This window comes from Cyclospora cayetanensis, unplaced genomic scaffold (assembly GCF_002999335.1).
Source record: "Cyclospora cayetanensis isolate NF1_C8 unplaced genomic scaffold, CcayRef3 CcayRef3_contig_72, whole genome shotgun sequence".
In the NCBI taxonomy this organism is placed as follows: domain Eukaryota; phylum Apicomplexa; class Conoidasida; order Eucoccidiorida; family Eimeriidae; genus Cyclospora; species Cyclospora cayetanensis.
The window spans coordinates 65-66,250 of NW_020312723.1; the positions used below are offsets into that span (position 1 = coordinate 65).

At 56.0% G+C, this 66,186-nt stretch overlaps 7 protein-coding genes, 1 non-coding gene and 1 pseudogene across 8 annotated transcripts; 2 read left to right on the plus strand and 7 right to left on the minus strand.

The window, feature by feature from the left end:
- The first annotated feature begins 510 nt into the window (after positions 1-510).
- On the plus strand, positions 511-3,212 carry LOC34623013 (sodium-dependent phosphate transporter 1). The gene is made up of 5 exons (XM_026335541.1): positions 511-618; positions 989-1,225; positions 1,718-2,071; positions 2,673-2,898; positions 3,154-3,212. Exons 1-5 carry the CDS (start codon positions 511-513, stop codon positions 3,210-3,212), a joined length of 984 nt encoding a protein of 327 aa, XP_026191326.1.
- A 1,043-nt stretch (positions 3,213-4,255) lies between these two features.
- LOC34623012 lies at positions 4,256-7,284 on the minus strand. The gene is made up of 7 exons (XM_026335543.1): positions 7,233-7,284; positions 7,114-7,175; positions 6,601-6,821; positions 6,287-6,494; positions 5,593-5,748; positions 5,022-5,418; positions 4,256-4,617 (listed from the first exon to the last, which is right to left on the minus strand). The coding sequence occupies exons 1-7, from the start codon at positions 7,282-7,284 to the stop codon at positions 4,256-4,258; spliced, it is 1,458 nt and encodes a 485-aa protein (XP_026191328.1).
- Positions 7,285-9,687: 2,403 nt separating this feature from the next.
- LOC34623011 lies at positions 9,688-10,623 on the minus strand. The gene has a single exon (XM_022736150.1). The coding sequence runs from the start codon at positions 10,621-10,623 to the stop codon at positions 9,688-9,690; it is 936 nt and encodes a 311-aa protein (XP_022587611.1).
- A 3,809-nt stretch (positions 10,624-14,432) lies between these two features.
- LOC34623010 lies at positions 14,433-18,481 on the minus strand (the record flags this gene model as incomplete). Its single annotated transcript, XM_026335544.1, has 4 exons — positions 14,433-14,706; positions 15,016-15,026; positions 16,605-16,808; positions 18,434-18,481. Coding segments are annotated over 4 exons (537 nt in total), but the record flags the coding sequence as incomplete, so codon positions are not given.
- Positions 18,482-25,826: 7,345 nt separating this feature from the next.
- On the minus strand, positions 25,827-36,562 carry LOC34624677 (annotated as a pseudogene).
- Positions 33,154-33,266, minus strand: LOC113146887. Its single transcript, XR_003297365.1, has one exon. It is a non-coding gene; the product is annotated as a U5 spliceosomal RNA (small nuclear RNA).
- An 8,821-nt stretch (positions 36,563-45,383) lies between the features above and the next one.
- LOC34624252 lies at positions 45,384-47,094 on the minus strand. The gene is made up of 3 exons (XM_026335545.1): positions 46,608-47,094; positions 45,502-45,761; positions 45,384-45,431 (listed from the first exon to the last, which is right to left on the minus strand). The coding sequence occupies exons 1-3, from the start codon at positions 47,092-47,094 to the stop codon at positions 45,384-45,386; spliced, it is 795 nt and encodes a 264-aa protein (XP_026191330.1).
- Positions 47,095-48,381: 1,287 nt separating this feature from the next.
- On the plus strand, positions 48,382-52,919 carry LOC34624251. Its single transcript, XM_026335546.1, has 9 exons — positions 48,382-48,390; positions 48,468-48,767; positions 49,246-49,618; positions 49,709-50,103; positions 50,892-51,410; positions 51,723-51,816; positions 52,039-52,174; positions 52,325-52,490; positions 52,731-52,919. The coding sequence occupies exons 1-9, from the start codon at positions 48,382-48,384 to the stop codon at positions 52,917-52,919; spliced, it is 2,181 nt and encodes a 726-aa protein (XP_026191331.1).
- A 1,736-nt stretch (positions 52,920-54,655) lies between these two features.
- On the minus strand, positions 54,656-61,162 carry LOC34623930 (trithorax group protein osa). Its single transcript, XM_026335547.1, has 10 exons — positions 61,078-61,162; positions 60,434-60,517; positions 59,873-60,126; positions 59,581-59,658; positions 59,348-59,455; positions 57,473-58,165; positions 56,693-56,848; positions 56,219-56,339; positions 55,144-55,766; positions 54,656-54,988 (listed from the first exon to the last, which is right to left on the minus strand). The coding sequence occupies exons 1-10, from the start codon at positions 61,160-61,162 to the stop codon at positions 54,656-54,658; spliced, it is 2,535 nt and encodes an 844-aa protein (XP_026191332.1).
- Between the last annotated feature and the right edge of the window lie 5,024 nt (positions 61,163-66,186).

The following is a 66,186-nucleotide window of genomic DNA, read 5'->3' on the forward strand; positions in this document are numbered from 1 at the left end:
TCGCTGTCACTACCACCTCTCCTCTTCCCCTTCTCCTCTCTCTTTCTCTCTCTCTGTGTGTGTGTGTATATATGTATGTGTATGTGTCTCTCTCTCTCTCTCTCTCTCTCTCTCTCTCTCTCTCTCTCTCTCTCTCTCTCTCTCTCTCTCTCTCTCTCTCTCTCTCTCTCTCTCTCTCTCTCTCTCTCGCTTTCGGTGCAGAAAAAATTTCTCTTTGTGGGTGTGTTTTTGCGTCAGTGTCAGTCCGGTGCTTCTTGCTTCTCGCAACACTGGGAGCCGTGGCTCTGCGTGTTTTGTTTTTGCTTGCTGCAGTGGATTGAAGAACTGAAGGAAGTGCAGAACGTGTCGCCTTGTCGCATAAGCCAGTGGGCTTCTGCGCACATGGGTGTTGCAGTGGGCATAGCGTTTGGTGTATCTGCAGTGTTGACGGCAATTGTGTCTTCTTTGGTGTATCACTTTGCCTTTTATCGATTGCGGCGCTTTCGACGGAAGCGAAGCGAGCAGAACACGATGAACAACAACCCCAACACCCCCGGGCATAATCCAGAAAGACTCGACGAATCGGTAGGAGGGGGCACGTGCGCGACTCTTAAGGGACGAGTGAAGGGAAGTGGGGATGCAAGAAGGTTACTTGATGCATCTCAGTTCATGCCGCCGCTGCGGAGGACGTTCAAGTGACGCCTTTGCAGAAGGTGTGGCTTTGCATATATATACATACATGTATATATGTATGTATATGTATATATGTATGTATATGTATGCATGGATGTGTATATATATGTATGGATGTGTATATGTATGTATGGATGTGTATATGTATGTATGGATGTGTATATGTATGTATGGATGTGTATATGTATGTATGTGTATATGTATGTGTGTATGTATACGTGTATGTACATGTATATACGTGTATTTGTGTGTATATATACATGTGTATTTATATATAGATATACATATGTATATACATGTGTATGTATGCCATCAGGGCATCCGAGTTGACCCTGTAGATACAGCTGAGGGGTCAGGGGCGAGTTCAGTCCCTCCGCCAGATATTTTTGCGGCTCCTCAGAATGCATGCATGCAACAGCAGCACCCACGACTTGACTCGGCGTTTTCAGATTCTTCGGGGAGTGTGCTGTCAGAGAGATGCGATAAAACTGTCAAACAGAGACTCTATCACGCCTGGAAATCCATGCCGTGGTTCAAAGACATTCATGCGGAGGTAAGCGTAGACAACACCGCCACGCGTTTGCCTTTTCTACGCACACACATAGGCACACATACATACATATATATATATATACAGACATACACATAGGCATATATATATATATACATACACACATACATGCATACATACCAAGTCTCCTGCGAGTTGGACGCAAAGCAAAGTGTTTCAAATGAAGAGCTACACATGGGCTATATGTGGCAAGCATGAGTGTCAATTTGCCGTTCAAGAGGCATAGAGGAGGCTGCTTCCACGAGCAGTGTTGACGGCCCTCCCTTCCAGCTCCCGCTTCACTAGGCCTTGTCGATTGCATGTGGATTTATATATAAATATGTATATATATCAATATGTATATATATGTATGTGTGTGTTTTTGTGTGTGTCTGTACATACGTGTTTGATGCATGTGTATGTACGTAGGAGTCTATGACGGGTAGGCATGCGTATGCCGTCTATGTGTGTGCGCCGCTGATTTTGCATGCTCAGGGAGCCGAGGAGAACGAGTTCGTGGAGCGTCTCCAGAATGACGTCGAAACCTTCGATGTGGAGACAGAAATCTTTTTCTCCGCCTGTCAAGTGGCCTCAGCGTGCATGGGGTGTATCGCGCACAGTGCGAATGACACAGCCAATGCAGTGGGACCATTCGCCGCAATTTTGACGCTCTATCAGCACGGCATAGGTTCATCGGTAACCTGCCCGTGGTATATTTTGCTCTTTGGTGGTCTTGCAATGTCTATGGGCCTTGCACTTCTTGGATACAGAGTCATCAAGACTGTGGGGGTAAAGCTCGTCAAAATCACGCCTGCACGCGGCTTCTCCATGGAGCTGGGCGCTGCGTGGGTAAGTGTTGGGCATGGCTTCTTCGGAGCAGACTCATCTTCGTGACGTGACACGACGGAGCTAGCTAACGAGCGGCTAGCCAGCGAGTGGCTAGCTAACGAGCGGCTAGCCAGCGAGTGGCTAGCTCTAGATCTGCACATGGGTTCGAGGGGAGAGGAGAGGAGGTGTATAAGGATATACGGTGCTCCCTGCTCTTCTTATTGGCTCACTTTCTACTTGCTGCCTTGTGTTTTTGTTTTTGTGTGGAAACGTGTCGTCATTGCTGGATCATGGCCTCAGGAGGGGCGGGGAACTGTTGATGTGGTGTGCATGGGCTGTATATGCATATATATATATATATATATGTATATATGTATGTATGTGCGTCGTGTACATGTGTATATTTATATGCATATACGTATTTATGTATGTGAGCGCGCGTTGGGTGTAGGCGTGTACGTAATGTGTATGGATTATGCATATCTGTGTGTGGATTATGCAAGCAAGCGTAGGGTGCCCCTCAACGAACAGCGTATACATGTGTATGTGTGTAGTGAGTGCGTGTGTCGAAGCTCGGTAATTCTATGATGGCTTCTGACGGATGCTTGCGTGTGCTGCTCAGACTGTACTTATTTTCAGTGCTGTAGGCATTCCACTGTCAACGACGCACTGTGCAGTGGGCAGCACTGTTGGCGTCGGCTTGTTGGAGCCGCAACAGTCCCCGCTGCCTCTCCGCGAAGGATTGAAAACGTGCCCCCCTCGCTTTCCATGCCTCAACACCGCTTCTGTCAACTGGAAGCTCTTTGGGGGAATGGTCGCTTCTTGGATAGTGACGATCTTGTTCTCCTGTAAGAAGAGCATATGTTACGGCCCTCTTGTGTCTGTAAAGAAGCCATGGCACACTCTCACTTCTTATACATGGATCTGCGCTGCTAACCGTCTCTTCTATCTCTACCAATCTATCAATGTCACTCTGTCTCCCTGGCGCTGTCCTCTTCATAAGAAATAATTGTATCGTGAGGAGCTTTTTGGCGTGCTGCCGTCCGTTGAGTGCATGTCTGTGTGCTGCTGCCTACGGTGTATGTGTGTGGTCCTTCCTGCAGCGGTAGTTAGCGCATCCCTTTTTTCCTTCGCTGCATACTCTCCGCGTATTTCCATTTGAACTCCTTGTGCGGCGAAGCCTCTCGTTAAATCGATATGCCATTAAATAACGAAACCAACAGAAAAACGCCTTGGCGTGGGGTGTCTAGGCAAGGGGAGGTGTACCCCTGCCTCCTGGCAGCCCCCTTTCTCCCGTGATGAAAAGCTAATTCTTCTCTTGCCCGTCGCTCGCGTGCTCTGCAGAAGCAGCAGAACGTCTTCCTGTATGTACATGTACCGGGCAGAGAAGGCTTGCGTTCTTAAGGTGTGAGGGCAGCTTCGCGCTTGGGGTGTAGGCGTTCGCGTCTCTCCACCATGCCTTGCCAACACGCAGCCTTGGAGGACGGGGAAAGGGAGAGGGGCAAAGGGGGAAGAAGAGTGGCTTTGGAGACTTAAGGGGGAAAATTTGGCCCTTGAAGGGTTCAAAAAAGATAATTTTAATGGGAGCGTTCGCAGCAACGGATCTCAACGCGCGTAGAGCAGCCTAGCTGTGAAAATCGCCCCTGCCGTCCACGCACTGCTCTGCCCTTGCTGCGTTGCACAGCTCCCCGCATGCCTTGCCATCCGCAATGGCGTCCTTAGCTGGGCAGCGTCTGACGCATTTTATTCAATGAATAGGTGGGAGACAAAAACTGCCTCTCGGAGCAGGTCGAGCAGCTTAGCGCGCAGTTTTTTCTGCTCGAACCTGCCTGCGTCGCAATGTGCACGCTGGCACTTCGACGAGGAGAGAGCTTCCGCATCCGGCAGCAGCCCTTCCTTGCGCAGCTGCCCAGGATCGCCGCTGTGTGTATATCGTCGACCAGACTGCGTGACGCAAGACGGCGGAGCTTGCGAGGGGTGGGCTCGTGCGAGTTTCAGAGAGGACGCCTCAGCACTGCTGACGCCGTCTCTCAAGGGGCTTCCACGGCACTCTAGGTTGCCTGGGAGCAGGCAGTCTTCGACACGAAACACTAATCAAAGACGTTGATGCTGTGGCGCCCAAAAGCAGAGGCTGGCTGCTTGGACAGCACGTACTTCATGTGATACACAGTCAAGGTCTTCTTTCCACGCAAGAGGGAGACGTAGCTAGGGCACACGGTGCGAGCTGTTGTAGATGCGCGCGTCAGCATCCCCGTGGCGGGGGCGAGCAACACGCCTTGCTGCAGACGTGTAATGTCTAGGAGCAGGGTGCTCGAGGGGATTTCTCGCCAAGGATTTCCTGGCAGGAGAAGGCGACTCGTTTTGCGCTTCAGCCTGGCCTTGCCCACGAAGCACATCGAGGGGCCCTGCTGCCTTGGATTGACGTGCATCGAAGATCGCAGAGCCGACAGGGCGTCTCGCACATTCGTCTTGGTGTTGGTGAAGTGCAACTCGATGAGCTTCCGCTTGCATGTCTTGACCAGCAGTCCAGTGCAGGACGCCGTCACCCACACCGGCAGCACATGCATCTTCTCTGAAACCTCCATCGGCACGATGTGCTTGAAATTAGACTCGAAGCACGGGTTGGCAGCCTAAAATCGCCGCAGGAAGGAACGCATGCAGGCATGCAGGCAGGCAGGCAGGCAGGCGGTGCAATGCAACAGAGAACGGGAAAAGAGGGCGATCTCGACAACGCGCGAGGTGCTGCGTGTGGAGGCGCAGCCAGCTGCTCTACAGGCGTAGCGCTGCAGCTAATATGGTGACTGCCCCCTTATTGTCTCAGCAGACCCCTCTCTCGGCAGTAAAGACGCGTTTGGCTAGGGCAGAGACGGCAGTAGGGCCTTAATATTTAAAGCGCGAGTTGGTCAATCTTCTGAAGGGTCTTAGCTTAGCGTGTACTGCTAGGAATCATTAGTTCAGGATGATGAATCGCTGACTTCCGATTTTAGGATATTTTGCAGAAACAGAACCAAATTCACGGTCGTCTCCTTGCCACTCTCCATCTCCGCCTCCCTGGCTGCCCACCCCAGGGCCCTTAACGGAGTACCCAAATCAACTATGGGCAGCACATGCACCTTCCCTGCATCGTCCTTCGCGATCGCTGCGAACGAGGGCACTAAAGCCCACGAAGACAAGCTGCACTGCTGCATGGAATGGAGCGCTTGTCGCATGAACAAATGCGCAAAGCGGTAAAGCGTTGGGTTGGACCCATTGGGAATCTGCACCTCCTGTATAAAACTCGTCTTGTAAGGAGACTCAAAGCTGTACGCCACAGGGCCGTCGCTGTACGGCTCAGCTTCATCTGAAACGTGCCTCTCCAACGATGTAGGCTTCAGGATCAGCAGCTGGAAGCGCAAACATCGCAGTCGTGCAGCCATACACGCGCAGAGCATTCAACGCACACCGTAGCTAGCGGTGTCTTCCGCAATGTACGGAGACTGCATGCATGCAGTTTCCGTACATTGCCGCGTGGCCTCAATGGGTCAAAGCGCGTGTGCAGACACCCGAGCACCCCACGTGTACGAAGCCTTGGAGTCTGGCTGACACCTGGCAGCAAGCGCGCCGCTAGTGACTGTATCTGCACATCTTGCAGTGCATGCGCTGACACTTCCCTGCTTGGGACCATCTCTTTCTTCCACACTATCTCCCTCACTCTGCCACTATCGCTTCACTTCCCTTCCCCTTTGGACGCTACATGGACTGCTCAATGCAAGCGTCCCCCGATGAGCCTCACCTTGAGAGTCGCTGGTTGCATATTCTCATAGATCGATGAAGGCATAAAGGTTCCCAGCCGGTTGTTCAGCGTTCTCGTGAAACAGGGCGTTCCCTGCAGCGACCCCATAAAAATGCAAAAACGTCGTGCTAAGCAGCTTGATCTAGGGCGAACTATGACTTGCAGAAAGCAAAACTATTCTACCGCATGAAACCTGATGTAGGCTTTTTTTCAGCAGGCAAGGCTCATGAAGGTTTTCTCGCGGGCATATACGACGCCTGCGATGTACCGTGGACCCGAAGACCATGTCTTCCAGGATGAATCGAATTTCCTTTAAATCTCGGAGCGGAACGCTGATATCCTGATGGTTCATACTGATGAAGCCCTCATGCGCTTTCTCGTAGAGGGCCTCTATCTTCAAGCGGTGATCGAACCAGTTGCGCGAGCAGCCGGATGCCGCGGCAGTCGATGCGTTCAGGAGAAACATCCGTCCCAGCTGACCAACCGTTGGATTGTGTCCTTGTGGAACCTCCAGCGTGTGGACGAATAGGCTCCAGCGTCCGTTCGTTCGCTTCCACAAAGATAACACCTGAAGAGACCGGAGCGCAGCCGCAACCAGCTGTACGTACACCGCAGCATGGGCAGTGGACACCTGTGCGCGGCTGCCGCACAGACCCCGCGGGCCCACGCAGTCTGAGAGGGCGGCGGCTAAAAACGTTTCTTATAAGGAACGGAGCGCAAGTGCAAGCTGAATATCGAGATCCAAGCGTTTCTTTCTCCGCTCCCCTACTACGCATGCCGATCCGCAGGGCGAGCGACGAGGAAGCAGTTCAAGAAGGCGGCAGGGGAGCAGAGTCGCACCTTGATGTGCTTGTGGCCAAAGAGGGAGCCTGGCTGAACAGGTTCTAGATCTTTGAGTGCGAGCATTGCGGCGCGAATTGCGGGGTCTCTGAGCTCTTTAATGGACTCAAGCGACAGCAGGAAATCCCGCGTGTAGTCGTAAGCCTTGGTCAAGTACGGCTGACGCAGCCTCAGGGGATCGCCTCCACTCCGCTCCCCTTTGTCCTTATCCGGCGCCGGCGCTGCGCTGGGGTATGGAGAATGCACAAAGTAATGCGGGAGCGGCCTTGCCTGGAAGGCATGGAGGGGCTGTACGGGCACTGCGTAGAGTGGGGGGGTCCTGAAGGCGTAAGGCTGCTCCGCGCCAGGCGCAGGCACGGCGTAAGGGTCGTAAGTATATCCAAAGGCAGGCGTCGGCGCATACGGGTTTGGAGGTCTGTTGGGGGAGGCTCTACAGAGTTCGGGGGGCGGCAGGAGCCCGAGGAGCAGAAGCGCTAGCGGCAGCAGTCTGAGTACGTGGCGAGGGCTTCTTCGCTCAGGAACAAGCCGAGCCGGCGACATGGCCGCTCTCCACTCTTCTGTACGGCCTACCCTCGCGAGAGCTGCGGGAGGGGGAGCGGCAGGCTGCAGTGACTCCCCGCATTCACCTGTGCGCCAAGTTTCACCGGCGCGAGAACCCCGAGGAGGGCTCGCGGAAGTGCGCCAGCCATGCATTGCGCTACGGAGACCTTCCGCGCCTCTCTGCGAAACTGCGAGACATAAGGTTGAGGCTTGGGGGAAATGACGGGGGCGCAATGGACAGTGCAGCGAGGAACACCCAGATGGTGTTCTCCGACAGACTCTAAAAAGAAACGGGCGTAAGCAGCTTTATAATGCGTGCGCTGTGGCTGCAGTCGCACCAAGAAGAGCGCAGCTATTTGAGGCCCCTGCAACCGCACCAGCCAGACCCTGGCCCACGGGTGCCGCCGGCAAGACTTTCATCCCCTTGTCTAGCTCTGTCTCGAAAGACGCCTGAATGACTCTGACGCCCAGCTGTTTCCTCAATGCTGCGCGGTCGACGCTGTACTGCGCAAGCTGGTGGGAGAAAACGGCGCAACAGACGGCGTCCGTCGGCAGTGGTTGGCCTCGGGCGGCTGAGACTGCGTGAAGCCTTCGAGATCGCAGAGGCACCAAAAGGGCGCACTTGCAAAAAACCATATACAAACACCACGGTTACTCCGTAAATAAACATAGCGGGTTGTCTTTGACGCTCGAAGTGACCCCTATCCGAGTGCATGTTATGCGAACACCCCGTCGCTTGCGCGCGGCTTGGCGGCACGGCTTCGAGAGCGGCGATGCAGCCGACATAAAATATCTCCCTACGATCCTTGAAGTATCTTGCAATTTTGTAGATCCCGTCATGAGAAAATCATTTGCATGCAGCTACTGGCCGATACACAGCTTGGCTGCACCCGGTGTACAGACAAGCATACTTGCATTTGGGCTCCTTTGAAGCAGTGCAAGGCACGCGCCAAACGCCATTGACCAAAAGGAATATCAAGACTCAGCAACGCCTCTACTTTAGAGAATGATGATCAGACTTGTCCTCTTGAGGGCTGACAGAGTCAGGTTACGTGTTTTACTGGTTTTTGCATCGTTTTCGAAGACTGCGCAGGCGGCCAATGCTCTTCGCGCCCTGCGTCGCAGCAGAAGGGCCTGATCCGTATCAAAAAGATAAGCTCAAAATAATCATACAGTAACAGGGAGGAGGCCGCCAATTGTGGAAGCAAGGGTAGAAAGAGATGCGGATGGTGAAAGACAAACCCATATGTAGAACGGTGCTCATAGAGGCTATGTAAGATGAGAGGGCTATAGGGACAAATTGCGTGTTGTCTGTTCGGGCAGCCTATGTGTAAAACAAAAGAACAACTACTTCTATGACAAAGCGAGCAGCGAAGAACGGGCGCCTTTGCAGAATGGGCATGCTTCCTACCCATCCAAAGCCACAATGCACTGCCCCAGCGGATCCAGAATGCTGATGACACTCAAAAAAGGTTGTACCTTGGACTTGCAGCTGACTAGATCACAGCGCATATCTCTCTCCTCTGTCTTTCCATACACATCCATTCAAGCCAGACAAATTGGAAAAGAAAAGACGTAGCATAGTGATTCTTTCACCTGGGGAGAACAAGGTACTCCTGTTGCCCCATGAAATACAAAGCAGTTCCCCGTTTCTCCGCGTGGGCAGGTAGCTATTCAACCCATAGTGTGCCAGGCGTGCGTCGTAGAGAACTCTACACGCGTGAACCCGCCGCTCCCCACAAAAACCATCGAAGCAACACTTACTCCCCGCAGTGCCAACTCGCTAAGCGGTGCTCTACGCTCTCTGTAGAGCGCACTGCATTGTCTGCTAGCTGAGGGTTGCATGCCGACTTTCTCGGCAGCCACGAAATCTATTCGCGCGGCTGCTCCTGATACGCCCCTAATATCGTCTGAAGTCTAGGGTGTCTGGGCTCTCCAAGCGCCCGAAATATGGTTCATATATTCGTTTATGTACTCACTAACTGGTGAGGCTGCTCCTAAAAGAAAGCAGGAGCCAGACCACACTGAAACGGCAGCAGCTTCCTTTGGCCCTGCCAAGTTACACGCTCGCGCTGCCACGTGCCGATTCTGAGTCTGTGTTCCCTCTTTTGGGCGAACAATCGCAGCAGAAGTCATTGCCCCCGCAGCCCTTCTAGATATGAGGCAATGGTGCTTCAGAGTATGCGCATATATCTGTGTACGTACACCTGGTAGGAGGACCTAGAGGCCCGCTGAGTGGCCTCTTCTCCGCCGACGCCCCCTCAAACTGCCCACTCTCTTCTCTCTCTTGAACCCTCGTGCACACGAAAGAACACTGCGAGACCAGTGCAACCGCAGAAAACGGTTGAAAGGCCAAGCGAGCTGTCGTCGGTAAGAGCCAAGAACGCCCTGTATAACGTGCCCTCCAGAAGGTTCCCCATCTCCGCTTTGCAGCCGATCTGCCAGCCCCAAAACGTCCAAGTTTCCATCCCTTCATCGCAACGCCTTACATTTCATCCCTGGGCAAATCGTCCATCTCTCTCTGCTTATCAGGGGGGAAGGGAAGGAGTGCCAGATACTCGGAGGCTAAGAAGCCGTTCTGCACGCTGGGGAACGCGGCTCTCCTTGCCTGGTGAGTCTTCTCTCGAATGTTTTCTAAAGCATCCTCGAAGTCTTTCACTGCTTGCCTCTGCCGAGGGTCCTCCATAAGCAGCGTCAAGTCCGCCTGCCTGTCTGGGAACTGCATGTACCGGAGCTGCGCTAGGAGATATCCTGCACGAAACAACTGCTGCTGAGCCTCGTAGACCTCGATCAGGGCGTCAAAGAAGGATGAAACGTCTCTTAGCCGCTTTTCAGTGGTTGCTGCCTGATCCCACTTGTCTCGCATGTCCTTCGCACCCAATTTCAAGTATCCAACCAACAGCTCGTTCGCGAGAGTCCACTGAGCGGCTAGCTGCGGCAGCTTTGCAGCCTCCTCCTTATAGGCCTCTCTGCCTAGCTTCGGATCCCCTAGCTTCACCTTGACGCTAAAGAAGTCGTTGTATCTCTCCAGGAGTTGCCCCAGCAGATACGCAAAGCGATTCATGTACTGCTGTGTGTCCCGCTGCTCCTCGTCGATGCTACTAAAAGTATTCAACAGGTCTTGCATGGCTTCCAGACACCCCGGCGGATAAATCTGCTTCTTCTGAGCATCCTTCGACGGGGAATACAACGAACGCAGTTCCAGCTTCAGGTCCGACTCCGGCATGCCCTGAATTTCGGCGACCTGCACCTCTAAAGAACCGGGGTTCAAGTTAGCACGCTGTTCAAGAGTGCCTCCCCCATAGAGCTCAGCGTCGTTCAAAGTTTCCTCTTGGAGGCCATCAGAAGCAAGGGAGCCGTAGGGTGACGCTGCAACAGCTGCTGCGAAGAGGGCAGCCAAACCTTGGGAAGCGCGAACCATCTTAGGCGGCCACTGTCCGTCGGGGGAGTTTCTCAAAGCAAACTAGATTCTTAAAAGCGAAAAAGATGGCAGAAATGGTACGGCGCAGATCTCGCTGCGGCGGCTCCGCTGCAGAGCGCCAACGCCCCAGCCACTTGGGAGATGTGCTGGACGACACGGCAGGCGGCGAATAAGAAGATGACGACAATACAGGCAAACTCAGAGTGGGTAGATTCAGCGCTCGAATGTGGGGAACCGAGGAAGGAAGGGACCACCGAGGGTCATACTTGCATGAAGCGCCTCTTTGTTTAGGCAGCCATCGTGGAGAAGAGGCTGCGTAGCGGCGAAGTACGGCGTCTCTTCTACGGCACTTCGCGTTCCCCCTACAGCTCGCGCAAGTAAAACGAATTTAGCAATATTATGCAGTTCGATCTCGAATCCCTTCGCGGTGCTCTAAAAAAAACAGTCGTCTGGCCAGCTTTCCCGGCAGGACAGCGCCGGAACCAGTGGCGATCGAGCAGCTGCTGGATCATCGCACGCCTGCCTCCCGGGATTTTTTTCATTTTATTTAGACTGAGACTACGCCTTTACGCGCAGTAGCTCATCTCTCTTATGAAGAAGAAGCTTTTGCGGGTGCTTGTTAAGGGCCACAGGTCAGACGTGTATGCCTGCGTAGATGAGCATTTAGGGTGCGCTACAAAGTCTTGCACGGGTGACGCGTCCGAGTTTGTTCGTGGCCTTCGTTCTTTTGTTTTGCCGAGAGGGGGGCCTGAGCTCCGCCTTGGGTGGAATTCATTGAAACTGAAGATCTAACTGAAGGTGTGAAGAAGGCGCGTCATTTAGATTATCGGCAACGGTAGTAGAGGAGGCGCTAAAGGCACCTTACCTTTGCCTGTGCTTTTCTTGTAGCGTTAATTTGTGCGCTAGTGCTCGAACTCCATGTGGCACGCAGCAGGAACACAAAAACTATGCCCCGGTTAGGAGGTGCAGACCAGTAACTGGGGGCTGCGTTGCGTCTTTTACAAATCGGAGGTGCAGCACTGCGTTTCCCTCCCTTCGAGGCCTCCGCTGGGGGTACTGAGTCTCTCACTGAAAACGTAGAGCCATCTGCATTCCTCGAATCTGAAATGAACATCAGGCGGGGCAGCTAGGGTGTGCCTAACTGCACCCTTCGAACGTCCAGCGCATTCATCGCCAGTTGCCCATAGCGTGCTCCAGCTTAGAGGCACACACAAGACGGATGGTGAAGTGTATCCATCTAAGGCCACGCTTGAACGCCGTTGACACACTGCTTGATCCAAGAGCCGATGGTTAGCTGTTTCTTGACTGAGAACCCCACACAGACTCCATAGCCTTCGTGTAGAGTAGGGCCCCCTCCCGAAAAAGCTGCTCGGTGGGCAGTCGATGCAGTGTCTGCATGCGTCGTTGCGTGCATGAGCGGAAACGACTTGCAGCTCAGCGCACCAGGAGTCAGGGACCAAGAAAGAAAGCGGTTCTTGTTGACGCAACATGAACTTCGTTTGGTTCCACAGACAACACAAGCGGTCCTTAGGCCCTTTCACGTTTCTCTTCAGTGGCGAGATCGAGGCGCGCCCGCAGCAGCTAGCCGGCTAGCTAGCTAGCTAGCTAAGCGCTCTTTCTCGAGCACACACACGCCGGCCTGACGACGGCGTGCTTGCGGGGCGCTCAGTGCCTTTTCTTTGCAGAGAAGGAAGACGTCCACCTCCTGTGTTTCGCTTCGGTAGCGCATGCGCTCATGAGGTCATCCTCGTGCGACAAAAGCTTATGGGGCCTGCCTGGAGGGGGTTCTGCTAGTTTTGCTGCAGCACGTTACGCTGGCTGCTGCCCCCTTCGCCACCGTGCAAGCAACGGCGGGTGATGAAGACACGGGTGCGTTGGTTGGCGCTGCTTTGGCCTTGCAAGAAAAAAACGCAAAAGTCTAAATGCCTCTGGGGAGCATAGTCAGAGGTCTACGGGAGTGTGGGAAACGGTTACCCCTAGCCGTCTTGCGGTTTTTTTTAATAGAGAGAGGCCTCTTGCTTCGGCAGCGCAGCGTGCAAGCACTAGACAGCCTCTAAGAGCCGCTTTGCTCCTCAATGCGCTGCAGAATTCACGTGTTAGTGATGGACGGTGGAGTCTGCCCGCAGACGGACTTGCGTTGGCTCATGTTTCCCTTCGGGAGTGCGATGGAAAGAGGACAAGGGGTTAGGGGAGAATGCAGAGGAGGCTGAACGTCGTGGATGCGAGGGTGCTGAAGCTGCATGCTCTGCGTCCTGATGGCTAGAAACAAGTGGTAGCAGTGGTGGTAGTAGTGGTGATGGTGATGGTAGTAGTAGTAGTAGTGGTGATGGTAGAAGTAGGAGTAGTGGTGATGGTAGTAGTAGTAGTAGTGGTGATGGTAGTAGTAGTAGTAGTGGTGATGGTAGTAGTAGTAGTAGTGGTGATGGTAGTAGTAGTAGTAGTGGTGATGGTAGAAGTAGTAGTGGTGAAAATGGTGGTAGTAGTCGTAATAGTGGTAGTGCTAGTGATGGTGATGCCTAAAGATGCTTCTGTTCGTGTGGGGGGCAAGGTGTGTTTCCCTCCAAAGCCTATCAAGAACAACCCCTCTGGAGTGCCTCGAAGTGTGTGTCTCTGTCGTAGAGAATGTTTCGGCAGAAAGCAACCCCGTGTAGCACGCGAGCTGCTGTCTTCAGCGCCTTGCGAAGCGCAACGCACAAGGATCAGTTGAATTGAGGAGTGCTGCTGCTTGGAAAGATGGTGGCATTCAATCGAGGAGGATGGTCCTGACCTGCATGCCGACAAGAGGAAACCAGATAGCAGCACACAAACACAGCAAAAGGCGACATTGAAGTGTACATACACCGCACGCGCTGCGCGCAGAAGACACAGCAGCGCGCGTGGCAGCCCCCTTCTCCCCTTTCTCACTCCCCCTCCCACTCCCCCCAGAGAAAGTATGCTGTCAAGCATCAAAAAGCACGACCAAGCGGGGAGACAGATGCCAGCAGCCTGCTCACTTCTGCCGTTGGAGTAGAGGCTGGGCAGATAGGACAAGGCACGACTTGGCGGATCGCTCTCCGCAAGCCTAAGCGGGAAATACATGCGCTGCAACGCATGCATGCGCAGCACACACGTGCCGCAAGGAGCAACCGAAGACGCATGCACGGCAAGCAGCGCTACTGGACGTAAACATGATCAGCTGACGCGGACCGCTACATCAACAAAAGGAAGGAGAGATATTCTCGCCAGCCTAAGACTCTGGTGGCTCCTCGTGACAGCCTGCCACATAAACGGGGGTAGAAAATTGCTGGAATGCGCAGGAGGGAGGGGGGATTGCTGGGGCAGAGAAGAAGTATATGGATGTGTATGGTTTTTCTGTATGTAGGTTTGTATGTCTACATGTATCTATATATATATATGTCTGTATGAAATATATGTGTATCTATATATATATATATATACATATGGATGTGTTTAAATGTCTCTCTCTCTCTCTATATATATATATATATATGTCTGTATGAAATATATGTGTATCTATATATATATATACATATGGATGTGTTTAAATGTCTCTCTCTCTCTCTCTCTCTTTATATATATATATATATATATATATATATATATATATATATATATATATATATATATATATATATATTTACATATATATATATATATCTCTCTCTCTCTCTCTCTCTCTCTCTCTCTCTATATATATATATATATATATATATATATATATATATGTGTGTGTGTTTTTTTTTTTTCCTTTGCACCCCGTCCCCCCGTTCCCTTCCGTTCGCCTCCCTTCTTCCAGGCAAGTGCGTTTCTCACGCGCAGACGACATGACCGCAGGAGAGCAGCTTCGCTGGATTTGTCTGCGTCGCTTCTTCTTTGCTGACAGCACAGGTGATGCAGGAGTGAAACTGCAGACGAGGTCCTAAGTCGAGCTCTAGCGGGAGACGCGATCCTTTTGCAGCGCATGCGCAGCGACTTTCCCCGCAAATCAGACAGCCGTAGATCGGCAGTCCTCTCCCTCCGTGACTGCTGCCAGAGTTGCTGCCGCCGACATCGTGTGGCAAAGCGCTGGCGGCAACAGCCGTCCTCGAAAAAATCGGAGAAGAGGCGTTTCGTCCGCTCACCAGCGTGAGGCTCCCCCTCGCAGGATGAAGCTGCGGAGTCTCCCGCTGTCTGAAAAACTCCCTGCCCAGGCTGCTTACAGCCTGTGCTTCCTCTCCCCTACCTCGCAGTCTCTCCCTCTCCGCAGCAGGAGAAAGCTGCAAAGAAGGAGGGGGGGGAGAGAGGCGACGCGAAGCCTCCTCTCTCCCCCCCTCGCGAAGAAGCGACATGCTCGAAAAACTTCTCCCTCCGCGAGGAGAACTACTGCCGCTCGAAAGTGGATTCAGCAGCAGCAGCTGCACTAACTGCACACACACGCACACACGCAGGAGGTTTAGACACAACGCACATCAACACATATACATACACAAACATAGTCACAAAAACCAACATTTCCACGAACAGACATATTCACAAACAGACGTATTCACAAACAGACATATACACAAACAGACATATTCACAAACAGACGTATACACAAACAGACATATTCACAAACAGACGTATACACAAACAGACGTACACACAAACAGACGTATACACAAACAGACATATACACAAACAGACCTATTCAAAAACAGACATGTACACAAACAGACATATTCACAAACAGACATATACACAAACAGACATATTCACAAACAGACGTATACACAAACAGACATATACACAAACAGACGTATACACAAACAGACATATGCACAAACAGACATATTCACATACACATACACAAACAGACGTAACCACGTACACATACAAAAACAGACGTAACCACGTACACAGATATACACAAACAGACAAATTCACATACACAGATATACACAAACATATACATACATATACACAAACTTATTCACAAACATACATGTTCACAAACATACATATTCACAAACAGACATATTCACAAACATACATATACGCACAAACATGTACACAAACAGACATATTCACATACACAAACAGGCATATTCATATACACAAACAGGCAAATTCACATACACAAACAGGCATATTCACATACACACATATACACAAACACAAAGAGGTATACTTACACAAACACAAACGCATACACAAACATACGCATACACAAACACATACACACACACAAACAGGCATATTCACATACACATACACAAACACAAACACAAACACAAACAGACATATTCACATACACACAGACACAAGCATATATACACAAACATATACACAAACACAAACATATGCGTACACAAACACAAACACACATATTCACGTACACAAACACATACACAAACACATACACAAACACAAACAGGCATATTCACATACACACGTACACAAACACATACACAAACACATACACAAACACAAACAGGCATATTCACATACACACACACACAAACACATATACACAAACAGATACACAAACATATACACATATAAACAAACACAAACACATACACAACCACACAAACACATACACAACCACACAAACACATACACAAACAGATACACAAACACACACACATATACACAAACACACGCACAAACACATACACACACACAAACAGACATATGCACATACACACAGACACAAACATATATACACAAACAGATACACAAACACATACACACACACAAACACAAACAGACACACATACACACACACAAACACAGACAGACACACATACACACACACAAACACAAACAGACACAAAAATATATACACAAACCTATGCACAAACAGATACACAGACACATACACAAGCAGACCCACATACACGAGCACATGCACAAGCACACATACACAAACACACACACATACACGAACACATACATACATACACATACTTACATACGCATACATATATACACGTGCAACCACACAGAGAGCAGCATACCTCCATCAACTTGGGGAGAAAGACACCTCCAGCGCAAACGAGGACTGCCAAGGGGCTTTCTTGCGGCAGTGCAATGCGTTGCATGCCATTAGCAACTTGACAGCAGCAGATGCAGTTGTTAATTTCCGAGTTGTCTCGTCCAAAGTCTGTGGATGCAGAGCGGCAGCCGGGGTGTTTCCCTGGCAGTTGTCTTGCGAAGGTGTGCTGCATGCGCGCGTCATCTGCAGCGTGTATTTCTTCACTTGCTGCCGGATTGCTGCTGCTGCTGCACTTGCAGCAGCAGCAATCCGAGACGCAGCAGCATGCACAAATTGCCGGAAAAACAAGCCCTCCCAGTATTCCTGCTGCAGCGTCTGCGTCTGATGGGGCCCTCGAGGAAGGAGTGCTCGCATGCTGCTCTTCGCTGCTGCTGTTGCTGGTAATGCTGCAGGTTCTACTCAGATGTTGTGCGGAGACGTTCGGCGTTGTTGTTGCTGCTGCTGTCGCCGCTGATGAAGCGCTTGGACGTGTCGGAGTCTCAGCAGGTGCTGCCGGAGGAGGAGCTGCCCGCATGAGAAGTGCCTCTTCTTCCTCGCGCGCAGTGTCTGATCGAAGGAAGCATGCAGCAGCAGCAGCCGGCAAGCAAGCAGGAGCAGCAGTTACAGCGCGTTGCATCTTTTGTCTGCAAAAGGGAATTTACTCATGCGGTCTGTCTGCTGCACGGAGGCGAAACAGCTCTCACGGTAAATAACACACAGTACAGAGAGGGAAGAAAAGAGAAAGAGAGAGAGACAAACACAGAAAGAAAGAGAGGGAGAAAGAGAAAGAAAGAAAGAAAGATGAAGAAAGAAAGAAAGAGAGAAGGAGAGAGAAAGAAAGAAAGAGAGAGAGAGTGTGTGTGTGTGTGTATGTCAGAGAGAGTCTGAGAGCAAGTGTAACTCAGACAGCAAATGAGACTGAGACAGCAAACAAGCATGAGAGAACAAGTGAGTCAGGTAGAAAGTAAGTGAGACAGCAAGTGAGACTGAGAGAACAAATGAGTGAGACTGAGGAGCGAACAAGCGAGAGGATAGATTCCTGTTTGTTGTCGAGCAACATATCTGCCAGGAGGGCTGGCATGAGCGTCTTACGACTACTTGGCTGCAATTGCAGCTCTTTCGCGCTTACGTGATGTTAAAAATCTACTGCGATTTAAACTGCGGCTTGCACTTCGTGTGTAAGGCGCTGTGGGAGGAAAAGGGGGAGCTCGCTGATGCAAACGTCTCCCCGCAGCGAGTTGTTGCCTTTGCTGTTGCCGTTGTTGTTGTTGCTCTAGTTGTTGTTGCTGCTCTAGTTGTTGCTGTTGCTGTTGCTGTTGCTGCTCCAGCTGTTGCTGCTGCTCTGGCTGTCGTTGTTGTTGCCTTTGCTGTTGCCGTTGTTGTTGTTGCTCTAGTTGTTGTTGTTGTTGCTCTAGCTGTTGCTGCTGTTGCTGCTCTCGCTGTTGCTGCTGCTCTGGCTGTCGTTGTTGCTGCTCTCGCTGTTGCTGCTGTTGCTGCTCTCGCTGTTGCTGCTGTTGCTGTTGCCGCTCTCGCTGTTGTTGCTGCTCTCGCTGTTGCTGCTGTTGCTGCTCTCGCTGTTGCCGCTCTCGCTGTTGTTGCTGCTCTAGCTGTTGCTGCTGCTGTTGCCGCTCTCGCTGTTGCCGCTCTCGCTGTTGATGTTGTTGCTGCTCTCGCTGTTGCTGTTGTTGCTGCTCTCGCTGTTGCCGCTCTCGCTGTTGTTGCTGCTCTCGCTGTTGCTGTTGCCGCTCTCGCTGTTGTTGCTGCTCTCGCTGCTGTTGCTGCTCTCGCTGTTGCCGCTCTCGCTGTTGCTGCTGTTGCCGCTCTCGCTGTTGCTGCTGCTCTCGCTGCTGTTGCTGCTCTCGCTGCTGTTGTTGCTCTCGCTGCTGTTGCTGCTCTCGCTGTTGCTGCTGCTCTCGCTGTTGCTGCTCTCGCTGTTGCTGCTCTCGCTGTTGTTGCTGCTCTCGCTGCTGCTGCTCTCGTTCACCTTGCTGCTGTTCGGTTTCTTCCGGAGAGCCGCTGCCTCCTGTTGAATGCTCTTCTGCAGCAGTTTGTGAGGACTGCCACCTCGTCGAGTCTTCTTGCTGCTGCTGAGTCTCATGCAGACGATTAAGATAGAGAGAATGCAAAGCTCCCCATGGTCTTAAAGGCTGCCCTTCCTCATAATAATACGGCATGGCAAGCTCAGATCCTGAAACATAATACTCCACAGTTCGCCTCTGTGGTGATAGTCCAGCACGCCTCAGCTGAAGCATCCGCTGCTCCTGCGACACCTCTGCATGCAGCCGTGGAAGCTCCTGTTGTTGTCTTTGTTGTTGTCTTTCTTGTTGTCTTTGTTGTTGTCTTTCTTGTTGTCTTTCTTGTTGTCTTTGTTGCTGCTGCTGTTGTTGCCTTTGTTGTTGCCTTTGTTGTTGCTGCTGCTGTTGTTGCTGTTGCTGTTGTCTCTGTTGTTGCTGCTGCTGTTGTTGTCTTTGTTGTTGCTGCTGCTGTTGAGTCACATCCACGCGTGAGCGAAGCGGCTGCCTCACGCCTTCTTGCAGAAGTCTCGACGCTGTCTCCGAGGGCATGCCTCTTGATACTCGCGCATCTCCGAGCGCCGTTGCATGCGCGCCGATGCCAGAGAAATCTCTGCCTGAAACTGCCGCCTTGCTGGGGTGTTGCTGCAGCTGCAGGGCAGTACGATGCCGCAGCAGCTTCTGGTGATCCTCAAGTTGGAGCCAATAGACGCGACGTTGACTTCTTTCCAGCTGTTGCAACTCCCAAAGGGCTGCCTCCTGCTGCGCCTGCAGGTGGACAGGTGAAGTGAGGCTTCTTCCATCCGCTGAAAGTCTCTCCGCATCGAGAACCACCTCCGATTCGCAGAGGGGGGAAGTTCCCCAGGCATCACGATCGCTCCCTTGTTGCTCGTGCTGCAATCTACGCAAAACAGCAAAACTCCAGAAAAAATACAAGCCAGCAGCGCATGCGTACAGTGCGCTGTTTTGACCCCACCAGGTCTGACGACAACAGCAGCAGCAGTAGGCGAAGAAAAAGGAGAAAAAGAAGAAGACGGACAAAGAAAAAAGAAGCAAAAGAGAAAGAGAAGACTGAAAACGAGAAAAAGAAGATAAAAAAGAGGAAAAGAAGAAGAACAAAGAAAAAATGAAGCAAAAGAGAAAGAGAAGGCTAAAAAGAGAAAAAGAAGACTGAAAACGAGAGAAAGAAGATAAAAAAAGAGAAAAAGAAGAAACCGCCAGCAAAACGCCACGATGAGGGCCCTAGAAAATGTGCAGCCGCTGTGTATAGAAGATGACGCAGGAGGAAAGGCAGAAAGAAAGAAAGAGAGAAAGACACACCCACACAAACACACATGCCAAATTTACATGTGTGTCCGTTTGTGTGTGTGTTAAGGTGTAGCAACACATGCCACATTCATGACATCCTGCGGCTGGTGCTATACCGCCATCTGGCACATGCTGCGTTGCCAGATGCTCAGCAAGAACGTCTAGCGCTAAAGCGAAAACAGTCTCGCAACGAAGGCAACAGCAACAGCAACAACAACAGCAGCAGCAGCAGCAACAGCAACAACAACGGCAGCAGCAGCAACAACAGCAACAGCAGCAACAACAGCAACAGCAGCAACAACAGCAGCAGCAACAACAACACCAATGCGCGTGGCATGTTTAGAGGCACCAGGAACAACAACCCCACCACCCTTCCTGCCCGCGTGAGACGCAGCAACAAAGCGGCGGCGTGTTGTCACCTACCTGAAGACGTCATGCCTTGCTGTAGCCGCAGCAAAAATCTGCCGAGACACTCTAAGGCGTCCGTGAATTTCCGCAAGAAGCCGCAAAAATGCCTCACGTTCCTCCTCTGCCACTTGAGAAATTCGAGACAGCGGTAGCATTTGCCGCTGTTGCTGCTGACGCCGCAGCAGCATGTGATGCACGAGCAACCCCAAAGTGCGCATCTCACGCAGCAGGACGGAGTTTTCATGAAAATTATTGCATGCAGCAGCTACAGTGTCATCATCTGCAGCTGCAGCAAGAGGTCCAGTTGCAGTTGCAGCAGCAGCGTCTGCAACAGGTGCAGCATCTGCTGCAGCAACAGCTACGACAGCAGGCACAGCTGCAGGCACAGTTGCATCTGAGGTGGCGGCTGCTGCTGCTCCTGCTGCTTCGCATGAAGCTCCCACTTCTGCTCCTTTTTCTGTTGCTCCTGCAACTGTTTTTGCCTCCACGCGCATCGCATTTGAGGCTATGACTCCTGTGCAACCTTCCTCAAGCGCTCCTGCAGTCTTGACCTCCCCTGCTGCTCGTGCAAATGCTGCAAGATCACTTTTTTCTTCCTCTGCTGCATGCATGCCACTCCCCTCCCTGGAGGGGAGTGGCATGCATGCAAAGCCTTCCGCAGCAGCGGTGGCTGTAGTTTCTGCGAAAGAGGAGAGAGCCTTCTCGTAGTCTGTTGAAGCGGCTGTGGATTGAACTGCAGCAGCTGCCCTCCGTCTTCTGGGGGATGAACCCCCTGGAGTCTGCAGCTGCGTTTCCGTGGCTTCAGAAACTTCAAGACGCGCAGCTGCCAAAGCCTCTTCTAGCTCCCTTGCTGCTGCAACAGCTGCGGCTACATAGTTGCTTTTCTCGGGGAGGGGCAGCAGCAGCAGGTTCTTCAGCGCGGCAGCCAGAGAGTCAGATCTGACAGAACGATCCTCTGCGAGACGTAGAGTCTCCGTCATCATCATGCGAAGCCTTCGAGAGGCGTCCTCTCTGCAACACAGACAGCCAGCCAGCCAGCCAGCCAGCCAGCGCACAAGTCGCATATGCATGATCAACAAACACATCGCCCCCTAAAAGAGGAGGCAGCAACAGATGTTGAAGCGCATGTCATCCTCGTGATCTCCAAATGGAGCGCTCTTGTCGTAATGCCCCCTCAAGCCACACGGCTGCTCTGCAGTCTCTCAGAGGCTTTCTTAATCACCACCGAGCTCTCGGGGAGAGAGGAGGGAAGAGGGAGAAAAGGGTTAGCCAATGTGTTTTTGCCCAAATACCCCCACACGAAACACGAATCCACGTAAGACTCTATTTCTAGCGCTTTTCTTTTTCCCCCCCTTCCTCCGGCGAGCTCTGCACACCTGTCACGCTTTCTCAAGAGCTCAAGAAGGGCAGCAGCAACTCGAACGTTTTCCTCCACGACTGCCGAGGGGGGAGGCAAAGCCCCCTCCCTCTGCAGCAGCACTGGAGTGGCTTCTGGGAAGCCACTCCAGAATTCTCCCTCTTCGCATCCCTGCTGGCGCAGCAGCAATTCCTCGCGCTGCAGCTGTGCCTCCTGCTGCTGCAGGACGGGCAGAAGCTCCTGAAGCTGGAGAAGACTGCACATCGTGAAGGCTGAAGCATCTGCAACGGCTTGTCGCGTAGGGGGGCCCCCCCCCCTTGCTGCTGCTGCCTCTGAGGCACTGGGGAGGGGCCCCCCTCGTGACACGTCAAGTCGTTCTCCCTCTGCTTCCTCGATAGACAGCGGATACGCAAGCGCAGCGGCTGCCATCGCCCATGCGAAGGCAGCTCCTCCCCCCCAAGGCTGTGCGAACGAGAATTTCGCTGCAGCCTCTTCTTCAGCGATCGGCGGCGCATGCCGCTGCATGCCAGGAGTTGCGCTTTTATCTGCAGAATCCTCTTGACCAGATGCCGAGACACAACAGCGAAGATTAAGGCTAACACCAGAACCTCCTGTTGTTGTTGCAGCGGCTGCTGCTGTTGCTGCTGCAGCAGCTGTTGAGGAAAGCTCCCGCGGATGTGTCGGAAGACCGATACGCGGCTGCATGCGTTGCTGGCTCTCTGCTGCCTCCGTCGAGGGGGCTGTCGCGATCACAAGCCTCGGATGCCACGCAGTGCTGCAGAAGCTTTCGAGGGAGGGAGGCTTTCTGAATTTAGACGTGAAGGAGAGGCGTTCATTGGGAAGACGGCACAGTCTTTTAGCTCCCCTGCAGCATCTGCGCTGAACGCCCTCGCTATCTTCCATCGCAGAAGCTGCAGAAACCTCCAAGCTCGCGATCGCTCCCGCTGCCGCAGCGCTCTTGTCTGCTGTCGCTCCCGCTGCCGCAGCGCTCTTGTCTGCTGTCGCTCCCGCTGCTGCAGCGCTCTTGTCTGCTGTCGCTCCCGCTGCTGCAGCGCTCTTGTTGTCTGCTGCGTGAGAGGAAAATCTTTCTTTTTGTGGAAGTGTGTCTGGAGCACCGAGAGGCGGCTGCCTCAAAAACGGCAAGGCAGGAGCGCCAAACGGCCTCATTGCCTGTGCCTCAGTAGCATCCAGCAGAGCTATCCATGCCGCGTGGCTGCAGCAGCTACTGCTGTTGCTGCTGCTATGGCTGCTGCTGCTAAGACTGCTGCTGCTGCGACTGCTGCTGGCTTCTGAGAATGCCAAACCGCTTCGCTTCCACGAAAGAAGCGACGCACTGTCTCCACACACAGTGCGATAAATTGCGTTGTTGTGAGCCCCTACAGTGCAGCTGCGGCAACGCAAAACGAAATTTCTATCCTTCCGGAAGAGACTGCCTTCACCTGCTAGATGGCGCTGTAGGCTGTCATCCCGTTGGTGCTCCTGTTGTTGCTGCTCTTGATAGTGTCGCTGCTGCTGTTGGCGATCCAGTAGTTGCTGTTGAGTTTGCTCTCGTTGCTCCTCTTGTTGCTGTAGCTGCTGCCGTTGATGCTGTTGCCTTGAGCGCTGTTTTCGAAGGAGGTGCCACACGACTCGCCGCCTCTCATTGCGTCCAACGCGAAGCATCCAAAATCTCAGAGTGGTCGGTGAAGCATGCAGCTGCAGCAGCTGCTGCTGCTGCTGCTGCATGTCAGGAGAGCAGCAGAGCGCCTCCGCGTCTGCGGCTGCCGCGGCAGCAGCAACAGCTCGTGGCGAAGCCTCTGAAGGGGAGAAAAAGTTCGTTCTTTGTGGCATGCCTTCTCCCTCTGCAGCGTGCACAGACCAATCGCCGCTCCCTGCAGGCAGTCTTGGAAGTGCAGATGCAGAAGCAGCAACGGCAAAAAGAGTCTGCTGAGGCGACGAAGTGCCCCCTGCAGCTCCTGCAGTCTCCCTGAGCGCAGCCTCCATCGCAGCAGCGGCAGCAGCAACAGTCGCATTCTGACGCTGCTTTGCGTCGTCTTCACGGGCGAAAACGCCGCTGCAACTGCTCAGAAGAGGCATTTCATCAGCAACACGCCTTCTTCTCTTGCAGCGGGAAAAGCGCATAAAAGTGTGACTGTTGTATGGTGGCAGAGGCGGTATGGATGGATCGGGGGAGTCTTGAGCAGCGGACGCTTCAGCAGCGGAAGCTGCAACGAGCCGCGAGCTTTTCTCCATAAAATCCTCAAAAAAAGGACGCTGCGTCGCAATGCCAAAGGCTGAGGAGGCTGGAGAGATCATCCTACAACTTCGCGGATGAACTCTCGACTGCAATGCTGGATGCAAGGCAACTCGTGAACGTGTAAACCTCCCCCTTTCACAACTACCACGCCTCCTCTGGCTAAGACTACTGCTGCTACTGCTGCTACTGCTACTGCTGCTGCTACTGCTGCTGCTGAACCTCCCCTGCCGCTCTTGTTGCCGCTCTTGTTGCTGCTCTTGCTGCTGCTCGTGTTGTTGCTGCATGAAAAAAGCTCCGCTTGAGATGCCTCGTGCAGCGTCTTCTCTCGCATACAGAACCCCAGCCGTCTCGGCAGAACCTGTCCGACGAAAAAAGATTTCTTCTTGCTGCTGCCGCTGCTGTCTCCTCCTCCTGCTGCTCCTGCGGGGGGAAAAGAAGGGGCCTCTTTCTCCGCCTCCTCCTCTCGAGAGCCGCCGAGCGGGGGGTGGGGCCCCCTCCGCAGGGGGCCCCTCCGCAGGGGGCCCCCCCCCACCTCTTGCCTGCCTGTAACTGCGCGAACTCCAAGAAACATCAGCGGGAGGCAAGTGACACGTCTCATCGCTTGCCACAGCCGCTGCAACAGGCGCAAAGGGAAGCAGCACGCCTTCCTCCATCATAGCCGCGCGAAGCATTCTTTCTGCATCTTTCCAAGAAGCACTAAAAAGCAATGCAGAGTAGGGGCTACCCAAAATGCCTTGCATGCCAGTGCCTGTAGAGCTTGCCACCATCGCAGCTGCTGCTCCAGCTGCTGCAAGTTGACTCGCGCAAAAACTTGTCTTCTGCCTCGTGGAATTGCTCGCTTTCTCGTCGCTGTCTGCTGCTGTTCTTTCTGCTGCTGTTCTTTCTGCTGCTGCTGCTTCTGCTGTTGCTGCTGCTGTTGCTGCTGCTTCTGCTGCTGCTGCTGTTGCTGTTCTTTCTGCTGCTGCTGTCGCTTCTGCTGCTGCTTCTGCTGCTGCTGCTTCTGCTGTTCTTTCTGCTGCTGTTCTTTCTGCTGCTGCTGTTGCTGCTGCTGCTTCTGCTGTTGCTTCTGCTGTTTTTGCGCTGTTTGCCCTGTGGAAGGATGCCTGCGGCAATCCCGCAGCAGCTGCCGACCCCACAAATGCAACTAACCCCATCGCTCTGGAAATCTGAGTTTTATGCTGCTTCCAGAAAGGCATCAAGTGGATCCGACTATACGCAAGAGCGTCCACCAAAGTCTCCGGAGTTACCAGCGTCAAAAACTGCAGCAACAGCAGCAAGCGCAGGCACAGCAATGAGTGGCAGCTCATCACTAATACGCAAGACCACGTAGAGGCAGCTCCCTCTGTCTTTTCTTCTTCTTCCCCTCCCTATTTCTTCTTCCCCTCCCTCTCTTTCTTTTCTTCTTCTCTCCCTCCCTATTTCTTCTTTCCCTCCCTATTTCTTCTTCCCCCCTCCCTCTCTTTCTTCTCTTCTTCTCCCCCTCCCTATTTCTTCTTCCCCCCTCGCCCTCTGTTCTTCTTCTCCCCCTATTTCTTCTTTCCCCCTTCTCTTTCTTCTCTTCTTTTCCTCCCTCTCTTTCTTTTCTTCTTCTTTCCCTCCCTATTTCTTCTTCCCCTCCTATTTCTTCTTCCCCTCCCTCTCTTTCTTCTCTTCTTCTCCCCCTCCCTATTTCTTCTCCCCCTCCCTATTTCTTCTTCCCCCCTCGCCCTCTGTTCTTCTTCCCCCCTCCCTCTGTTTCTTCTCTTCTTCTTCCCCTCCCTATTTCTTCTTCCCCCTCTCGCCCTCTGTTCTTCTTCCCCCCTCCCTCTGTTTCTTCTTCCCCTCTCCCTCTCTTTCTACTCTTCTTCTTCCCTCCCCCCTCTCTCTGTTCCCACCCTGCGCTGCCTACTTGAACCCCCTTGCAAGCGCTCTAGCCAGGAAGTCTAAAGCAGAAAGACCTCGCGCCTGGCAGACTCCTTTGCCGTGAAAAACAGACAAACCTTCATCTTGTGCAGCAAAAATGCGAGCTTCTGATGCCGCTTCTGCTGTCTAGGGCATAGAGAGGCCAGCCAACGAAGTGCGCCCTCTACACCCCCAAAACTGCATCTTTCCTCGCGAAAACAGCAGCAGCAACAGCAACATTGGCAAGAGGTCCTCATGGTGTCGGCAAAGGCGCCACGCGACGGATGCACAGCCACATGCCCGCGATCACGCTGCAGCGTCTGTGCCTCTTGCTGCGCATGCAGCAGCTCTGCAGCCTCCGAAGGGGAAACAACCCCCCAGCGAAAAAGCTCGCCAAGACGGGCAAGCCGCATGGAGTGGACTGCCTGTGGCAAACGCAGCTCAGCAGCAGCTATTTTCGCCCTTTACCAAAGCCGCATTCGAGGAGGAGGAAGAGGAGCAGCAGCAGCAGCAGCACTACAGTCTGTGTGGCTGGCAAGTCACAACACGGAGCACACACGAACCACCCCTTCCCTCTGTCTTTCTTTCGTTCTTTCTTTCATGACAGACAGACAGACAGCAGCTGCTGCAGCTGCTGCACACGACAGAGAGACGACATAAAGAGCACCAGACACAAAAAGGCATGCGCTGACTGACAGCCTTGCCCATGATCCTCATGGAGAGACGGCGGGGAAGAAGGGTGGGGATGCAACAGAGTGACGACTGCGCTCATAAGAGGCACTGCCACGAAAAGCTGCTGCCTCATATCAATGCCTACAACGACCAAATGCATCAACAGAAAGAGCAGCAGCAAAGTGGACGGCGTCAGAGAGAGACGGCAGCTCATAGCAAGCCAATGCTCCCCACCCACATACTTCCCGACACAGGTGTACATACAGCTTACGACATGGATCTTCTTGTAGGCTGACACCACTACGCAAGGCAGCAAATGTGGAGGATGCAGATCCACGCTGCTGCCGCAGCCTTCATCGCAGTGAAGGCACGCGCATTGCCCATTGCAACAACGGGCTCTCATGTGAAAAGTGCTGCTGCTGCTGCTGCTGCTGCTGCTGCTCACGCTGGAATCCGTAGCTTTCTTGCTGCCTAGCTCAGCGCCGCATTCTTTCGAGCCGCTGGTCTGCTTCTGTTGCTCTTGTTTCTGTTGCTCTTGTTTCTGTTGCTCGTGCTGCTGCTTCTGTTGCTCTTGCTGCTGCTTGTCTTCTGAGGGAAATTGTATCCCCGCGAATTCTGCACTGTAGCAACACAAGCGAGCACGACACCTTTGGAATTGATTTTCAGTCCGCAGCAGCAGCACACAGCAGAAACGACGGCGAGAGCAGCAGGGCATGAGCATGCGCCTTCCTCTTTGAGACGCTTTCCTTAACAGCGGACGATGCCAAATTGCACGAAAAAACGCGGAGCAGCAGCAGCAGCAGCTGCAGCACCAGCAGCAGCAGCAGCACAGACCCTGATGCACCCTGCCGCAGTAGTGACATTCGACAGCAAAAAAATACGACGGCGAGGCAGCAGCAAGTCGCAACGTACCACAACAAGTCATAGAGTCTGAAATGGCCTTCATGCAAGAAATGCAAAGCGAGGAGCTTCACAATGATCAGCTGGGAGCCTCTCACTGTTGTGCCACTCCCCCTTGCTGCTGCAGCTGCATCTGCATCTGCGCCATCCGCTTTTTGCTGCTCTCGCTGCCCCTCTCGCTTCTGCGGAGGCGTAGTCTGCCTCTGCCCGTCTGCCGCTCCCTGACCGTGCAAAAAGGAAGCCGTTTTTGCAGGCTTGGATGGCTGATCCTCCTGCTGCGGCTGCTGCACAAGCAGCGGCACGAAGTGCTGCTGCAGGGGAGGCAGAAAGGCTGCAGCGGCTGTTGGATCGCCAGGAAAGGCAGTTCCCGCCTTCTTGATAAGGCGTGCTAGAGAAAGAAACGGCTTTTCCTGTGCCGCTTCAATTACGCCCTTTAGGTCAAGTGCAGAAATCCACGCATCAAGGGAAGTCAGCGCTGTCAGAACAGCCGAGGCAGGAGCCTTCACACCGCTCACACCTTCCCTCGGAGTCACATATGGTGTGCTCCGTGGAGAGCGCTGTTGTTGCTGCTGTTGTTGCTGCTGTTGTTGCTGCTGTTGTTGCTGCTGCTGTTGCTGTTGTTGCTGCTCTTGTTGCTGCTCTTGTTGCTGCTCAATGGAGCGACTGCTCACGCTCTTGCTGCTGCTGCTACTGCTGCTACTGCTACTGCGACTGCTGCTGTCTCCTGCACAGCTCTGCATCCCCTCGTTGTCGCTTCTTGAACAGCTCCTCTCGGCGCTGTGGCTGCCGCTGCTTGCGGCTGCAGCAGCATTCGCAGTGGTGGCTGTAAGAGCTGCCGGATCAACTTGAATTGCAGATGGAAATTCTTGAGCCGCCTCCAAGGTACGCCTGGTGGCCTAGAGGCAGCAGCGCATGCAGCAGCAGTCGCAGCAGCAGATGCAGCAGCAGGTGTACATGAGGGTGCAGTAGGCAGCGCGGTGGGAAGAAGAAAGCACGGCGTCGCAGAGCTCTCCGTCCCCCACCATGGCAATTTTAGCGCATTGTGAAGCAACCAAAAATAGCTTTCCGCCAAGAATTACCCCCCTTCCCCCGTTATCCTACTCCCGCTCGGGAGGAAAACAGCTAGCAACACCCTAAAGGCGAGTAGAACTGCAGGAGCACTCCCGGCGAGTAGCGAGGAAGCTAGACAGACAGACACAACTGCCTACCTCTAGAGCATCTACAAGTGCATCGAGAGTGAGCTCCAGCCGAAGACTTGCTTTTCTCTGCTTCTTGCAGACAGTTGTGACATCTCTGCTGAGAGTTTCGAGAAGGGCCTCTTTAGAGGAACCTCCGGAGGCGCTTCCCCTGGCTTCAGCCATTGCAGCGAAACAACGCTTCACCGCTCTGCTTCCTGAGCGGCTTCTGGCGAGGTTGCCTCCACTATTTGTACTCCTAGACACGTCGGCTGCGTCAAACGGCACAGCGATAGCCGTAGGGGGCTGCGGATGTACAGACGGTGCAAAAGAAGGGGAAGCCCATGAGCCTCTGCGCGCGGGGGAGGGGGGCCCTGGCGGCGTCTCGTCAATCCAACGAGGAACACCTGAATGAGGCAGCAATCGCATCAGCAAAAATCGCATCAGCAGAAGTCGCAGCAGCAAACTCGCATCAGCAAAAATCGCATCATGCAGTCGCAGCAGCAAAACTCGCATCAGCAAAAGTCGCATCATGCAGTCGCAGCAGCAAAACTCGCATCAGCAAAAATCGCACCATGCAGTCGCAGCAGCAAAACTCGCATCAGCAAAAATTGCATCATGCAGTCGCAACAGCAAAACTCGCATCAGCAAAAATTGCATCATGCAGTCGCAACAGCAACACTCGCATCAGCAAAAGTCGCATCATGCAGTCGCAGCAGCAAAACTCGCATCAGCAAAAATTGCATCATGCAGTCGCAACAGCAACACTCGCATCAGCAAAAGTCGCATCATGCAGTCGCAGCAGCAAAACTCGCATCAGCAAAAATCGCAACAGCAATTGCATGAGCGAAAATCGCATCATGCAGTCGCAGCAGCAAAACTCGCATCAGCAAAAGTCGCATCATCCAGTCGCAGCAGCAAAACTCGCATCAGCAGAAATCGCATCATGCAGTCGCAACAGCAATTGCATGAGCGAAAATTGCATCATGCAGTCGCAACAGCAATTGCATCAGCAAAAATATCATCATGCAGTCGCATCAGCAAAAATCGCATCATGCGGTTGCAGCAGCCAAAATCGCATCAACAACGATCGCATCATGCGGTTGCGTCAGCAAAAATCGCATCAACAACAACTGCATGAGCAGAAATCGCATCATGCAGTCGCAACAGCAACACTCGCATCAGCAAAAATCGCATCATGCAGTCGCAACAACAACTGCATGAGCAAAAATCGCATCATGCAGTCGCAACAGCCATTGCATCAGCAAAAGTCGCATGAGCAATAATTGCATCAACAATCGCAGACGCGGCCGGAGATTCGGGTGGATGCCTCCCCTCCTTGGCTTCGAGTTGCAGCCCCTACTGCAGCTGCCCTTATCAGCGTGCTGATGCGCCGAGCTTGTTACGCAGAAGTACAGCAACAACGCGAATAAACTGGATATACCTCTGTCACGCACGGTACCGCCGCGGCAGGGGGAACAACAACAGCAGCAGCAGCAGCAGAAGCAGCGGCAGAAGCAGGAAGGAAGGGGGTCGCTAACCAGGCCGGCGCATGGCTCCAGCTTCCCACCGCGTTGCCCCCTCGGAGACAGAACGGAGAAATTTCAAGTGCCGCTAGCGGCCGCCCCTGCGGACACCTTGTCGCTGGTGTTGCTGCGCGATGCCGTCAGAAGTTTCTCCTCGTTTGGGGGGCCTCTTCTGACGGCATAGCGGAGCAGGCTAGTAAGCCGCTCGCAGGCTGCCCTCCCTTCCAGGAGCAGCGCCGGCGGGAAGGCTCCCTCTACTTCGGCTGTAAAGCGGCTTCGCTCGCTTTCCGAAAGGATACCTGGTGCTGCAGCAACGCGGAAAGGCGCACTGCGCGTGTGCATCCTTTCCTGGCTTTTCGGTTGATGTCTGCTGCGGCGCGTGCAGAACTGCGAAGGGCCGCCCTACCTCCACTCGCCGCACATAAAGAATAAAGGAGAAATGCCAAACGAAGAAAGCGAACAGGGGGAAGGAGGAGAGGAACACGCTGCTGGCAACGGCCACGCAGCCGCAGTTCCTGCAGGCGGCAAGGGGGCGGAGCGGTCAACTGACGGGGAGCACCTCGATGGTCTGGAAGACGGAGTGGGTATAGCGTGTGGATTTTGCTCTACGTTGATGACTCAAAAGGTTTGGGAGATTCCAACAAGAGGAGAGAAGGCAAATGGGCTGGTGGAGGCGCAGAAAGGTGCCACAAACACAGAGGCACCTACACATTCAGATACGCAGGTGGTGGCCGACAGGCGATGTAGGACTGCAAGATGGAGGGGACGTAGGGGTGATCTGTGTTATCTTTGGGACAAAAATCGATACACACAAACTCTTTATCCTCCTGGATGGAAAAACATAGGAGAACATATCAACAGGGTTGAGAACTGCCAGCTTTGCCCATCCTCTCCCACCACCCCTCCCCTTGCGACCGAGTAACCTAGTTGGTAACCGTGGGCTATGTTCCAACTCCTTGAGCTCAGTTTCATGAGTATAATGTCTCTTTATCTCTGGAAATGGCCTTTTACTCTTATGGCCAAATTGTGTTCTGCCGTTTCAGGCGTGCTGCGTGAGTCTTTCGATGCTGCCCCAGTGGTTTTCCACTGGTCTGGTATACGGTGTCCCATACAGCTTAGATTCTCGGCACTTTTTTTGGCAATCATATGGAATGATAAGATCCAAACAGTCATCTATGAAAGATTGGGGGATGCTTCAGAAAAATGGAATAGAATGACCTGAAGCATCAGGCGATCACCCACAAGCGACCACTGGTCACTCAATGGTTATACTGACTGCATTCAATGCGAGGCTCTTGTGCCTCCCCCTCTCTCACTGACTGCATAGACCTTTTGAAGCCTCACTCATTTGCATGCATACATCCGCTCCTGTGTGAGGGGCTTCTCGAGCCCTGCATGCATGCATATCTCTCTCTGTTGTGTGTCTGTCCGGGGTGGGTGTGCTTCTGCGTGTCGAAGTGTAGTTGCCGGAACACAGCTCCTCATCAGCTCTGCTTTCGCTCGCTCCCCCCACCACGTGCCAGTTTGGGGAACACTTGTGCCTACCTGTTGCCAGTCACCGCTCCAAGGTGCTCGTAAGGCAGCGGCACTCGGCCTCAGTGGTCCATAAGCTCGACTTAAACAAGGATCCCACTAGTGAACCCTTAATGGGTACGCTTAGCCACACGCCGGTGTGTTTTGGACTCTTGAAGTGGCTTATGTACGGCGCACCGTGTGCTAGTGGCGTGCAGGGGGAGGAGTTGCAGGGGCGATGGGAGTTCTTCTTGTTTGAGCTTCGAGGGAAACCGAGATACAAAAACAGGGTTCATGCAGCTGGACCGTGAAGTATAAGAGGGAATCCTGCACACAGCTCGCCAGAAGTGGGCTGCACCCTTCCTATCATTTGCCTTTCCTCTCGCCACTTTTACAGCTGGATCTTGCGCATGCCACATCTCTGGATGATATCGTAAATTACTACTCGAAATTGGCAATCGTTACGCCACCGTCACTCTAGTTAGAAGTAGTTTTGTAGCAGAGCCTGCCCGATGGGGGCTCTCGCACAGGTGAACTGACACAAGGGACTTTGAGATTTTCTTGTGGTGTACATTAAGCAGCTTCCCCATGTGAATAGCTCGGACACACACATCTCCATAGGCCTCACTTAGCAAAGTGTAGCTTCGTCTCCAGTCAGTGTTGGACCCCACGAACCCAAGACTGAGACATTTGTAAAGTATACAACGGTCTACTATGCTCTATACGGGTGCATTCATAGGCCCACTCCCAATGGAAATGTAGTTGCAAGTTATCATTCTTCCAATCATACCACTCGGTCCCGGTAACTAAGGTATGGGGGAGGCACAGTTACGGTGCACGGGCGTTGCTGCTTCCACAAACCACTCCGAGCATGCATGAGTACAGCAGCAACGTTCAGCGCACAGGTGCCCACCGTCGATTTATACAGTGGCCATCCAACTCCACTGCATAAATTCAAGACTCAAGTGTTTACCATATGTTAACTAGATACTAATTTCGCGCTATAAAGTGCCTGAGTGTAGCTTTGTCCCTGACTCACGCCATCATCGCCCCTCTTGACACCTGCCCTAATCCGGAAAGCCTCGGCAGGGCTCACTGCTCCCCAGCATTTGCCCAACAGGGGCGGTATTAGATTGGGTCCCATTCAATTGGTGGTTATAGGCTTAGTGGCTTCTTCATTGTAGCTTCAGATACCTGATCTGGTACAGTTGGCAGGGTTCCGCAAAATTAGTAATCGAGTCTCCTGCATATTAACAGGCTATTTTGTCGTATATGCCCGAACTACTGTTACGCGAGCCGCCAGAGGTGCCTTGTACTCGGAAAACCTTTTGGGCCCCCTGGGTAGCCAACAACGATCGCCCCCATTCCATGATGCAGCCGCATAGGCCCGCATTCCCTGACCCCGTGTGGGGCAGGAATACTGCCAAAACGTGTGCAAATTGTTCTCCGAGCGCACACCGCAGACCCACCCCACCGCGCCACCTATCCACAGCACCTAGCCCATAACATTCACACACAGTCCCCAGCATAGCTAAGACCTACTGTTGGCGCCGAAGCGCCCCAAAAATACGGAACAGGTGCATTGTAATGCGGCAGGCACACGGCAATCTTTAGTAAAAGGCGAAAGATTGGTGCGTACTGTGCCTGCCGCTGCACCGCAACTTTCCAAGTCTTAGGCTCCCGCCACCCTGTCTGCACCCCAACGGCAGATTGGGACATAACGGACAGCAAGGATGCTGAACTCTACGCCAGCAGTGATGAGTATCCTGTATGAAAAAGTAATATTGAAACCTTTATTAGGCTTAACCCTAAAATGTGCACCCTAAGCGAAATGTGATGGCCAGGACGTTCTGGCAGGGTGCGTCCACCCCGACATTACGCTGTCCATACACCCCACAAGAACACCTCTCGTTTCTGTTGCTCCATTCTCCTGCGCCTTCGTATATACTCGCCCTTGCATTTCCTTTGTTCAGTGCGGAAAGTTTCCATAACTTTCCCCGCACAAGAAGGTATATTGCACAGGGAGTGGACATACGGACACACAAAGCGCGAGAATACTCCTTTATGGTCCCATAGACATAGGAGGCGCGTAGCTATTTCTATGGAATCCAGTAATAAGGAAGCCACGGGATGGCATTTCAGACCCCATGAGGCACCGTGGCAAGTGCTCTGTGTGGCACCGCGACCAAGGAGGGCTGAAGGCAATGCGGCCTTGCTGCTATCGAATCAAATGGTAGTAAAGAAATTCAGAGCCCGCCTAATTGAAGAGCACATTTAGCTGTGGTTCGGATTAAAACCGCATGGCAGAAAAGCAAGAACTCAAAGGCGTGTAAGCACGGGGGTGGGGGCCCCCAGGAGGAGATCCCCAACCCCCGGTGCAGGCCCCCCCCTATACGCGAGTCGCCGCACTCGCATCAGTCGTTTTCCCTTTATGTTTGCTCCTTTTGAAAGTCATTGAGCCATATGGCGCTTTTCCGAGCGTCATGGGCAGGGGCGGGGGCCCTCTTTCGCGCCTCGCTGCCCATTGCAGCCCGCAGCTGTACCCCGGCAGAGGCCCCCCGTCATTATTGCTGCGTTTCTCCGCATCTCCCCTCATACAGCCCGCCTCTCTTCGCGAACACGTTTTTTTGTGCTGAAAAACAAGAAAAACTAACCGACCTCGGTCCAAGAGCACCACCTGTGGGAGGTGCCCCTGAGGAATCGTGTGTATCGGCCCCTCCCCGCGTGCCAATTGGCATTCTGAATATCACCTGGCAATCGCCAGTTGCCTCGTCCTCTCCGAGATCTTCCGCCCTCCAGGAGCTGCTGCCTCCCTCCGCCCCCCCTACCACACGAGTTTCCCCGTCCCTTGAAGGGGCCCTCCCTCCAACTTGCGAGGGGGAAGTGCTGGAGCCTCTTCTACTCCGCTGGAAGCCTCGCAAAAGCTATAAACAGCGCACCATGAGCCTGGCCTCGACAAAGAGCCGCCGACGGTGGGCTGCAAGGCGGAGGTAGTAGCAGGCAGTGGGAGTGGCAAACGCGTTAAGGGCTAGACAGCTAGTGTCGAGTCTACTGAGGACCGTCCCTCCGGAGATCCTCCAGTCTGCCACGAAAAAACTAATATTTGTACTCCATAGAGTGATCCGTGGGTGTGTGCACCTAAACGGGGAGTCAGACTCTTCTGTTATGATTTCGGGGCCCCTCTGCTCGCGCGGCATGGGGGTAACCGCTCCCCTCCCCTTCTCCCCAATAGACTGAAAAATGCAGTTCTCGTTGAGCAGGTGCCAGCAAGGGCACGACGGGAGCAAATCGTTAGTGCGGCACCAGCAAAAAGCTCGGCTTCTGGAGAAGCCTCCTTAGAAGGGGGCTTCTGGAGAAGCCAGCATCTCACATGGCTTAGCGTTCAGTGCGACACAGCTTCCCAGTTGCCGCACGTCTTGCGCAGCTTGCCGACGGCTTCCAGAGCCTCCAGCGCAGTTAAGAGATCCTTGAGTGTTTTAGGCACACCCTCGATTTCCTTCTGCTTGAGCCGTAGCAAAATGAGAGCAGTGGGGGCTGCGCGAGCCGAGGCGCAAGCTATGCGCTCAGCACGATCTCTTAGGAAATCCAAAATGAACCGCTCGCAGGCAGGCGACACGACTGAAGCAGCTGCTGCAGCCTCAGCGAGGGCCCTCTCTGACCCGGGGGGCCCCTCCATGGAATCCAGGGAGTCTCCACCAGTTTCTTTGAGGCGACTCCCACGATCGGAGGCTCCTCCGATCTCTGCCTCAGGCTGCAGCGCTGAAAGGCACAACTCTTCTCCCTGAGCAAAGAGAGAGACGCCTTCCCCCCCACTCTCCGAGCTCAATAAAATGCTAGACGTTCCGCTTGCGTCGAGGTTGCCGCCACTCTCGCTGCAGCCAGCAGCAGCAGCAGCAGCCTCAGCAGCAGCAGCGGCTGCCTCGCGAGGGAAGGCTGACAGCAGACCTTCTCCGACGCAGAAAGCCTTCTTTGCGCGCTGGCAAGGGGTCCGCACTGTGGCGAGCTCTGCAGCTGCCGCTGCCAGCGGATGCGAGGCATCCTCAGAGGCTGCTGCTCTTGGGGGTGAGAATTTGCGTTGACGCCTCTCCCGCATGTGGGGAGCGCTGCCATCTCCTCCAGCGAGAGTGTATCTAAGTGTTTCTTCTGAGATCCCCCCACCTCCCCTCCGTCTGCTGCTGCAGCACACCCATCGCCGTTCCAGCAGCTGTCGCACGGCGTGCCGCACAAGCCCCTCACTGCAGTGCAGCAGGGAAGCCAGCTCCTTGCAGGTGACGCCTTTGTCGAAGCCTTCCGCGCGTCGTTCCTCCTCCCGCCGGAGAGGCTGTTGCTGCTGCTCGCGGCTCTCCTCCACGAGCACGCCTTCCGCTCCCGTCGAGCAGCAGTCCTCCTCCTCACGCTGCCGCAGCGCCAGCAGGACGGCTGCATGCGCCAGAGGCACCCACACGGGGGGCCCCCCAAGGGGGCCCCTCATCTTCACGCTCGAAAGCGGGTGTCGCGGCTCCAACTCCCACAAAAAGCCTGCTGTTGCTGAAAACACGGCGCAGCTTCTGCGGATCGCTGCAGCCAACGCAACGGGCAAGCAACCAATCTGCTGAGCCTCATCCGTCTCGATCGAAATCCGCTGCTCAGGCCAGAAGCCTCTCGAAACTGCAGCAACGGAGAGCTCAATCTGCTTGCTTGCCTGGTGTTGTTGGTGGTGCTGGTGCTCTTGTTGCTGCTGGTGCTCTTGTTGCTGCTGGTGCTCTTGTTGCTGCTGCTCTTGCTGCTGCTGCTCTTGTTGCTGTTGTTGCTGCCGCTCAGGCAGCGACGAAGAAGCCACTTGCAGAGAAAGCGGCTCATGAACGCGAGAGGGCAGCGGCACATGTTGACTTGGCAGTGGGGAGTCTGGCAAATAGCTGGAAGCGCCGTCCACTTGAGAGGGCAGACAAACAGAAGCCTGAGATGCAGGCGGCATTTCCGCGATCCACGCCTGCTCCTCCTCTCGCTGCATGTGTTGCTGCATTTGCTGGCTGTTGTTGTTGCCGCTCCGAAGCACCAAAGTGGCTGCGTAGCTGCGCGCTGCGTCTTGCAGCATCACGAGACACCTGGAGAGGCGACCCTCCCTGAGACGTTCCATCAAGAAGACGGTAGAAGCGTGAGGGGCTTTTAAGACTCGCAGATTTAGTTTCCTCCGGATACTTGTGCTGCTGCTGCTACTCAACAGCACGCTGGTGGTGGTGGTGGTGCTGCTGCTGTTTTTTTTCCTGTTGCTGTCGCAGCAGCCCTCGTCACTGGAGCAGGAGGAGGAGGGAGAGGAGGAAGAAAAGTCGAAGTCTGCAGTCCAGTCGCTGTCTGCAGCGGCTGTTGTTGCTGCAGATGCGGCTGCTCCGCTAGACAGCTGCTTCGTAGCGCCTGCCTGAAATACGTTGCAGCAAGCGCAGCTGCCTTGGAGAGCTCCTGACTCCTTTCTGCAGCAGCAGTTGCTGCTGCAGCAACTGCTGCAGCAACTGCAAGATGCTACGCAAGCGCTTGCGAAGGTGTTGGCGCTCCACGGAGCCTCTTTCTCGCCAGTTTGTGACGGCAGCGCACCCCTTCTGGAGCGTCGCTCTGCCGCAGAAGCCTTTGCATGCCACAGGGGGCAGAGGAGAGTCTCGGCTAGCTCAGCTTCAAAGGCTGCAGCGAGCTGCTCCCTGCCGCCAACTGCCTTCACGAGGAAACGCAGCAGAAGCTCCTCCGCGGCGCTTCCTTCTCGACCGCATGCAGCTGCCGCCAGCTCCGTCGCCGCTGCTGCATTCGCGACGGTACTGTTGAAAGACGACGTCGATCGCGTACAGCAGCACAGCGCAGAGGCGCTCCTGCTGCTGCTGCCTCCTCCCCTCCTGCGACGCAGCAGCTTGCAGCATCGCCTTGCTGCGGGCAGCAGCAGGCACAGGTGTTTCTCGGCTTGGAGCCGTTGCTGCTGCAGCTGCAGCAGCAACGGCTCCAAGACATCCAAGCACTGCGTCTCTCCCTCTCCGAGGAAAGAGAGAGCCAAAAGGCTTTGCACGGCAAGCCGCGCAGTGGCAGCCACGGAGAGACCCTTCCCGAGCTCCTCCTCAATGCGCGTCTTGAGCAGACACCCTGCTCGGCTGCCAGTCGCATCTGCAGCGAAGAGAGGGCACGCTGCTGCTGCTGCTTCCTCCAACTCAGCACATTGCAAGAGCTTCTCTGAGCAGCAGATATCCCGCAAGCCCTCCGCAGTCGATGGAAAGTGCCACACCAGCTGCAGCAGCTGGGAGCTTCTGCTGCTGAGGACTGTTGCAGCTGCCGCTGCAACGAGCTGCTGCTCTGTGGAGACAAGGCTGCTGCTTCCAGCCGCTTCTGCAGGCGCTGCCGCTGCTCCTCTGCAGTCTCTCCTCCCTTGCGGCGCCTCCCCAGCCGCGGCAAGCCTTAAGGGGCAAGGCTCTCGCTTGCCTCCGAAGACTGCGAACGCAGAAACGCCTTGGAAGGAAGCCTCCGCGAAAGCCGCTGCTGCTGCACGCTGCGCATCCAGAGACGGCGAAGACGGAGGCGTCTCCGCTGCTCCAGAAGAAAAGGATGCCACTCCTGCCTCAAATGGCAAGGCAGCACCACTAGCAGCAGTCGTAGCAGCAGCAGTAGCAGCAGTCGTAGCAGCAGCAGTAGCAGCAGTAGTAGCTGCCAGCGTTGGATGCAAGCGGCAGATGAGCACCCTGTCGCTGCTTAGCCCGCTAGCAAGGCGGATAAAAGGCAGCAGTAGTGCCCACAGCATCAGCAGCAGGGAGGGCAGCAGCTGCTGGTGAGGCCGATGTTTCTGCTTTCCAATGCAACAAATCGCAGAATTGGCAGTCTGAAACAGCGCACATGCCCATACGCTGCCTACTCCGAGTCGCGTAAAAATATCCCCCAGGAGGGGTAACACTGCAAACGCCTCTGGCACGACAAAGGCGGTAGGGGAGTGGTTGCTGCTGCCGCTACTGCTGCTGCAACTAGAGCTGCTGCTACTGCTGCTGCAGCAAGAGGTGCTCATCCTCTTGCTGCCGCCGCTGCTGTGCTGCTGCGAGGGGCGACACGATGGAGGGGCCCCCCCTTCGTGTAAGAGGCCCCTTGCATTCTGGAGATGCTGCAGATGCTGCGGATGCTGGTGCTGCTGCTTCGGTGAGATCTGCAGGATCGGCATCCCGTAGAGGGCGTTCAACGCCTCGAAGGGCACGTGCGTGAAAGCGCTGCTGCCATCCGTAGCTGTCGTGCGATCCTCCTCATAGACGTGGAGCATGCGCAGCGGAGGCTGGAGGTGGCTAGTGGTAGCTGGTGCCGCTGCTGCTTTTGTTCTGCATGCACAGGGGGGCAGGTGCGCGAAGTGTGACGCTGCAGGAGCTTGCGCTTGGTGTTTGGAATGAAGCGACTTTGGGGGGGTGAGGGAAGGCACCACGCCTTGCGAAAAGGCTCCACAGACGCTGCACACAGTCAAGCAGCAGCCTTTGCTACTGCTGCATGCTGCGCGATGCTTCTCCGGCTGCTGCAGTGCCTCGTGCAGCAGCAGCGCTGCATGCAGCAGCTCGTGTGGGAAGGCAGCGGTGCTGCAAAGTGGCCAGTGCCATAGATCTGCGAGGTTCTCAGGTGAATTCGCTCCTGCTCCTGATGATGATGATGATGATGATGAGGATGATGATGATGATGATGATGAGGATGATGAGGATGCTGATGATGACAATCCTCCTCCTGCTCGTGAGGATGATGATGACAATCCTGCTGCTCCTGCTCCTGCTGCTGCACTCGCCATGGGGAGGCTGCCGACCAGTCTGCTGCTGGAGATGCCTTCCGCTGAGGCGTAGGTAGTTCGTCGATGACGTTCATCTGCGGCTGCCGCTGCTCCTACCAGCGATTGTTGCCGCTTGTGCAGCGACAGGTAAGGCTGCATCGTAGGAGCAGCGGCGGCTGCTGCGTTTTCGCTTCCGCGTAAACGAGGCCTTTTGGGGGGTTGGAGCCGCTGGATGGATGCCGTTCTTTGATTCGCCAGAGTTGCAGCAGCAAGAATCTCCCTTAAAAACTCCCATCCTGAAGGGCAGGGGAGAACGCAGAGCGGCAGCAACAAACCAAACGCAGCAGCAAAACGATTACGAAGTCAGCAGAAGAGGGGGGAATTGAGACAGAGAGAGGGATAGACAGAGATAGAGAGATAGACAGAAAGAGAGAGAGATTTATATAGATAGAGAGATAGACAGAGAAAGAGAAAGAGATTTATATAGATAGAGAGATAGACAGAGAGAGAGAGAGAGAAAGAGAGAGATAGACAGAGAAAGAGAGAGAGATTTATATAGATAGAGAGATAGACAGAGAAAGAGAGAGAGAGATTTATATAGATAGAGAGATAGAGATAGAGAAAGAGAGATAGACAGGAAGAGAGAGATAGACAGAAAGAGAGAGATAGACAGAAAGAGAGAGATAGACAGAAAGAGAGGGATTTATATAGATAGAGAGATAGACAGAAGGAGATAGACAAACAAATAGATAGACAAATAGACAGACACATGTGTATATATAGCTGGAGAGAAGCTTTCTTGCCCCTTGTCTTTTCGTCTCCTTTCCTTTCCTTTCCTTCCCTGCCTCCACCGTGTAGCAAGAGTGGGAGCAGAAGGAACAGGAACCAAACGCACTTGTTTTTGGAGCAGTTTGTTCTCCACTATCGGCTAGGAAAGAGAGGCGGCAGGGGTGCAGTTGCCTTTTCTTTTCGCGAGCAGCAGCGTCTTGATGCGGCAGGAGTATTGCTTGACTGGAAAGGAAGCTGGCGACGGCTGCTGGCGCCTCTGGATCTGCAGCTGCGACACCGTATTGAGACTGCAGTTGCTGCAGCAGCGTGGCAAGCGCGCGAATAGTGCCGAGTCTCGCAGGCTGCTGTCTGCCCGTCTGCTCGTCTGCTGTCTCTTGAATGGCCACATCAGCAGCGACACCCACTGCAACTGCAGCAGCAAAACGCTTCATGTGGCACCTCAGCAGCATGCGCAAGAGGGTTTCCGCGTGGGGAGGCTGGGCTGATGCAACGGCGTGTTGTGTCAGCTCGACGAACGCTGCAGCAACGTTCTTGTAAGGGCAGCAGCAGCACAGAGGAGCGTGCTGCGTGCTGCAGCAGCCGTCGCCTTCCCCTGACTCCTCCCTATGAGCCGTGAGAACGGCAAGAGTCTCCAGAGCAAATGCGAGCTGAAGATACGCCTTGAAGACGCAGCGGTGCATGCAGCTTTCCACGTGTCTCGCAGACACAGAGAGCACCCCTGTGCAGCAGGCGATGCTGCTGCGGGGGTTGTTGTTGTCGTCTTCATCGCCATTGTCGTCGTCGGCGTCTGCTGCTGCGGCTGCAGCGGCGAGGACTGTCGCGTCGCAGAATCTCCAGAAGTCTCGGGAGATACTTGCGACGGTGTGCCGCTGCAAGACAGCAGCCACGTGCTTGAGAGCGCCTTCATGAAGCTCGGGATTCTCGAGAAGCGGCCAGAGAGCTGCGCAGGCTTTCTGTAACCACGAACGCAGGATGCGGGGGAGGTGTACAGACACCTCAGGGAGGAAGGCTGTCGGAAGAGGGGGGGGCCCCTCCTCTGCAGCGCTGTGTGCAGCGGCTTTCGAAACGACTGTCTGCGCCGCTGTTTCTAAGATCGTCGGCAGCGCCTCGCACGCCTTGAGAAAAAGATGCAAAAGTTCAGAAGTGTCTTCCCTACGAGGAGAACTGAGCGAGGAGGAGGGGCCCCCCTCCTCGGGGGCCCCTGCAGTGAGGGGCCCCATGGGAAGACGGTGCTGGCGAAAGGGGCCCCGCCTGCGGTAGCTGGCAGCAGCCAGACAGCCTCAGCGGCGCCTTCGTTCTTCGCCGGATCGCAGAAGCCTCGGAAGAAAAGAGCAGAAGGCGTGGGAGTGGGGAACCCCTCAGCACCCCGTCTGGAGAAGGGATCGAGCAGCTGCTGCTGCTGGCAAGCGCAGAAGCGGCAACGCTGCCGCAGACACCCCAGAGGCAGCCCAGTGCAACGTGCAAGCGTCGAAACGGCAGTGCCCTTCCCGCGCAAAAACACATGCAGACACAGACAGATACAGCCAGCGAAACTGAGGCACACAGTGCCTGCACTTGCGTGGAAAAAAGCGTTTCAGTCGTCAGTAAAGAGGTCTGCAGAGGAGGAGCGCGCCTATTGTTGAGGGGGCCCCTAGTGTCAACCCTTTCCTCATACCCGAGGGTCAAAAAGGGGGGGGCCCCCCCTTCGCTGTCGCTCGCGCGTCTTCCTTCCCGCCCGCAGCAGGCCTCCCCCGCCGCCGAGCACGCTTTCGCCGACCGCTTTTTAAATAAATACACATATATAATTAAATATAGAGCAATATGTGCACTGCCCTTCTTTGCGAGACAGACGGCTGCGCAGCAGAACCACTGGGGTGTCCTGACAGGGGCAGACAGAGGCGAGCGGGGGGGTTGGTCAGTCGTTCGCGTTTGAGGGGGAGGCGGCAGGGGGCCCCCTGCTAAATCGCGTGTTTAAAACGCATTCAGCGTCGCTTTTCCTCCCTCCCCTCCCTTCCCCTTTGAAACGATGCTGCGGCGGCAGGAAAGACGCGTTCGCAGCCGAGGCGCAGCGGGGGGAGCCTTCAGTCGTGGGGGCCCTCTGCCTTTGGCGGGAGAGCGCAAAACGCACCCTCGAGAGACGAGCCTTCCGCAGGAAGTGCTGCCAGTGCTGTCGCCGTCGCCTCTCTGCGAGCCGCTTTTCACGAACCTCTGGAAGGTCTGTGGAGTGGACGACTTTCTCGTCCTCCTGCCTCTCGGGTGCGCTGTCGTCGCGGGGGCCCCCTCCTTCGCACACTTGCCGCTGCCACCGCTCCTCTGGGGAGCAGCCACTGGCTTCGTGGCTGGCTGTCTGCCTCGCGAGGCGGCGTCTCTTCCCGAGGAAGCCCTGCATGCGCGTAGAGGCGGCCTGAAGGGGAGCCGAGAAAGGGGAGCTCCCGAAGACGCTGCCACGCATGCGGCGTCTGCGGCTCCTCCCGCGACAGTCCCCCCTTCTTCTCCTCGGAGGACGCCGCACGCTGCCTCCTACGTCGTCGGCATTTTCCTCGTGCCTCTCTTTCTCGCCTGCTGCTCGGCAGAAACAGCCGCCTCCTCGTCCTCCTTGCTCGGTGTGATGAGGGAACTGCCCTCCGCGCTCGCCGCTGCGAGCATCCAGTGGACTGCGCTTCGTGAACACCGCGGCTGCTGCTGTCGCTTCCGCGAGCTGCTCCTGCTAGGGGCCTCCTGGGCAGCCTACGAGTGCCTCTTCGGCTCTCCAGGATGGCATTCGCATCCCTGGATAGGCATGTGGTCGTGCGTTGCGTACTGCCTGGTAATGCAGCGCTGGAGCCGCCACCCTGCGGGGCGGAAGACGCTCTCCTTTTCGGAGGCTTCTGCGTTCACGCAACTGGCCGCTGCAGCCGCCGTGGGCTTCTTCGCAGCGGGGGCCCCCAGGGGGGCCCCCAGGGGGCCCCCCGTCGCTCCCAGCCTCGAGGCTGGGAGCGCCGCTGGGGAATCTGCTGCGCCTCTCGGTGGGGAGGTCGCCGCCTTTCTCTCGGGCACCTTCTTCCCGCTCTTTTGCCTCTGTTTCCTCTTGCTTGTGGGCGTCGGGGGGGGGGCCCCCTCAAGCGCGAAAGCGCTCTATCGACCACTCGTTTTCTGCGCCTTCGCCCTCCTGGAGGGAGCCTTCCTGCTCTTTGGGCGCTCCCCGTGCATCGCCGCCTCGGCAGAAGTGTCGCGAGCCCCCCTCGTGTGGCTGCTCTTCTTTGTGGGCTTCGAGGGGAGGCGCGCAAGAGTGACGGGCATGCTGCTCGTCGTCTCCGCTGCAGGCGTCGCGACGGCTTTCCTTTTGGCAGCTCTCAGCAGGCAGAAGAAGGCTGCTGCGTCCGTGCATCCCCTCCCCGCAGCGGCAGCTCAGGACGGCGGCAGGCAGAAGACGGCAGCAAAGGGAAGAGCCTGCGCAGGGGAGCCGGCGCAGCCGGCTGTGCCGTCTCCCCTGCGCAAGCTCTTCCATTTCCTCCTTGTCGTAAACGTCTTGCTGGTGCTCGACGCGAAGGACGAGGCTCTCTGCGTGCTCGTCTTGGGGGGCCTCCTCTGGCTGCTCGTCGCGGTAGAGGCTCTCCGCGCGTGCGAAGTATTCCCCCGCTTTTCGCAGTGTGTCGGTGCAGTGTACGCCGAATTCGCCGACGCCAGAGACGCTCACGGGCTCGTTCTCACCCACGTGCACCTCGCGGCAGGCGTGGCAGTGCCTTGTCTGACCACTGCGTGCCTCGCGCGACAAGGCATCGAGGGGGGCAGGGGGGCCCCCTGCTTGCTGGGGGTTGTGCTGGTCGGCGTGGGAGACTCGATGGCTGCGCTGGTGGGGTCGCACTGCCCTTCGCCTTCGCTGCCGCGCTCCAACAAGACGCTTGCAGGCTTGGGCGCTTTCGTGCTCAGCAGCTGGAGCTTCGGCTCCTGGGTGTTCGCTCGCTTCGACGTGGTGAGGCCTCTAGGCAGGGGCCCCTTTCTCCCGGCTTCTTTCGCGCTGCCTCGCCTCGCAGCGCCACTGCTGGTCGAGGCGCCCCCTCCTGTGCAGCGACGCCTCCTGCTCCCCCTCCCCGTGCCGCTCTGACGTGCGCTGCAGGCTTCGCCGAGAAACTCACGAGCCCTCCTAACAGCCATCGGAGCAGCTGGCCTTTTCGAGGTGGGGAGACACCACGACGTTCGCGCCGATTCCACGTGCTTGCTTGCCAACGAGGTCGGGCTGCGCCGTCGCGCGTCTACAGCCCCCCCGCCCTTCTTGCACGCTACACGCTGCTCTCGGGCATGACTGCTTGCTGCTCGCCACATCCAACTCGCTGCACGCGCTTCCACTGCTGCCCTTCGCAGGCTTACACACGCGACGTTGACAACTTCCTCCTATCCATGGTGGGGTGCGTCTACTACCACTGGGCAACTTGGCTGGGTGACCCCTGACCCCCGCACTCACGGCGCTGGCTTCCCATATATGCAGGAAAAATATTTGCAAAACACTTCGCTGGGCAAATACTTCCATGAGGGAAGACTGCGTCCGCTTGCGGATGCGCCTCAATGCAGCGATACTTTTTTTGTTCGTGCCTTACACCCACTGGCCGAAGCGTGAGGAGCTTCCGTAGCCTGGATGCGTGGTGCACACTGTCTTCTATTTCGCAACCAAAGAACATGCACTCTCGATGCAGTGTAGGGGGCATTTCCGAATCTCCAAAGGATTGCCACCCTTTTTTGGCCCCCTTTAGACGCTGGGTGACTCTAACAACCCCAATCGCCGGCTTTTCCAATGCCCTGCCTCCCACCAGCACCAAGTGCCAGCCGCCAACTATGTGAGAAGAAAGCACTCAGTAAGAGCTGTACGCGCCTTCTGCACTGAGGGTCGCTAGAAGGCCCCTCTAAGGCCGGGCTGGGCAGCGTGTCTCAACAGTCTGCCGACGCAGACTCTCGCCAGTGTGTCTCGAAGTGATCGAGTGCTCCGTATATGTACCGTTCTCATTAACGCAGCGGTCTATCGCTGTTTGAAAAGCAACAGCTCGCTACTCCACAATGGGTTGTGCGACAAGAGAGTCTGACGTGTTCGCCATCAGCAGAGGCAGCTTGTCTCGCTTCTGTTGCACTTGGTATCCAGAAATGCCAAACACAACAAGCAAGATCTACACGGTTGGGAATACACATAAGCAGTCTGATTTTTTGTTCTACTGGAGACTTACCAAGACTGTGAAGTTTTCGATTGCAAAGTAATCAAACTTGACTGAAAACACTCAAACTGCACGGTGGAAAGAGCGCTTCACGCGTCTGAGTGTGCGGTACCGGGAATATCGAAGAATCCGACAGGCTGAGCAAACGTATAAAGTGGATTCGACCATTAAACCATTCAGATATCTTGAGGTATGTAGCAGACATACTTCGAACGGCGTATTTAGAACAAATCCTTGCAAAGCGCACGGGTAGACTAACTGTGAAATGCCTAGTCCGGCGCAGACGCATGACGAAATAAAGTTCCTATTGACTCGCGGCGGTAGATCTTTGGCCTGAAAGAAGCATGCAGCAGTGATGACAACGGGCGAGTCACGTTTCTGAAGCGCGCCTACCTCGCTGCGTGCAACTTGCATGAAGAACCAGCAGGCAGCTGCAGTGGCTGTGGCGAGACCATCTGGTGCAGGAACTCGATGAACGAAGAAATATAGTACACTGTTTGTGCATAACAACTCACAGATTAGCTTTTGGATCATCGGGCTCATGGTGGTGAATGTGGGTATAAGGCCCAGCAGACCGTAGCGGGAGCCGAACATGAATGCCTGCGACGGCGTCATCGCAACTGGCGTTTTGCGCTTCAAAAAACCAGAGCTACCGTCATATTATCTGCAAGAGGATTTGTGCTGCGGGGCTATCGAGACAGCATTCAGTGGGCATTATATCTCACACAAGAGCGTTATGAACAAGTAGTACGAGAAGAAGAGGATAATGCTCCTGCAAGTCAGCGGGATGTCATGCGTGGGAGTTGTTGAAACTTGAATGGCACTGACCATCCTGGGGGGCAACGCAAATTAGCATAGGCCTTAACGCAGGAACTTTGTAGCTTCACTAACCAACAATTTGATCGAAGTAAATTGATCCCACTGAAGCACCGCAGAGTTGATCCTTGCGCCTGTCACGGTTTCAAAGCGTCACTCACCAAGAGCCGCCAGAAGAAACAAAAATGAAAGGGGCAACCCAATAGTGGGGCTGCATGGCATACAGATAGGTTAACAGCGCTTCATCAATCAGTTGCGTTCTGGCCTACCTGACACCGAAGTTGATGAAAGCCGCGACAGAGGCGTAGAAGGCCAACAAGCCGGCAGTCACCACGAGGAATCCCTTTTCCCACTATATATATATATATCGTGGGGTCTGCTTTCTTCAAGCCTGGAGTAGATCGTCAGCTTACCGAGGAGCTATTGGCAACAAACTACGAGTCCAGTGAAGAGACAACTTCATGTGAACAACGTTGTAGAGCAGATGGGGAGGAAGCTCACCGGAAGATAGAGGTAGCCCACGCCGAATGCCACACAGAATGCAACAAGGGTGTACATGTAAGGTTTATTTGTAAACTGCATGCCGCCGTTCGTTTGTTGGGACTCGGTTTCCTGAACTGCAGACGAGGTTGCTCCATCTGGTTTTGAGGGTGCGGCAGGAGGCTTCGGCTGGCCAATAACGCCTGCGTATGGCTCGATCGGGAGCCGCTCCTCCAGCTGAAGAAGCTCTTGATACAATGCTGGAGTTAGGGGAAGCGCGTTGCTGCGGGCTGCTATGATTCGACCTCGCAACTCGTTTGGATAATCTCGCATGGCAGCCACTTGCAGGAGCCCAAGAACGTTAAAAAAGGTTGGATAGTAGAGTTGCATCTTAAATAAAATGTGTTCGCGTTCATGGTATGCTAATTTTGCAAAGCTTTCCCATAATCCTGAGCTGGTGTGCTCATGATGACTCAACAGACTCTGAGGTGTATGTGCAGTCATGCGGCACTGAGGGGAACATCCACCTATATGCGAGCTACATCTCTTTTAGAAGGCCATGTAAAAGCTCTAGGTTGGGCTATCGTTCAATCATATCACTGAGAATATTCTGACCAAGTTGGGGAACGCCCTAAGATGTTTCAACCTGCACCCAAAAAGCCGTCGAATGAGTCAAGTTCCATTTTACCAAGTCTTTATATTAGCTCTATTTATTTTGCGAAGACATGACCATCAAATATTTTTTGTGTGCACTCTCCATGATGCGTGCAACTACGGCAGTGAGGGCGCACTCGGGGTCAGTGCTTAGTCGGCCTGAAACACAACGATTCATAGGCAGAGGTGTCAATTTAGCACTAAAGGTTGCACCACAGGCGATCCTGTGATAAGCCCTGACACGTTGGACAATCGAGGAGTCGGCCCGACCAGCGGAGCGTAGCAACATGCATGCCTTTGCCCCACATGTTTAGAAGCTACTCTCTACCGTATAATTCCTTCCAAAGGGCTTCAGTTTTTTGAGTAGGCCCGTAGGACGCTTTAGCCAATGTTTTGAGCCCGGAAGCGCGCATATGCCTTTGGGAACCCACTGCAGTCGCTCACACATTTGCGGGAATGTCCACACCCATCCATCCACATGCTGGGCAGTGCTCCCTCACCCTATTTCCCTGTTTTTGTATTTTGCATGCATTAAGATTTCCTCCGCTATAGGCATTGCCCACAGAGGGCGAGGCGAGGTATTTCTGTCTTGTCTGTGCCGCCCAGGCAGCGCCTCTCCAGGCAGGCGGGCGCTCATCCTGTAGAACCATCTTTGGCCTACTTTCGCCTCTGGTACCTTGAGTGCTCATGGGGCTTCTTGCAGCTCTGCTTTAACGTCATTGCATCCGCCTTCCTCCGCAGCGGTCTGCAGGCTGCGCATCTGCAGTCCGTGGTCAGTTGCTCGTCAAAGGCACATTGCTCGTTTCGTGCTTCTTTTCACGACGCACGCCAAACGCGACTCAGCCCCTTTTATAAGGCCTCGGGGCTTCGCTTGTTGCCCATTGAGCCCCTTGGCGGCTTGCTGCGAGCGCCGTTGCAAAAGGATGCCTACTCGGGTGCAGCGCCTCCCTGTGCAGCAAGGGGGCCCCTCTGAGCTCCGCGGCTTCCCGCTGCATCGCGGGAGGATGTGTTAGTCTGCACGGGCGCAACGGCGAGAAATGTCTGCCGGTTCGCTCCTCTCACTTTCCTAAAAAGGGGGCCTCCCGTGAAGTCTTGGGCTCGAAGGAGGTCCAGTGATCGGGGGCCCCCCCACACACAATGGCAATGGTCGCTCAAGATGAGGCCCCCGCCTCGTCTCCTGCTTCTCAGAGCCTCGAGGCTCAGTCTAGGGGCCCCCCCGAAAGACAAGTGACCCCTATGCTGGAGCGCATGCGCCAGCAGCTGCGGCTATACGGCCAGCTGCAGCAGCTCCTGCAGCAGCCCCTGGCGTCTTCTCCAAGCCAAGGCACGCCCCCCCCCCAGACAGCGTCGACTCCAGGCGCGCTCCAGCTTTCCGCTGCGTCTCTGCTGAGACTTGCGGAGGTTCGCCGTCTGGCTTTGGCACTGGCTGCGACGAGACCTTCGCTTCTACTGGGAAACCTTCCCCAAACGCTGCAGCAGGGGTCCTCATCGTCACCGCAGATCCAACAGCAGCAACAAATGCAGCAGCAGCAACAAATGCAGCAGCAGCAACAAATGCAGCAGCAGCAACAAATGCAGCAGCAGCAACAAATGCAGCAGCAGCAACAAATGCAGCAGCAACAAATGCAGCAGCAACAAATGCAGCAGCAGCAAATGCAGCAGCAAATGGAGACTGCGGAGCAGCCCGAGGCAACACCTGCCTTGCATGCGCTAAGGGTCTTACAAGCCTTAAGTCACCAGCAGCACCATGGAGCTCACGCTGGAGCGAGATCCCCTTTTTTGCCCTCTCCTCCTCGAGGGGCCCCTCCTCAGCCGGCGCTGCAGCTCCCTGCAGGGTGGCCCGCGCAGACGCCGGGGGGCCCCCCCCCTTCGCAGCGATCTCCCCCCCCCGAGGGCCTCTTGAGGCCCCCCCGGGGGCCCCCGCCGCGTCCACCGCATTCTCGCTCGCTAGAAGAGCTAGCGGCAGAGTCGCTGCGGCTTTTGCAGCTGCTGCGAAGGCAGCGGCACGCCTCCAGAGTGGATGCCGTACAGCCCTTGACGCCTCCTGCTGGAGCAGAGCTTCCTTGGCACGCCCTTGTGCATGCAGAAACTGGACTGAACCAGCCCTGCTTCTCGGCTGGTGCGGCTCCTGCATCCTGCTCGCCGCAAGCAGTGCCTTCCTCCCCCCCCGCAAGGCTTCGCGTTCCTCCTTCGAGGCTCTTAGCGGGGCAGGGGAAAGCGCCGACCGGGGGGCCCCTCCCTGAGCGCGGCTCGGTTTCGAGGGCCCCCAAGGAGGAGACGCCGCCTCGGCCGTCGTCGGCGGGGGCCCCCCCCTCCCCTTCTCTCGAGACGGGGGCCCCTCGAAACGCAGCGGAAGCTCGCAGTCCGTCTCCGCGCAAGCGGGAGCTGCAGAAAGCCTTAGCCAGACGCCCCAAGAGGCCCCCCCAGGGCCCCGGGGGGCCCTCCAGGCCGAGGGCCCCCGCAGCGCGCGGCGGGGGCCCCCCCGGGGCAGAAGCGCTCGAGGCAGACGAGCCTGGCAAGTCGCCCTCTGTGACTTCCGAATCTGCGTCGGAAGGCAGCTGCAGCAACGAGGAGGAGCTGCTGGCGGCGGCTGCAGCTGCTGCAGCCGCCATCCCTGCGAAGACAGCCGCGGAGCTGCTGAGGGCCCCAGTGCTGCCTCTGCGTATCGAAGGGATGCATGCAGTGGGGGCCCCCCAGCTGCTCCAGAGCCGGCGCCACGCGCAGCGATTTGAATGCCCCCTCTGCGCCCCTGCCGCTTGGACCCCCGATTTGTACCTCCGCAATTACAAACACTACGTCTCTTACCACTGGAGGCGTCGACGCTACTTGGGAGCCTTCGTATGCTTTCCGTGCAGACTGGTGAGCGCCTCCCCATCCTACGCATGCCTGTGTGCATGCACATCTATGTTTTCTTCCCTTTGGGCGATCCCGCTTGTGTTCAAGCGGGGGTAGAGCGGCTTTCTGCATCTCCCTTTTGCCAGCGCCGCTGCACTAGCCCTGCTGCACTGCTCTGCACGAGGCCGCTACCAGCACGGCTCCTCTGTAGCTTCTAGGCGAGGCTGCTGGTTCCAGTTGCTTGTCGCACGCTGATGCATGCATCTGCTCGCGGGTTCTGTGCGCGGCGTGGGGGGCGGGCGGGGGCCCTGCAGGATCATTCTACGGAGTCGCCAAAAGCAGAAGAGCCAGCAGCAACGCATGCAGCCTTCGCGCATGCAGGCCCCCTAGACACTGCAGCAGAAACAGTAGAAACAGCAGCAGCAGAAACAGTAGAAACAGCAGCAGAAACAGTAGAAACAGCAGCAGCAGAAACAGAAGTAGCAGCAGCAGCAGAAACAGAAGCAGCAGAAACAGAAGTAGCAGCAGCAGAAACAGTAGAAGCAGCAGCAGCAGAAACAGTAGAAACAGCAGCAGAAACAGAAGCAGCAGCAGCAGAAACAGAAGCAGCAGCAGCAGAAACAGTAGAAGCAGCAGAAACAGAAGTAGCAGCAGAACTATCCCTTAAAGGGTCTAATGGGGGCCCCCCCGCTGCCTCCGCTTTAGGGGTTGCAGCAGCTGGCAATGAATGCGACGCAGCGGCTTCCTGCAGGAAATCTTCACTTTCTTTGCGCTCGAATCCTCGAACACGTCGCTTTGCACTGAGTGTGCAGGGGCCCCAGCAGGCGGAAGGGCCTTATTCGGGAGGGGCCCCGGGGGGGGGCCCCCGTCGGGGGGCCCTTCCCGCCCCTCTTTGCCACTACCATTGCGCCATCTGCCCCTACGTTGACTCTTCGTTTTCCTCCCTCAAGAGGCATGTCAAGCAAGTGCATCCAGGCTCTGCGGCAGATCCTAAACTTGCGGCTCTTCGGCAAGATTTCCAAACGCCTGCATGCGACCCCCGGGCAGACTACTGGATTGAACTGGTGCCAGCCCCCTTGGAGGAGCGGTTTCCCGATAGCGGCTCTCTTGAGGGCGTCTCTCGTGGCAGCGACTCCTCTGAGGGGCTGCTGCCTTTGGAGAAGCGTGCTCGAGGCATGCGTTGCTGCGCAGCGACGCAGCGTGCAGAGTCCGTTGCGCTGCTTGAGGAGGCAGCAAGGCACAGCCTGCCGCAGGCGGAGACTGCTGACGGCTGCAACCTCGCAGACGGGCTGTTGCGGCTTGAGTCTGGCGAGGGAGACGATGCCTCTGAGGCAGGAGGGGGGGGGAAGGAGCAACGGAGGGCTGCTGCTGCCGCTGCCGCTGCTGCTGCGGATTTCGCATCGGCAGCGGCGCAAAGCGGAGGGGCGTTGCACGAGCGGCGTGAAGCAGCGAAAGCGGCGCTGTCTGCGCAGGCCGGAGGGGGTGCTGCCGCGGCTAGAGGCCCCCCGGGGGCCCCCCCCCTCAAGAGCTGCCTCAGTGTGAGCACGCGCGACGGTGCCGCCGTGGCAGCGAGCACTCCGGGGGGCCCCCCCCTCCTGGGAGGAGCGCAGCAGCAGTCGCAGCCCGGCGAAGCTGCGCAGCAGCAGTCGCGGCGGCGTGTCGCCTTCGGGAGACGCGTTCGAGTGCGACTCGTAGACAAGGAGATCTCCATCATGGAGCAGCTTGGAGCCATGATGGGTAAGCCGCTTGGCGCCGAAGGCTGCTGTCGCTTGCGCAGTCGCCGCTGCTGCTTGCTGCAACGGCTCGTCGTCAGTCTCCCCGCCTTGGCCTTCCTGCTGCCTGCCTCTCCGCGTGCTGCTGCGTGTGTGTCTGTCAGTGGCTGCTGCAGACTTGGCACGCACGTGCTGCCTCCCGAACTTTTTCTTGTGGGTCTTTTCCCAATCGCGTGGCGCTGCGCAGGGCCAGTTTTTGGCAGTGTTTTGACGCGCGATGCCGTAGAGGGCCCCCAGCCGCAGAGGGGGGGGCCCCCTCCCTCCATGAGGCCCTTGACGGCACCCGCAGAGGATTTCTCCTCAAGGATTCTCGCAGAACCTCTGCCGAACGGAGAAGTTGCGCCTCCTCCCCTTGTGCCTGCGCCTTCAGCAGCCGCAGCAGCAGAAGCGGCGGCAGCGCCTGCCGAGGGGGATGCGCGTGCAGCCGCTCCTGCCCGAACTCTCCGATCTTCGCCGTACCCTCGGCGTGCGAGGGCCCCCGGAGGAGGGGCCCCTTCGCCGAGCGCCTCGTCAGCGGCGCTTCGGGTTCCGCCAAGAAAGAAGCACAGAACGAACTCGAGGCTTCCCGGGGCAGAGCGCGACGGCGTGGACGGCGAAGTTCAGACTGTGCAGCTCTTGCCAGGCAGTAAATGCGACGCAGTAGACGAGCTGCAGCAGGAGCTGCAGCCAGCCACTGAGGGCGTATGTGGCCAGCAGGTGGTGTTTGAGGGTCGCTCAGAGGTGTCGCTTTTGGGGAGGGAACCGTAGGCTTGGCTTGCTCAGAATTTGATGCGAAAACAGGGGATGCTGCACTAGCAGCAGGGGGCAGGCAGAAGCGAAAGCAGCGTCTGCAGGGGGAGAAAACGGACCGGAGTGCCAACAGCGCTTCCATAGTGACAGGGTGGTCGTAAAGGGGAGATCACTGGCAGCGTCGCGGGCAGAAGAGGGCCGAGTGGTCGAGGGGGGAGAAAAGGGGGCGGAGTGGAAGCGCCAGCGGAGGGGGGAGAAAAGGGGGGAAGTGTGGGGATTTGGGCGGGAGGGCGTGTGGCTCCGACAGCCACTCAAGAAGCGGAGAGAGCTGCAACTTAGTGTGGGCTGTGCACTCCTCCCCGTCGGTGGGCATTATGAAGCCGCGCGTTCAACGTGCGAACATTCATAGGGTTAGTTAGAATCCTCGAGCGCCTTAGAGGGCGTCACGTGGCTGCATCCTCAGGCTCCTTCTAAACGCCGCCTCAGTGATTGTTTGCCTGCCCAGCGCACGTGCCTCCTCCTGCTGGCCCTTTCTAGGCTAGGGTTCGAAAGCTCGAGCTGCAGTGCGTGCACAGGCTTCCGGTAGAGGAGGCTTTGGGAGACTTGCGCAGTAGGAGGGCGGCAGCGTCCTTTGCAAGAATCCATCCACAAGGGGAGGCGAGGCAGAAGACAATAGGCAGCGGGCCGTTGTGAAGGGGCTTCCGCCTCCGCAGCGGCTGTTTTTTGGGGAGGTCCCCCTCTGCGAGAGAAGGGTCTGTCGACGCCGCTCTGCCGTCGGCAGAGACACGGTGGGAAAAGGCGCACAGTGCGAATCTTTGGCTGCCTTCCTTCGGCGACTCTCGAGGGGGCACGGGCTGAGAACGAAGGGCGTAAATATCTGCGAGGCGCAGTAAGCCTGGCTGCTTGCAGGTTTGCACGGGGCAGTCCGATAGATATTGGGGCATGCCCCTGCTGCTGCACGACGCAGGCGAATGCTCGAAACGGCTAGCTCGTAGTCTAGAAGAAACGGCCCCCCTCCTTTGCGGCGCAGAGAGAGCGGCAGCTGCACGACTCGCTAGTTGGTCGGCACTGGGAGGCACTTTATCGCAACGACGAACGAACGGGAGGCCCCTACTTTTCCCCCTCGCGTGTCTCTTTTCCTCGCCCCCTCCCTCTACACTTCGCGCACTTGGGGAGAAGGCCCCTCGGGGGCTTGAGAGGGAACGACATGGAGCATCTGAGTCTGTGCGTGAGAGCAGCAGCGCCAGGGGTGGGCAAGGGCTTGTTACATGCTGCTGTAATTGGGTGGGCCCCGCCATTGCAGCAGCTGCCGGTCTAAGGCGCTGCACGGGGGCGCTCATACAGCCGCAAGTGAGGCCTCTTACAGCAGCAAGTGAGGCCTCATACAGCAGCAAGTGGGGCCTCATACAGCAGCAAGTGGGGCCTCATACAGCCGCAAGTGGGGCCTCATACAGCCGCAAGTGAGGCCTCATACAGCCGCAAGTGAGAGGGTGGACTTCCCGCCGTGCAGCAGCAGCAGCAGTGGCTGTGGAGTGTCGCCTTCCTGCCTGCAAGTGCGCTAACCTCAGCTGGAGGCGAGAAGAGGGCCCCTCATGGCCTCGACGGCTCTTTGAAGGGCGACGAGAGACAAGAGCAGCCGAAACTGCAGGCCGTTTTAGTTCGCCGTGCCCTCCAGTTACTGGAAGCTTTGTCTGAAAACTCTTGAACATCCAGAGCCCCTTTGCCTCAGCGCAGCTTTGATGGCTGCCCTGCTGTGTGTCGTGAGGCCTCTAGTGTGTGTCTGTGTCTGTGTCTGTGTGTGTATGTATGTCTACCTCCGTTCCGCCATCTACGCCGCTTCTTCGTCGAAACGAGCTAAATGTGGCTAATCTCAAGGAACCGCCACGCTTCCTCCTGCAGCCCAGCAACCACCACGCAGGCCGCTATCGCGCTGCAAAGCGACTGCTTTTCTCTGCACTCCCCTGCAGCTGCCGCAGCAGCAGTTACGGCTATTGTACAGTGGGGTTGCCAACCCGCCTCAGGCAGCCTCCTCACTCGAGCGCGAACTCCCCAACTACTGGACCTGCGCTTACCCCTCAGGGGCATGCCAAGTCCAGGGGGGCCCCCCTCAGCGAAGTGCCGTTGCTGCCGCTTGGCTGCGGAGGCGGCGAGGGCCCACTAGGGGCTTCTGCAGGGTCTGCAGGGGGCCCCCCTCCGGCTGACACCGGTGAGACAACGGCCACTGAGGGGTGAGGAGAGGGGATAGGAGTGGATGCTGCTCCAGGGGCACCCTGCCCTCCTCCGATCGAGGAGACGGTGCCATGGTGGTGCAGCAGCAGCTGCTGCTGCTGCTGCGCGCCTCCCCCAGGCACGAAGGGGCCGCCTCCACGCACGTGCATCTGCTGCTGCTGGTACTGCTGCTGCTGGTGCTGCGCAGAAAGCGAGACAGAAGCACAAGGAAGCATCCCCTCCAGCGTCGCGTTGCACACCCTCGAGGCAGCAAGGACCCCTCCGACCTCCTCCTGTGGCAGCAACTTCTGCTGCTGCTTCCCTGCTACCGCCTGCACTGCGCCGCGAAACTCACCCTGCTTCCATGAAGGCCAGCCTTGTGCGAGGGCCCCTTATGACCCCCGGGGGCCCCCCCGGGGCCCCCCCCTCCACGGCCTCCCAGGTGGGGAGACACCCCAGCGCCGCGTGGACCTTGCTGTGTGGGGGTAGGCGAGGAGGCTGCATCGTCAGACCCTGCAGCCTCTTGGTGCTGCTGCTGCTGCTGCTGATGCGCGTTGGGAGACACCCCTCCCTGGTGCTGGTGCCTCGGCTGCTTGCCCGTGGACCCTAGATGCGATGCAGGGTGCTGCTGCTGCTGCTGCTGCTGCTGCTGCTGCTGCTGCTGCTGCTGCGGTTGTTGTTGTTCCTGCTGCTGCTGTGGGGGCCCCGCCGTGGCAACAGACAAAAGCGCATACGGGTGCCCGGGGGGCAGCTGGGGGGCCGCCGCGTACATCACGGGATAGGGCAGCGAGCCGGGGGCCCCTGGGGGGCCCCCTAAGGCGGCGTTCGGGAGGAGCAGCGGCTGTCCAAAGCCGAAGAGGGGAGACGTAGGGACTGACGGGCGGTGCAGCCGCACTGCACATGCAGCACAAAGGCGCCAGCCGCACCAACACACACACGACACACACCCACTGGCTCGCGCCCACACCAAAGGGTTCTCTTTCCCGAGGGGCAGACAGGGAGCACGTTCAGATTTTTGAAGGAAGAAGGCTAGGGTGGCTGCTTAGCCTACGGGGAAACGGAGGCGCCAGAGACCCCATGCCTTCCATGGAAGGAACGGCATAGGGAGATCCCGAGGGGGCGTCGCTCCATATTTCCGTGTAGGACTGCTCGCCTGCAGGAAGGAAAAACGCGGCGCATGCAAGCCTGAGCTCCTCCTCCAGCAGCCCTCAGCTTTGCGTGCGCTTTGGCAGCAGGGGAAAGGGTGCAAAAGGGGGAAGGGGGGCATGGCCATCCCCAGAGCAAGAAAGATGGCACCGCCTTCACAGCGCAGTCGAGAGAAGCGGCAACAGCGCAAGAAGAGACATCGAAGGGAGAAGGGAGGGGGGCGAAAGGGCACCTGCTGCCCCGCAAGAAGGCTGAAAAGGGCCTCCTCCGTCTCCCCACGGCGCTAACACCAGGCCCCAACAACCCCACACACAGCGTTGCCGCTGCCAGCGAGACACGCCCCCCTCCCGCCTCCCGCCTCCCCCAAAACAAGGCACTCCCACATCTATGCACATGTTCCTTCACCTCCGCCAGTGTCGTGTCCAGATAAATATACATAAACATAAACATACATGTACATAAATATACATAAACATGTATATATATATATTAATATCCAGCGTCTCGAGCGACAAAATCGAAAATCCTCAAAGCTCACCAAGTGGCTCCCAATCGGGCCCAGAGACCTCAGGGGGGGCATGCTCCGTCAGAGCGCCGGCAATAGAATTCAGAAAACTCCACAGCGTTGGACCGTGCAGAGGAGTGCCAGCGCGTCCCTTGCCCTTCTGCGACGTGTATGAAGAAAGACACACGCACCCGCATGCAAAAAAAGCCCCATTCCGAGAAAAACGCGGCTTCGTGACTCGCCACGCGCGAACCTGCACACGCGCCTCTTTCCTCAGCAACAAAGCGGCGGCGGAAGCAACAGACCCCCCGCCCACTACGGTGAAGGCTTCGCACACCTGCTCATAAGGAGACGCAAAGGGCGAGAGCTTGAGGGGCCCCATGTGGCGTGGGCACCCCCCAGGGGCCCCCTGCTGGCCCACAGGGGCCCCCCCTCCCTGCTGCAGCACGGGTCGGAGGTGATGCGGAGGGGGCCCAGGCTGATGCTGAACCGTTCCAGGGGGCAGCACCGTATACGGCTGCATGCATGCGTCGAAAGCAAGCGCAAGCACACACGAAAAAAGAGGCGACTCTCAGAGAGATCCTCGGGTTTCCGCTCAGCCTGCATGCTGCTCCTTGGCTCGGGATTCTGCCTCTGCATGCGTCGAGGAAGCAAGCACTTTCCGAAGGCCATTTTTGCCCCCTATCGCGAGCGCATGGCTCTCTCCCTCTCTCCCCCTAACCGGCGGCTTCGACTCGCAAAAGAGGCGCACAAGAAGCACCGCCTTCCCCATCGCCCTGACCGTAACTTTCCGCCTCCCTCACAGACAGCAACAACACAGCCTCGTGTTAACTCCCTCTCCCCCTTGCCTTCACTATTCTCCCTCTCCCCCCTGCCTTCACTATTCTCCCTCTCCCCCCTGCCTTCACTATTCTCCCTCTCCCCCTTGCCTTCACTATTCTCCCTATCCCCTTTGACTCCTCCTCCCGCTCCTGTTCGCCGCTCTACACGGCCCTCCCCTCTTCTCCCTCCGCGTGTTCCCTTTCCGCCTCACCGGCATGCCCATGGGGTACCCCGCATGCGCAAAAGGGGGGCCCTCCGCCGGTCCAAAGGTGCCCCCCAGCGCAAGAGCCGTCGAATCCACCACAAGCGCTGCCTCGGAAGGATCTCCTAAGAGGCCCCCCGGAGTGGAGGGGCCCCGATACGCCTGAGGCGCAGCTCCCCCCGCACTCCCCGCCGATCCATACACCCCCAAAGGCGGAGGCGGCACATGCAAGGCGGGGGCCCCCCCTCCAGCGAGGGATTGCGGAGGAGGAGGAGCCCTTCCTGCTGCTGCAACCGGCTGCTGCTGCTGCTGCTGCTGCTGCTGCTGACTGGTGCTGTTATTCTTGTCGGCTGCGTCTGACGCTCTGGCAGCGACTCCCTGCAAAGGAGGGGGTCCTGGTGCCTGCTGGGGAATCCCCGCATTCTGTCGACTCATTCCATTCAACCCCGTGGCAGAGCTGCCTGCAGCAGCGAAGCGATAACTGGCAGCAGCGGCTGCTGCATGCGAGGAGGGAGTTGCGGGGGTAAAGCAGTTGGCGTGTGGGTTGAACTGGAAACACTTTTTCCCGCCGTTGCTCGAAGTAGGAGACGCCGCTGCCGCTGCTGTTGCCGCTTGTTGCTGCTGCTGTTGTTGCTGCTGCTGTTGCTGCTGTTGCTGCTGCTGGCCATCTGCAGCACCGCTCCCCGCGTCTGCTGCTGCTGCTGCTGCTGCTGCCAGTACGCCTCCTGCTGGCACCGCAGCAGCAGCAATGACAGCACATCGAAGGAAAGCCCCCATCCCAGCCAGTGCCTTCTTCCAAACCCCCACCCAAGGCAGCACAGCAGCAAAAACCTAGACACCAGCGAGTCTGCAGCTACGACCCCCTCTCCTCTCCTCTCCAGCCCCCCCACGCAAACACACCCACATTCCCACTCCCTACAGGGCAAGCGCACCGCTAGGAGAGCAGGCAAACAACGCACTGGCAGCGGAGGAGGTTCCCGCAGAGTCTCGAGTTGCATCCCTTCCCTCACTCTCAGCTAGCGCAGCAGGCGGCAAACCAACGCCGACTTTCCGTCTGCAGCACAAATCTTCGGAAAAAGCAGCGCGTTCAAAGGGTCACGACACAACCCCCGGCAAAGCGACAGCAGCATCAACCAGTCATACATGTATAAATTCACATTTGCATGCAAATATGCGAATCCCATGAAAAAAAAGGCCGACTGCAGCAAGCAAGAGAAAGCTGAGCTGAGCTGCGCGGAAGACCCTCCCCAACGAACCAAAAAAACAAAAGCAACAGCAAGCCGACGGGGAGCACGAGTTTTTCTGCTGCCTCACCCGTCAAGAATCTGCTGGATCTGCTTAGAGGAGTTGATCAGCTGCATCTTTTCTTGCTGCTTGCGGTCCCCACATTTCGCGGGGGAGGAACCCTCCGCAGCCTTCTTCTTGAAGCGCAGCCACACCTGACAGCGAAGGCAAATGCGCAGCACGTCGAACCTTTGAGACTGCCTCGAGACGCCATGCAGCGCCGGGAACAGTCTGAGCTCAAGCAAGAACGGCTGCAGGGAGCTTCCCGACACGTGGCGGCAGCAAAGCAGAGAGGGGGGGGCGCTCCAGGATAAGAACCAGCGCGAGACAAGAGACACTGGAAGCGGAAGGCCCCTGCACACGCACCTGCTGCGCGCGCTCGTCAATCTTTGGCAACGAATGCTCCAAATTGAGTGCGTTGAACACACGGGAGGCTTGCAGAGCAGGCGACCTGAGGGGAGAGGAGGCGGCACACAGACAGAGACAGGGATGGGGAACAGACAGAGAGACAGAGACAGAGAGACAGAGGAAGAGAGACAGACAGATATGAGCACGGTGCCACGGAAGGAAGGCCACACTCCTGAGTGCCCTGATGCCTACCGATTCGATGGCGAGCCACCTGTAATCATCGCCCTCATGGCGGGAGTGTTGTGTTGCTGCTGCTGATGCTGATGCTGCTGATGCGCATTGAGGGGGTCTGCATCTCGACTGTTGCCACCGCCCCCGTCTCGCATCCCTGCAGAGGGCCCAGCCTGCCCGTCTAGTGCTGCAGCAGCTGCTGCTGCTGCAGATCCGTGTTGCTGTTGCTGCAGCGAGGCTGGCGATACAGCTACTTGTCCAGCAGCACCCACGTGGCGGCGCGCGTAAGCTCCCGTGTTTCGAACGGCGCTGAAGAGGGCCTCCTCGTCTTCCTGGAGGCGCAAAAAGCAGTTACGCAGCAGTGGCACACCTCGTCGACACAGGAATACAGCAGCAGACGTGCACGAACCGCAGCAGCGGCAGAACGATCCGCCTTTTCCCTCCTCCCTGGCTCCTGCCAGTAAGCGGCCTGGCTTCCCCACGCCTTCCTTGGCATCCTCGGGGTGGAGCGCTCTCGCGGAATTGCGTCATCTGTTCAGCACTCACGCCATCGGCTTCTAACAACGAATCCTTGTGTCGCAATCCTGCCTCAGCTTCCATTTCCTTCGCCAGACGGTTCGCCTTAGCCCGCAGGTGCAACGGCACGCTGCTCTTGTCCAGAGGCGTTGTGTAGAGCTCCTCCTTGTACGTCGAACAGACGCCAAAACGCTCTCGATTATCCTTGAACTGATCCCACGCGGGTGCGCCAGCAGGGCCGCATCCGGCCGCCTCTTCCAGCGTCTGCAGCGGCGCATCCGCGTCTAAGAAAACACCCCACACATACACACCCCGTGACAGAGGGAGACGCCCACCGAGCATGTGCCTCTCCAAGAAAGGCGCAGACGGGCGCACCTACGCCGCCACTCTCCCTAAGGCCAGCGCATTCCTCTGAATTCGTGAATGCAGAAACATGGATGTGTGTGTGCATATGGATGCCCACGAATATGCATGTGTGTATACACAGAATCTGTACATACGTATCTACATAGTACATGCACAGGTGTGTGTGCACACATCTTCAGGCCGACTGAGGAGCCCTCAAAAGGAAGCCGTTGCATCCCTTCTTACCCCCTCCATTCCACCTAACGAGAGGTCTCAGTCCAGAGCATCCTCCTCCCCCTGCCTCCGCCTTTGCCGCCGCAATCTGCGCGTCTGTCTGAAACACCGACGCGCTGCCTTCAGAGGCCCCTCCGGAAGACCCTTGGGGGGCCCCCCCACCCCCGTGGTGACGACGGAATTCCCCCCCCACTCGACCCTGCACAGACGGACGGGGGCAGAGTGTGCACGTGCGACGCCGCAGCTTCGAAGTGCCACACACACGCGCTTGCCAAAGGGCACGGACAGAACCAGACACGCATCCGCAGAGACGCGAAGACAAGGAGAAAAAGCGATCAAAGAGAAAACAGAGAAACAGCGAAAGAAAGACAGTGGCAGGGCCTAAACGCGCACCAGCACAGAATGCATGCGGTAGCAGGTGCTCGGGCAGGCGCGTGCGAAATCGATCAACAGCCACGGGGATTTACTCTCAGCAGATCGCTTGGGGAGCACACACGGATTCACTCCACAGAAAGCTGCCGCAGGCGCCAGCCTAGGAGCTCGAGCGCTTTTTAAACAAAATTAACTCAGTTCACTCCCTCCAACGCAACCCCTCGCCGCACCAACTTACCCACGCATTCATTTGGCGACCGCCTGTCTGCTGATGCTGGTGCTGCGATTCTCTGCGGAAGACTGAAGGTCGGTCTCCTCCGCCCACGTTCGACCCTCCATCTCCTTCTCGCCTTTCTGCAAAGCCGCCATCCTTCTTATCGCCAAAGCCTCGCCGCTCCCCCAAGGGCCTTTGAGGGCTCTGAGCAGATTGGTTCCTAGATCTCACGCCTCCCTCGCGTGCCTGCAGCAGCAACAAAAACAGCTTAAGCGACGCAGTCCAAGATTCGCATACACAAATACACACAAATACACATACGTACACAAATACACATACGTACACACATACATACACAAATACACACAAATACACATACGTACACACATACATACACAAATACACACATATACACATACATACACACAAATACACATACGTACACACATATACACAAATACACACATACACACATATACACATACATACACAAATACACACAAATACACATACATACACACATACATACACAAATACACATACATACACACATACATACACAAATACACACATATACACATACATACACAAATACACACAAATACACATACATATACACATACATATACACATACATATACAAATACACACATACACGTGCAAACCGCGAAAGGGGGCCTCCTAGAGAGAAGGCGGTGCGAGAAGGCCTAATCCAGATGTTTTTGCACGGAGCGAAAAGGGGGTTTCTCGAGAAGCTGAGAAGAGGGTCGCGCTACCAGGGGGACTGATGTGGTGCATTTGACGTGACTGGAGTCTGCCCGATGTGTGTGTGTGTGTGTCTCTCTCTCTTACGCCGCCTTGTGCGTTGGTTGGAGGGCACGAGAAGCGTCCCTCAGAGCCCCCATTCCCTCCCTGGCAGCTTCCCGCAGTAACAAAAGGCGAGCGCCTTCCTCCAGCGGCTGCCCTGCTGCTGCCGCCTCCCCCTTGGGGATGCTGGTCGCTTCTGCCCATTTCGAAGCAGTGTTTGTGTGGTCCTCGATGAAGAAAGCCTTCTCCGAGCAGTGCGCGTTCCGCGAAGGGGAAACAAGCGACGAGAAGAGGGGGCGGGAGGGGAGAGGCGGGAAGAGGGCGAGGTCTGTCAGATGCCTCTAGGGGATGTGTGTTGACGGAGCCTACGCGTCGTCAGCGTGAGACACGAGGGAAAAAAGCCGGCACAGCGGGGGGAAGAGGGGAAAAGCGTTGCAAGGCTTCGCCACGCCGTTCCTCGAGGAGACTCCCTGGGGTGTTCAGCTAGGGAGGAGGAGCAGCAAGACGAGCCCTTTTAGCGCTCGTGGCGGCACTGCGCCGCAGCAGCCGACTTGCTTGCGACTCGGCGGCGTGCGCAGCTTCTGAGGGGCCCTAGGGAAGGAGTGAACGTGGGGCATGCAGGGGGAAAAAGCTCAAGTCGCAGCAGTCGCGGGTGCCTCTTCGAGAGCCGGCAAGGAAGGCGCAGGAGTGAAGGCCAGTGCTCGGGGAGGCAGCGCGATGTAGCTCCCAGCACGAAGCGAGAAAGTGCGCATCGAGTGCAAGCCGCTGCGCAAAGAGGCTTACAGACCAAGGAGCTGTGAAAGGGCGCAGCTCGTCAGCAGAGGGAGACCCCCCTGGGTAGCGGCTGCCGCGCGTTTGCCACAGAAGAGCAGTGTGAGTTTCCACACGCGCACAAGGGATGGAAGCAGACCAAAGTCCTCTTTGTTTCTTATTTTAGAGCCTCGAGAGACGCCAAGGCTGAGAGACAGACGCTTCCGAGGGGCCTGGACTGGGAGCCTCCAGCCCACGATCGAAGAGTAACAGCATGTGTACCGTGCGGAGGGTGGCAGCCCCCTGTCCTTGTTGCCCGCCTTAGACTCTAGTTTTGCGGCGCGCTTGGGTTCTATAGAATTAAAGTGCGTGCAATTGCATTATTAGGCTCGCAGATCTCAGGGATGCACGCTCGCAGGGTCCCCTCCCCCCCTCGTCACGAGGGTGCTACAGCCTCCACGAACGGCCCCCTCCTCGAGCTCTGCTTGGCCTCGCCTGCCAGCGTGAATCGCCTAAATAATGCTTAAAACGCCGTCCGGACGGGTTCAGAGCGGTCTACTGCGGTAAAGGGGGCGCATTCTGTGCCCAGCGCTAGGAAATGAAGTCCTCTCTGCCTGGGCGCGCTTAGGCGCTGCTCTGTGCGTGTGTATGCGTTTTAATCCTCCGGCTCAGTCAGTCCTGCCGTGTCTCGTGGCTCGCTACGACTACCGAGGAGGGGGCATGCTAGTAGGCACGCCTGGCCGGAGCCAGTGGGGGGCCCACCGAGGCAGAGTGGAGGGGGGTGGCGAAATAGGAAGGGGGCCGCACCCTGTCAATGCGCTTGCATCCACGAGGCGTCTAAGACACCTTCTAGAGTCTGTGCATTGCTGCTTCTCCAACTGTTAAGCCTCTGGAGGCTTCAGGGAGGTACGCAAGTAAAATTCTTCCTCAGAGCTCCCCGTCTTTTTCCCTCATCTCAAAGGCCTCTACCCTGAGGGCAGGCCAGAAAGCCAGTAGGTTGTGTCTTAAAAACACACCGTCTGCGCTCCCCGCAAAGGGGCACACACACACACACACTGTCACCCAGTAACACGACCTACATGCTCACAGCATGCGTCCTTCGCAACCGGAGGCAACGGGCTCTGCAACACCCCAAATATTAGGCGAGCCAAAACACGCATTCAATCCTCGTGAAAACCCAGTCATGTCCATCCACTGCTGTAGCTACAGCCAAAGTGCCGCTTGGCGCTCTGAAGATCAATATGCACCCTGCAGGGACGCACAGGCTCACACTCTGGCAAACCTGGCTCGCAGCCCGAGGTAGCCGGTGTCTGACACTGCGCTTCCCTCAATGCCAAGTGGGAGCAAGTTATCCTCCAGCGTGGTGCAGAGAAAGCCATGGGCAAACTCTGTCTGCGCATTCACTGCCCAGTCGATACACACCGATTGGAGTCAGCTAGCTAGAGTATTAAGGACAATGCAGACACCAGGGGGCTACGGGCTCAAGCCACAACTCAGCAACGCTAGGGCTTGCGAGGGGTTTCGTACGCTAAGCCTCTCTGCAAGTGCAGTTTGGTCCGCCACGTTGTGATGGCGCCTTTGGTCACACAGGTTGTGTCTGTACGTGCCTGACAGATACCCTGTAAGACACTGGCCGAATTATCCAAGGTTTTTTGAAGCGTTGAATAACCGTGCTGTGTTTTCGTAAGTCTTATCGACTGCAGAGTACGGTTAGCTCGCTACAAGAAGACAGTGTTGCGTGTGTGTCTTTTAAATACTTTGTTCAACCAGCTGTGAAGGCTCAACGTGCTCCGAGGTGCAGCTACGCACACCCAGCTATTCCTCTGCCCTGCTGCGGGGACTATGAGAGGTCAGCGCAAGGCCAAGGAGTGTGGTCTCTTGGAAAGCGCTTGACAGCTTTCAGTCAAGTTTGCATACAGCCCGGAGTCAGTGTCTCACTGCAGAGGCTTTTGATCCAACGTTGCGCACAAGGACTTGGGTTGAAGACACTGACCTACAAAGTACCCTTCCTTCACGGTACAGACGACTTTAATACACCGAAAGAGGCCACTGCTGCCCACATTGCACTTAGTCATGCACACAGGGGAAGTGTGAGCTGTAGGGTCCTCGTGCACGTAGGGTGCGCATGCGGTCTTCCTCCTCCTGCTGCTGCACTTAACCCTTCAACTTTTCTTGTTGCCGGCAGCTCAGAAGGAAACTTCGTGCCTGATGCTGAAACTCCGCTTGCTCTAAGGGACTCCCAAGCCATCTCATAAGGCCAATGAACCCGATTGCTAACTGCAGGGTTACATTTGCCTGAGGAGCTTTTTCTTGAGCGCCTCTCCCAATGTGGCATTCCACTGCCTGCAGAACAGGCTGCCCGCCTACATTTGGTTGCTTAGGGCAACAGCACACATACATGAGGTTCTTCTTGTGGGGGCATCGTGAGATTTCCTAGGACAGCATCAGAGAGTCGAACACAAAGGAACAATCCCACCACGCTAGCCGTAACCAGAGGTGCGCAAGGCCCTTGAATGAAGCCTTCCTGCTGAGACACTGACTCTGGGGTTTACACAAACTTTTCAGAAAGTTACTAAGTTCTTTCAGCGGCCCAGTCTTTCTCACACCCTCCGATATGAGGAGAGAGCGACAGGTGAAACACGTGCAGCTGCACCCTCTAAGCAGGCCGAGCAACCACAGCTCTTGCACACAGTATCTAAGGCACGTACTCACAACATAGCATCTTCTCGTATCGAGCCACAGTGCTCCAATCAAACTTCAGAGAATAAGACATGTGAATGCACAATACAATTAGTCAACTGTTCACTAATTCTTTATCAAGTACATCCAGTGTAGCAACAAGTATGTAAGCGTGATTCGCCCGCTACATGAAGAAAGCGAGCAAGGGAAGCAGGGATTCCTTTTGGAAGAACAATCGGTAGCTTCAAGTTTTGTATTGTGTTTGGTGCTCACTGTCCCCCTACGGAGATCTTAGACGCAGCGTTTCATGGCCTTCGGAGATGAAATTTGTATCGACATTCTCTGTGTGTTCACACACGTTTTTGTTTCAGAGGAAGGATTAGCTCCCCACTAAAGGGATTCTAGGTGTGTACTTTGAACTGCCCGCCTGAACGTTGTGCCTCCGCCTACGCAGGAGGCTCTCCCACATGAGACAAGTAATATGCAAGTTCGACGACATGTTGGTCTCAAGACTCGACTGCATTGTTCACCATGAAGTTCCCTTCGGAAATACAAGGGTAAAAAGCGGTGGATGCAGATGGGTCTTGAATCCTGTGCAGAGGGAGTTTCGCCGAACACGCTGGCTCTCCTTCCATTTCCGTGACTCATTATCGTTCGGACCTCTACTCCCCCGCCCTTCGTCCATCTGTTTCCCCATCTAAGCGCGACCCCCGCTCAGCTAAAACCAACCCTCGCTGCACGTCAAGTCCGTTTGTGTTTTGCTGTCAGAGGCTTCGCAGGGCGCAAAGGCTAGGAAAGCAGCCGTCAGAGAGAGGCATCAGCGGGAATTAATGCAATGCCCACCCCAAGCACGCAAGCGGCAGCACCAGTCAACAGCACAAGTTCAAATTCGGGCAGAAACCTAGCGAGCACCACCTATGCCACATGACCAACAGCAGCTCAG

Excerpts from the sequence above, each read along its gene's own strand:
- LOC34624252 (XM_026335545.1), bottom strand. The coding sequence starts at position 47,094 with ATGACTGCACATACACCTCAGAGTCTGTTGAGTCATCATGAGCACACC. Across the intron at positions 45,762-46,607 it reads CTACCTCTATCTTCCGGTGA|TTCCTGCACCAGATGGTCTC; the intron begins GCTTCCTCCCCA and ends TCGTTCATCGAG. Across the intron at positions 45,432-45,501 it reads TTCTAAATACGCCGTTCGAA|CCTGTCGGATTCTTCGATAT; the intron begins GTATGTCTGCTA and ends ACGTTTGCTCAG.
- LOC34624251 (XM_026335546.1), top strand. Across the intron at positions 49,619-49,708 it reads AGCTCGCAGTCCGTCTCCGC|CGCGCGGCGGGGGCCCCCCC; the intron begins GCAAGCGGGAGC and ends GGGCCCCCGCAG. Across the intron at positions 51,817-52,038 it reads GCAGCTTGGAGCCATGATGG|GGCCAGTTTTTGGCAGTGTT; the intron begins GTAAGCCGCTTG and ends GGCGCTGCGCAG.
- LOC34623013 (XM_026335541.1), top strand. The coding sequence starts at position 511 with ATGAACAACAACCCCAACACCCCCGGGCATAATCCAGAAAGACTCGAC. Across the intron at positions 619-988 it reads GAGTGAAGGGAAGTGGGGAT|GGCATCCGAGTTGACCCTGT; the intron begins GCAAGAAGGTTA and ends GTATGCCATCAG. Across the intron at positions 2,899-3,153 it reads AGTGACGATCTTGTTCTCCT|CGGTAGTTAGCGCATCCCTT; the intron begins GTAAGAAGAGCA and ends TCCTTCCTGCAG.
- LOC34623012 (XM_026335543.1), bottom strand. The coding sequence starts at position 7,284 with ATGCGGGGAGTCACTGCAGCCTGCCGCTCCCCCTCCCGCAGCTCTCGC. Across the intron at positions 6,822-7,113 it reads CTTCTGCTCCTCGGGCTCCT|CCGTACTTGACCAAGGCTTA; the intron begins GCCGCCCCCCGA and ends AGGCTGCGTCAG. Across the intron at positions 5,749-6,286 it reads GTTGGTCAGCTGGGACGGAT|TGGCAGAGTGAGGGAGATAG; the intron begins GTTTCTCCTGAA and ends GTGAAGCGATAG.
- LOC34623930 (XM_026335547.1), bottom strand. The coding sequence starts at position 61,162 with ATGGCGGCTTTGCAGAAAGGCGAGAAGGAGATGGAGGGTCGAACGTGG. Across the intron at positions 60,518-61,077 it reads TCAGTCTTCCGCAGAGAATC|ACGCGCAGATTGCGGCGGCA; the intron begins GCAGCACCAGCA and ends TGTTTCAGACAG. Across the intron at positions 54,989-55,143 it reads CTGGCCTTCATGGAAGCAGG|CACCAGCAGCAGCAGTACCA; the intron begins GTGAGTTTCGCG and ends CTTTCTGCGCAG.
- LOC34623011 (XM_022736150.1), bottom strand. The coding sequence starts at position 10,623 with ATGGTTCGCGCTTCCCAAGGTTTGGCTGCCCTCTTCGCAGCAGCTGTT.